The following is a 72,089-nucleotide window of genomic DNA, read 5'->3' as shown; positions in this document are numbered from 1 at the left end:
CACACTTTTATTCTCTGATTATGACCACTTCGTTTGGTCATAAGACATTCATCAAGCATATATATTATAACACTAACCATTCATATCAAACAAATATATAATCACATGACCACATCGCAAGGCATCAATACATAGCTTGGATAAATAGGCTTACAAGCCATCACCCATATAAGCCACGTCTCATGGGTAAACACAACGAATCAATTTAAGCTAACATCTTGACTAAATTAGAGGAATACACATCGTAATAACTAAGTCGCTATACATGCCACTCATTCAAATAAACCTAAGGTTTCTCAATACCACAACGGTAATAGCTTGATAGTGTGGTGTTGCCTCTGATGATCTCCAACCCCGAGCCGACTTGGCAACACTAAAGAAATAAAAAGGAGGGAGTAAGCTTTACGCTTAGTAAGTTCATATGAAAATAATAAGCAATATGCCAACATGCTTCTCAAGGTAATACAACTATAATTACACATTTACTTATTTTCTAGTCATGCTCTTTTTCTCGAGTCATAGTTACTAATTTATTTATATCTGGAGCTATGAAACTCCAAATTAAGATCCGCTAATTTTCCCTGAAACTAGACTAACATATCTTCTTACCATAAAATTTTTAGAATTTTTAGTCTAGCCAATAAGTACAATTTATTCTTTAAAGTTATCCCTTTTCACTGTCTGACAGTTCCGACCCCTCTTCACTAAAAATTAATTATCTCATAATACGGGACTCGGATGATGTTCTCGTCTATTTATCATGAAATAGATTACAGGACTCAGATGATGTTCCCTTCTATTTATCATGAAAATAGACTCATTAAGATTTAATTTCATATTTTATTCAGCCTCAAATTCGATTTCCACAATTTTTGGTGAATTTTCAAAGTTGGACTACAGTTAATGTCCAAAACATTTTCAGTACTAAAGTGATGATAACTAAGTTCATCACACCTTCATTTCTTTTAAATTAGAATTCTGTGCATTTATAAACATATATCTTAGTCTACAAAATTAACACAACATCATTTCACAATACTCATGGACTTACCATTCGTGGATTTCATATTCAATTGAGTTTTTGTACATACCTGTACTCATTCGTAACATAACTCAAGTTCATTCTCACCAATGACATACCTCATTGGGACCATCATCAAATCCTTCATTGAATTACCCATTGAACACTAGGAACACTAATGGATACACGGAAACTTGCACATAGTGCCATATAGGTAGCTAGAACCAACTTTTAGCTCGTAACATATGTAGCTAAAGCTACCACATATTTTGTAATGCCCGCATTTGAGCTACTCACGGGTCTATACACAAAGTCAGCACCCGAAACCTAAAGCATCAACATGACATGCTCACTTAGTGAGCTACTCATGGGCCTAATCACATAGTTAGCACCCGGACCAACATTATATATATCACTTATATCATGAACTCAGACATAACTCATGAGTCTGAATATAATTCCTCACGATATATCCCGTGTATCCTATACTATTCCCGAGGTCAAACGGGGTTTCTTGTCTAACTCAATGTCATCACACTTGCTCATAATGTCATTTATTCTTCCATCATACATTTCATACTTTCATGATAGTAATAAAACATTTAAATGTACATATTATCAAAGCATTAAAATATGCGACAACATCACATTATTTGCTTATGTACTTACTTGTCGAATCTTCATCAAGAATATCCGTATAATCAATCATACAATTTATATAATAATAACAATAAATCATTTAATATTCCATTATAACATTGCATTATTATTATCACACGAACTTACCTCGAATGAAAATTTCGGCCAATTATTCCATTTTAGTCTATAACCTCGTACTTTCCGATTTAAGCTCGAATCTCGATTTTCTTGATCTATAATGATAAAATCCACTATTTTTATCATCATATTAACCAATACATTTCATAATTTATACTTTGGCAAAATGACCATTTTGCCCCTAGACTTTTACGAATTTACAATTTTACCGCTAGGCTCGTAAATCTATTTTTATTGAATTTCCTCACTACCCAAGCCTAGCCAAATTCTTTTTATACTAGGATCATCCCACAATTCTCATTATTACTCATACTTATCACTCATTTTGCCATCTTTACAAAATGGTCCATTTTAGGTGTTTTTATGAAAATCTTTTCACAAAAGTTGTTTATTACACAACCATGACTCATTTTATTCCATAAAATTAAGCAAACAACATAAAGATTCACATGGAAAAACTCTAGACTTTCAACCATTTTGCAAAATAATCCCCCCATTAGCTAGCTCATGCTACAAGGGTCTCAAAAACACAAAAATCAACAAAAAAAGACCATCAAAATGACTTACTAGTAAGGGTTGCAAGTGGCTAAAAATTTCAAGCTTCCATGGAGGTTTCTCCTTCAATATTTCGCTAGCAAAAGGAAACAGAGAAGATAAATGACCACTTTTATTTATTATTAGTATTTGCTTTTGTCATCAAATACCAAACCATTACCAACTTTCTCTATTTTGTCAAATCTTGTCCCCTATGGCCGGCCACCACTAATTTAGAGGCCTATTTGCACATTAAGGAGCCCCAATGATGGTTCTCTAGCTATTTAATACATTTGGCTAGCAAAATAGGACTTTTGCACTTTATGCAATTTAGTCCTTTTTCATAAGTAAGCTCACAATTGTTAAAATTAATTAACCAAAATTTTCATGCACTTGTATAATCATGCTATGACACATAAGATAATATTAAAAATAATTTCTCCAGCCTCAAAATAGTGGTTCTGAAACCACTGTCCTGACTAGACCCAAAATCAGGCTGTTATAGTAAAGTGATAGCTTATGCCTCGAGACAGTTGAAACTGCACGAGAAGAATTATCTGACACATGACTTGGAATTGGGTACTATTCTATTTTCTCTAAAAATTTGGAGACATTATTTATTTGGTGAGAAGTGTTGCATTTTTACTGATCACAAGAGTTTAAAGTATTTGATGACTCAGAAAGATTTGAATTTGTGACAATGAAGATGGCTCGAGCTATTGAAAGATTATGAGTTAGTGATCGAGTATCACCCAGGGAAAGCGAATGTAGTCACAGACGCCTTAAGTAGAAAGACTTTGTTTGCTTTGTGAGCAATGAAGAATACGAGGTTAACTTTATTTGATGATGGATCGATTCTGGCCGAGTTGAAAGGTAGACCGATATTTCTTCAGCAAATTTTTGAAGCTCAGAAAGGTGATAATGAGTTGCAAGATAAAAGAGTTCAGTGCTAATCGAATAATGATTCAAAATATCAGATTGGATCTAATGATTGTTTGAGGTTTTGAGGTAAGATTTTTGTACTGAGAGATACTAAGCTGATTTAGAAAATTTTTCATGAGGCACATAATGGTTGTCTATCTATTCATCTTGGGAGTACCAAGATGCATAATGATTTGAAGGAATTGTATTGGTGGTTAGGCATGAAACAAGACATTTCAGCGAGATGTTTGATTTGTCAAAAAGTGAAAGCCGAACATCAAGTGCCTTTGAGTTTACTTCAACCTATGACTATACCCGAGTGGAAATAGGATAGAGTTATGATGAATTTTGTAACGGAGTTACCTCTAACTCCGAAGAAGAAATATCCTGTATGGGTCGCTGTTGATAGATTGATGAAATCGACTCATTTTATTCGGGTACGTACTAATGTTCACTTGATAAACTAGCTGAATTGTACATTGTTGAGATTGTTAGATTACACAAGGTGCCTACTTGTATTATTTCGGATAGAGATTCGAGGTTTACATCGTGATTGTAGAAGAAATTACAAGAAGCGTTGGGTACAAAGTTGAATTTTAGTACTACGTTTCATTCACAAACCGACCATCAATTTGAGAGAGTGATTCAAATTCTCGAAGATATGCTTCACTGTTGTGTTTAGAGTTTGAAGGTAGTTGGGAGAAATATCTACCGTTGGTCGAATTTGCTTATAACAATAGTTTTCAACTTTAGTATTAAGATGGCACCGTATGAAGCATTGTATGGTTGCAAGTGTCGAACTCCATTATACTGGACAGAGCTTAGTGGGAAACAGATTCACGGGGTTGATTTGGTCAGAGAAACCGAAGAGAAAGTGAATATAATTCGTTATTGTTTGAAACCAGCTTCGGATCGACAGAAATAATACACAGATTTGAAATGGAAGTATATCGAATTTCAGGTTGGTGATAAAGTGTTTCTAAAATTGTCACTGTGGAAGAAAATTCTTAAATTTGGTTGCAAAGGCAAGTTGAGTCCACGTTTCATTGGGCCGTATGAGATTATTGAAAGAATAGGGCCGGTGGCATATCAACTAGCTTTGCCATCGGAGTTGGGAAGAATTCACAATGTGTTTCATGTGTCAATGTTGCGACGATACCGATCAGATCCTTCGCATGTGATTTCTCCAACAGAGATTGAGATTCGACCCGATTTGACTTATGGTGAAGAACCGATGAAAGTGTTAGCTCGAGAGGTTAAACAGTTGAGGAATAAAAGCATAGATCTAGTGAAAGTTTTATGGAAATGACACAGGGTCGAAGAGGCTACATGGGAACCCGAGGAAGCTATGAGAACATAGTACCCTAACCTCTTTTCTGGTAAGATTTTTGAGGACAAAAATCCCTAAAGGGGGAGAGTTGTAATAGGCCCGTTTTTGGGTCAAATCTGAATAGTGGTTTTAGGACCTTAAATCTGAAGTAGAAGTATTTATTTTATTATTTCTTTAAGGTCTACAGCATGATAGAGTAATTGTGTGAAAATTTCGTTAAGAAATTTTATCGGTTGAGTACTCAATTTGACTAGAAGGACTGAATTGCAATAGGTGCAAAATTTGAGTTCTATAGGCTAAAGGTAGTAAATTGCTATGAAATTCTAAATTAGAGGTCCTTAAATGGTAATTAGACCATTATACCTGGATGGACAAAAATGGACATGGAGTAGGTAAAATTTCAAAGTTTAAGTCAGGGGTAAATAGGTAATTTGGTAAATAAAGCGAAAAAAATTAAATAAAAGATGTCATCTTCTTCAATTTAGTCCCTTATAGCCAAAATTTAGAAGAGGAGAAATAGCTAGGGTTTGGCCAAGTCTTCAAGCTCAATTGTAAGTCCGTTCTTGTCCCGTTTTTAATGATTTTTACATTTTTGAGATCGTTGTAACTTGATTTAGCTATTTCAAGGACTAATTTGACAGAAAATCAAAGTCTAAAATTTTACCCATGTTGGATGTGGATGTATTTTGATGTTTAAAGGTAGAAAATGCATGTTTGTTGTTTGTTAAATGACTTTTGCAAAGTGATTTTCGATAAGAACGTCAAATAGGGACTTATTTGTAAAAGTCTACGAAATGTGTAGAAAAGTGTGAATAAATGAAAAATGTGGGCTGTTATGAGTACAAATAATATTTGGATAGGCTTGGTTTGTGAAGACATTGAAAGAAATTCATTTTACGAACCTAGGGACTAAATTGTTAAATGTTAAAAAGTTAGGGCAAAAATGTAAATTTTTCCATAATGTGTTTTTGGGCTGAATTCAATAATGTGATGACTAAATAAGTTAAATGTGGTATTATAGATCAAGAAAAATGAAGTTCGGGTCTAGATCGGGGAAAAATAAAGTATTTGAAGAATAGGTCCTTTTGGCCGTTTTTGTAACCGAGGTAAGTTCGTATGTTAAATAAGCTTTACTTTAAATGTGTTTAAATGCTTTAATTTATGTACGAATTGTGTAATCGACCGTACGAACACATTTGAAAATAATTTGGCAAGCGAGAAATCCCAATCGAACCTTAGGAATAGATCAGGATACAAGTGACATGTCACTAGGGTTTTACGTTACGTGATCCGAGTGCTGGTCCTGTACGTCCTACTGGTGGCTGAGTATACCGGCATATGTTGCAATTACTTGACAGCTTGTGTGAGCAGCACTGAGTAGCTATGAATTATGCCTTGAACTTGTGCATGTGTAGGAGTAAATGAGGGTGACAAATGGCTTGGTAAATATCCTTTATTTTGTCCAAATAGGTAGACACACGGGCGTGTGTCTAGGTCGTGTGTGACATTCGGTTTGCTCCATGGCATGTGTTTCGGCCGTGTGTCCCCTGTACCTTAATTTTGAGAAACAGAATGCTAAGAATTGAGCACACGAGCAGAGACACGGGCGTGTGTCTCAGTCGTGTAAGGGCACATGGCCTCAAGCACGGGCGTGTGTCTTGATCGTGTGAAGTCTGCACCTATTTTATGAAAATTTAATTAACCACATGGCTTAACACACGGGTGTGTGACTTGGTTGTGTGACCTTAATTTGTTTATGCTTTGCAAAACAGAGAATTACACAGGTTGGGGACACGGACGTGTGTGACCACATGGCCTGTCCATACGAACGTGTCCCAAGCCACACTAGCATGTGGCCCCTATTCATAGCAAAAATTTTCTAAGTTTTGTAAAACTTTCGCAAATGTTCGGTTTAGTCCCGAACCACTTTTAAAGCATGTTTTGGGTCTTTTAGGTTCATATTAGGGACATTATGATTGAATGCAAATGGTTTTAATTTGGTCGGAAATTTATGACTTGGAATTGCATGTTTGCTTGTAATGTGAGTCTGGTAATGCCTTGTATCCTATTATGGTGTTGAATTTCGTGTAAGGGGTGTTACAAAGATGCCCTTGCTTAAGGCGTGTAGTTTTCAACATGTCAGCAGTAAACTCCTCATAAGGGTCTTCAATAAGCTTGTCAATCCTCACAACCATCTTACATATACGATTTTTCATCCTTTTGTACTGACCATGTTGACATGGGCCAAGCTCCTCACGCCTTTTCTCAAGTTTCTCGATAATGTTTGTATCATTAATGCTCCTAGCGTTCTTAATAATATCTTTTTCTTTCTTCTCTTTTTCCCGGTACATATCAAATTTAAAGAAAATTCTCGGGTCTTTAAACTCCTCTCTAGGCTTTCGACCCATATTATCCATGAAAATAGCATCGTGATCGGAGTTTGCTTGTCTCACCACGTTTTTCACAAGGAAAGGGAGGTTATCATTAGCATTAGTAGAGATTAAGATCTATCCAAGCTCTCTTTTACCATGTTATTATCATCACGATTATTAACCTACATGAACCAGCCCTTGTCGGTTTTGATGTCAACAAGTCCTCCATTACATCTCTAAACTCATCCATGGTTACCGTGGATTTCCTACATCCCCTATTTTTCAGCTTCATTGATGATGGCATTAAAGTCGCCACCCACAATCCAATCCTCCCTGACCTAGCTTCCCATTATTCTAAGGATATCCCAAGATCGACTTCTTAAATTCAGATATGCATGACTATAGAACCCCGTAAACCTATGCTATTCTGACTCTTCATTCGTACAAGTGAATCAATATAGTGACTGGATAGTTTTGCATAGACACATCAACACCCTCTTTCCACAGCATCACCAAACCTTCACGATGGCCTTCCAAACTCACAACCTAGCAAACAGACATCCTATAAAGATTACGAACACGTGTGAAGTAGTTAAAATGCATTTTTATTTCACATAAAAACCAACATCAAGGTTATTTGCAGCGAGGAGTTGTTTGAGTTCTCAAACTGTTGCAAGGTTCCCAAGCCCACGACAGTTCCAGCATAAAAACTTCATTATTCTTGATGGGGCTGGTCACCAGCCATCGCCTTGCAAGGTGAAAGATTATCAACTAATTTCCTTCAAACCAATCTGGTAGGAATCTCCTCGTTGTTCTCCCCATTACTCCTTTTTGTTCTTTTTCTTTTACACTTCATCCTGCCCCTTCCATCACGTGCTGGTTTTGTTGGACGCTTCTCCATGGGAGAGTAAGATTCTGAATCCTTTTCCCCAACTCTGACTTTTTCTTTTCCCTTTAGCATTGTAATATCATTTTCATCCCCATTCCTAGCTTTGTTACTGTTATTCTCTTCACTTAACTTTACCTTTTTTTCTAAGACTTCGATCCTGTTTTGCTAGTTTCCTCTATTTTGGGTTGACCCCCTAGTTGAGCTCTAAGCCAGCTCCCATATTGAAAGCTGAGGTTACTCATCTCAAGGTGTTCTTCTTTTCTAGTACATCCTTACATAGTGTGTCCAATGAGACCACATATATATTAGAAGGTGGGTAGCCTTTCATACTTGATGGCGTAAACAGTCTCAATTGCCTCACTTCCAACCAAATGAACAACCCTTCAAAGGGGTCTTAAAACATCTATTGTGACCTTAATTCTTATGTAGCCAGTCCAACGGCCATCTCTATCCCTCCAATCAATTGGCACAACCTCCTCTATCGCCTTTCCCACATCGATCGCAACCTATCTGTCCATTTGCCCAAAGGGAATGTTGTAAATCCTAACCCAAAATTGCGTAATATTGAACACATAGTCATCCAACTCTTGACCCCTCACAAACAGTTGCATTACAAATAGGCATTGATCAAAAAGCCATGGGGTCAAGTTTAGAATTCTTGTTCTATCATTGATATTACCAAATTTCACAAGTATCGCTCTTTCATTGAAAGCCACAAAGCTGACTTCTTCCTTGGTAAACTAGAAGAATTTTAAAACATGATACATGGCTTCTTTGTTAATTTTTCCCCAGACATAATCTTTCCAACAGTTCACGTCTCGTAACCCTGTATGTTTGCTAAATTCTTATTTGTGCTGATCACCCGTTTTGATTCTTTTTCAGAGAAATTTAGCCTTTCCAATAGATCACTGATATCCTCAGCCATTCTTGAAGCTAGAGAATTGAGTAACAAGAACAAGCACTTCTCCCAAAAGCTAGGTAGACCTAGGACCCTCAATAAGATCTAAAATTAAAAGAAACTACAAAGATCACAAAGAAAGAGAATAGCAAAACTCCAAAAAGAAACCAACAAGAAAAAAAAAAGATAAAATGAGAACTGATCCATGAAAATCACAAGTCAATATGAAAATCTGATAATCAAAAAGGGATATCGTCCCATAAAACAAGAGGAAGTCGAGCAAGAGAACCTGCGATGTGATCCATAAAACAACCCCAAGAAGAAGAAAGCAAATCAACTCTTAAAGAAATGAGAGTTAAAGCGAAACAAATAGAAAAACCGTTTATCCAACCAAAGAGAAACAGAAAAAAAATAAAAATAATAGAAGACTACCAAAAATCCATTAAAATAAAAAGTACGTACAAAATAGAAAAAAAAAGATATAAGCATAAGAATATATAATAAGAAAACTCAACGTAATAAATGTGTATTAAAGAAATACTAGAAGACTTTTGCATGTGATAAAGAAATCGTAAGAAAAGTCAATGCACCTGGCTAAGAAAGCATGTAGAAAATACGAAACCATGCAAGAAAACGTAAAAACATGCAAGAAAAGAAAACATGTACAGAGAAAAATGACAAAGATCACCGATCAAGAAGACTACCGTTCCCTATTTCACCCTCAACACAAGGTGGACGCTGGAACACCTTCCACGTGAAAAGCACCGTACGAGTCTTAAAAAGCTCTCCTGTGAAGAACCTTGAAAGCTCCAGCAAACAAGGACGCACAAACACCGCACTCACAGTCCAATTATTCAAATAAAAGAACAAAGACGGACAACAAAAAAGAAAAAAAAATGAATCAAGAAAGAAAATCGCACAAATCTTGGAGCAAAATCCCTACGCGTGTGTGCTGCTACTAGTCAGGGGCAAAATGGGTTTTCAGTTAAGAATTTTGGGGTTAGACCTACATGCTTTGAAAAATTACTAAAGTACCTCTCTTTTAATTTATAATTAATTTTTAATATTTTAGAGTAAACTATACTCATGGTTACTTTAAAATAGGGTTTCCTTTATTTTGGTCATGTTATATATATTTTTCTCAATTTAGTCACTCTAAGATAATTGTTCGAATGAGTCATTACTGTTAAAAATTTCATCAATCCACTAATGGATTACTAACGTGACACACTAGCCACTGAAATGTGACTTTTTTTTTGACTTTTGACTAAAGTTAGGAACCTCTCTACAATTAGCCAAAAGCACTTTGTTTTTATTTTATTTTATTTTCTTTCTCTTCTCTAGCTTCTTTTTTTTTTGGTTCTTTGAAATGATATCAACATATTTTCACGTGAGTACCTCCATAATAGGACCAACTTTCACAGCAATGGCCTTATGAATTAGTTTAACTAGAATCCATTCATTTTTATGTCAGATTTGGAGTCCAAGAACCTCATCATCTTGCTAAAGTAATGTTACTATATCTAAGTTAGAGTGGAGGCTAATACCAAGAACAATATTAGGCATTGAGTATGGTGGATAAATGTTCATTCGTGTAACTTGTTTTGTCTTGTCATGAAACCTTCTTAGGTTGCCTCTAGCCATGTCCATAAATAGTGACATATTGTCACCTAACTCATTAGGTACCTTTTGAGCTTCTTCTGAGTAACTTTCTACAACATCCTTCCAAAATAGGAGAAAAAGTATGCAATAGTAGAAGCCAATTAAGGCTCAAACTACACTAAAATTTATAAAGAACACAAAGAAAAAAGTGCATACCTGAAACATGATATGGTATCTAGCCAGTACTTTAGGTTACTAACCTTAGGAGAGAATGTAACCAAGAATACCATGTCGCCCCAATCTAGTTTTTGATCCTCTGAGATGACATACACTTGCCGTATCCTTGGAGATTGTTCCTGGCCTACGTGTGCTTGTTGTTCTCTTCTAGTGGTAGTTCAAATAAAGCTTTAATAGTTGCCTTCATCTTAAGCAAGACTTGTTCAGCCACCTCATGGTTTATTCTTTGTAAAAAAAATAGATATTTCATTACAAAAACAAGATTAAACAAAGATAAAAATATTTCGATTAATTACCTGGAAAAATCCCCAATCCTTGCAAGCAAGGTTTAGCTTTTTTCTTTCATATTCATCTTCTTTAGCTAAAAAGGAAAATTTGATAATTGTAATGTGAAATGAATATGATGCCATATGAGGAACTAATGGCTTGTCTTTGTGTGCTTGTATGTATTTTTCAGGAACTGATAGAGGATCATTTCTCACCATCTACTAGATGTTTCGTACTGGCAGGGATATTCCCTAATCATTTCACTTATCTTCTTCGAAACCCATTTTTGGATGAAATTATTATCCACCATGCTCAAGGCTTGATCTTGTTCTTGGTATTAGCATTCACTTTGACTCAAATATAGTAAGAATACTTTGGCAAGATGATGAGGTTCTTGGAATTCAAATCTAACATAAAGATGAATGGATCCCAATTTAGCCAATTCATAATGCTATCGTGGTTAATGTTGGTGATGTTATGAAGGTGCTCACAATTCGAATATGTTGATGTCATTTTAGAAAACAAAAAAGAAAAATAAGCGAGAGAAGGGAAAGAACAAATAAATAAAATTGCGTTTGGGGTTAATTGTAGAGAGGTCCCAATCTTTAGTCAAAAGATTTCACATGTTAGTGGCTAATGTTCCACGACAACAATTCGCTAGTGGATTAACAAAATTTCTAATGGTAGTGACTAATTCGAACAATTATCTTAATTAGAGTGAGGCTATTGGTATAGGTTAGTTGATAAGACGACATCCATTAGCGACATACTTCCCGAGGCCTAGGTTAATATGGGCCTGAACACCCTATATTAGTGTAGGTTGGGCGAGGCTTGGAAACAATAGACACTCTGTTGTATGTCGCTGTCACCCGAAAAACAGAGGACACGAGCCATACTTGACGCGGCACTAGCTCCATACCTCAAACATATGGTTTGAGAGTCGAATGAGGCTGAGAAGATTTTTCCATTTTCCCATACCATTGCGAGTGGTGAAGCAGAGCAGAGAGGTGACCTTTAGCCCAGAGAGGGTATTTTTCTATCCTACTATTCCCTCTGTTAACTACCATACTAGATAGTAGCTCTTTTGCACTAATATAGAGAAACCTCTTAAAGACTTAACCACGAAATCATATTATACCCATGTCTTAGCCTTTATAGCGCCCTTAACTCAAGGGCGATAAAAAACCAATGAACTCAATGACCAAAATAAGCCACTAAACCCATGACCTAGCACTCGACAAAAGAACACGAAATCAAGACATTTATTGGCCAATTGTCGAGGATTCTCGACAACTTGGATCACAGAATCCTCGATTGGTCAGATGTACCATTACCCCTCCATACCTCCCTAGGGAAGGCTTATTATAAGGAATGTTGGCTTACCTCACACACACTCTCTCTTGACCACACTCCCCTACACTTTTTTGGATTTTGGGGAGTGTGAGGATATGAGAGAGCATGCAAAAAGAGAGAGTGTGTGTAAAACGGGGGCTACGCCCACCTAAAATACTCAACGAAATAGCTTAAGATGACGGATGAAACAACTAGGGTATGTTGTAGCATGGAACGCCCTAGCCATGTTATGCTACTCGTTTACTCTTTAACTTCACGATTTAAGCAAGCACAGGGCAATGAAAAGAGCGCGTGAGACCCACCTTACTATATTGAGAAAAAAATATTAAAGTGACCAAAGTAGGACAAACCCTAGTTTAGAGTGACCATAGATGTTGTTTACCCTATATTTTAATTAATTTTTTACAAGATTTTATAACATGTATTTTATTTAATCTTGTAAATTTTAATATAAGATAAAAATTATGTAACATTTCACAAAAATTTGGATAGAGCTTGGGAAATTTTTTTGGAGCTGAGTTAAAGATTTAAATTTCTAGATAAAATCGGGTTTACGGTGAGGTCTGGGTGGAAGGCAAAAACTTCAAGTCAAAATTGGAGTGGGTAAAAAAACTACCCTGTTTTGCTTCGTTGCCATCTCTGTCAACCATACCAATATGCTTTTTTTCTTTTCTGTAGGAATAGGAAGGCGAGGCCTAATACATTATGTCATTAAATAATACAAAACTGAGTATAAGTAACCTATTAGTCCTACTCGAATGAAACTTTCAACCCTAATTAGGAAAATAGCAAATTGCTACGAATCAAAGTTCTTAGTAAAGTTATTCTTGACAATAACATCAACAACTTTTTTTGATTCTCAGTAAATATGTTGCACCTGCATATCCCACTATCATCGACATAATGTTTATTAAGTCTAACGAAAGTGATTCCACTTCCTTCGTCGAAGTTTTGTGTGATCATTTTTATTATTGTCTCACTATTGCATTCCACTAGAGTTTTTTTTGTGGCGCTTGCTCCAAGAAATACACAAACCACCATATAGGTCCCAATGCTTCGCATGTAGAGCAGATGCGATACCAATGTTCTGTACAAACCCAACAAGCCAATCTCCTTTACTATCTCTGAGAAAGCCTCTTGTCATAACCTTTCTAATCTATGGGTCAACTGTGGCATCATGTTTAACTTGACCATTCTCTAGGAGAAGGGTTCTTGTCACACCCCGAAATGTTAAGTTAAGGTTGGGGTGGTAATTTTGGAGATCAATTTGAAAAGCTAACACATTGAGTGGGCTCTTGTAGAAATAAGAGAGATTGGACATGTACACTTGGCTGTTGAGTTTGGAACCAAAGTAGGAAATGCGTGAGTAGTATATCAACGCGAGATGTTATTCTCCAGTGTAATTTCTATTGGAGGCGTTTGGAAAACGCAGTGAAAAATAAGTTTAAGGGAAAAACCAATGTTTTATTTTATTTTTCCAAAATCAAGAACTTGGTTATGATATCTAAAGTAGCAAACACTTAATCAAAATTATAACTTTTCTATTCATCTAGGATGAATGCTTAGACCAAGTAGTCTTCTCCACTATCTTCAAGCTCACGTCTGTCAAGTGTGGGCTCGCTTCGAATCAGAAAGTTTTTCACAAAATTACTAATTGGGTAATTTTGTAATTTCTCTAAACTTTTAGGTCAAGTTGTACATAAGAAAAATATCTCTAGAAATCTTCTGAAATAATTTTCTTTAGAGAATTTTCTCTCTATAGCTTTCTCTTGAATTCAAGTGTGTGAAAAATAATGAACCATAACTCTTTTTATATAGGGAGAGCTTAGAGAGTTTAATTATGATTAAACTTAATAACTTTAATACTAAATTAATATAATACTTATTAAGATAAATATTAGATTAAATTTAATATTAAATCTGTTAAATTAACAAAATATTTATCTACAAGATAAATATTAAATTATTTTTAATATTAAGATAATCATTTTAATAATAAATATATAAAATACTATCAAAATAAATATTAAATTAAATTTAGTATTAAAACTATTCATATAATATTTTTTTTGGAATAGTTAATTTGAAATCAAATTATCCTGTAGAGTCCAGTAGGAGTGTGATTCCTCTACTGCTCAACCACTGAAGAATCATCGGTCGGCCATTAGAATGCCACTATCGTTACCGCCGGCATCGTTGTGCCCGGTGGTGCCATTGCAGGTGCAACACCCTCATGACACCTTGATTCGATTCGGTTCAGGCTTAGTGATGGCTCGACCACTCCGACTGTAACACCCCTAACCTGTATCCGTCACCGAAACAGGGTTACAGAGCATTTGTGAAACATTCAGAACATTTACAAATAATTCACGTTAATTAATTTTCATTTATCGAAATTATTCATAATGTCCCTAAAATGGACCCTCGAGGCCCAAATCGAGTATTTGAATCTAGTCAGGACTTAATCGGGAACTCTAAGAATTTTTCGCAAAATTTTGTAAAATTTTCCTAGGTGCTGAGCTCACAGGTCCGTGTGGTCTAGGGACACACCCGTTTGACCCTAAGACACGCCCGTGTAGCAGGCCATGTTCGACCCCATGTAACTCTTTGACTTGTGCCACACGGCCAGCCACACGCCCATGTGAGTAGGCTACGTGATCAATTTAATTATCAAAAATTAGGTGCAGGGTTCACACGGCCAAGACACACGTCCGTGTTCTAGGCCGTGTAGCACACACGGCTGAGACACATGCCCGTGTCTCTTCTCGTGTGCTCAGTTCTGCGCATTCTGTTTCTCGAGTTTAAGATGCAGAGGACACACGGCCTAACTATGCACCCATGTACCTAGCCGTGGGTCACACACGGTCTAGACCCATGCCCATGTGGACAAAATAAAACCATTTCTAGCTTCATGTTTCACTCAAAAGTTTTCCAATATCCTGCACCAAAACTTACATCCAAATGTCAACCAATCCAAGCATTATATCAAGACCAATTCAAGCAAATTTTAACATTTAAATATGGTATGACATAACATACACATATGTTTATAATATTACCTTGGTTTAACCTATGCAACATCATTTGACCACATACACTTAACATAACGCATGTGTGTTTATCATAATAAACTACTTTATAATACGAAAATAAACCATTACTAGCCATTTCAGTGGCTAGGTTCCAAACATCATTTTCAAGCCACTAATGCCTAAGGATCCTATACAAGCCATTATATCAAAATGATTTTTACTATATATACCCAAAATAAGCTAGTGGATAATGTGATGATGCTCCCACTAATCTCCAACCTTCGTGAGCTTCCGAGCACTATAAAACAGGGAAAATAAGACTAAATAAGCATTATATGCTTTGTAAGTTCGTATAACAGGAATTAAAACTTACCAAATTACATTTATTAACATTAAGCATTCATTAACATGCTTTTTCATCAATTTGGAAAATGTACCTATACACATACACTCAATCAAACAAGTTATATAAATGTTCACATAGCATCAAGTAAGCATAGATGAGCTCATCATAGTATATTCTTTCAAGACATCATTCATTTCATTTTATAATTCTCACATCATGTCAAGTATTTTATCCGTTGAATCATTGAAATTCTGATGGATATTCAAACAGTACACTCAAGGTGTACAATTGAACAACCTGCACATTCATATTCAGGAGTACCTATTAGGGCACTTAATTAGAAAGCACACTCTCGAGCCTCATAACATATAACAGGATTACCAGTCCAGGCTAAATCCTTTTTGTAATATATGCTCAGAAGAGCTCATTTAGGATTACCATTCCAGGCTAAATCTTAATTGTAACATATGCTCAAGAGGGATTGTATCAGGATTACCAGTCCAGGCTAAATCTCGTCAGCAACAATGCAGGACCTCATTCAGTAACGAAATTTAGTTTATCCATCGAAATCCAATATTTAAATGGAATTTAACCTTTTTCAACAATCTCAAGCATGTATCATTTATTATGTTATAACATTTAAATTAACTCACATAAATATAAAACACATTCCGTATAACATAACATTCAATTTAACATATTTACAAGCTCAATTAAGTTACAAGAACTTACCCCGACACTTGTTCGCGTATATAAATCTACTAATCCGAAACTTTCTCTTTTCCTCGATCTAGCTTTGAATTTGTGATATCCAGATCTATATAAATGAAATTATTCATCAATTTATCACATTTCACATTCAAGTGGCTGAATTTTGCCCCCAACTTTTCCATAAATTCTAATTTCGTTTCTAGGCTCGGAAAATGAAATATATGCAATTTACTCCCTATTCCAAGCCTAACCAAAATTTCACTATAAAATTTACAACACATACATTCTATACAATTTAGAATTTTTCTTCAATTTTTACAACTTTACATTTTAGTCCCTAAATCATGTTTTCATCAAAAATCACTTTGTAAAAGTTGTTTATCTATCAACAACCTTTCATTTTCTACCATAAATTTCCAATTTTCAACATATTCATCCATGAAATAATTTTCATACTTTGATAACTTTTTGAATTGATCCCTCAAATAGATAGATTAAGCTATCCTAGTTTCAAAAATATCAAAATTAATAAAAACGGGACAAGAAAACTTGCCCAATTAGGCCAAGAAGGTTTCTTCTCTCTCTCCTAGGGTTTCCATGTATTTTGGGGATAAAGATGACATAAAATAAGGTGATATTTCTTTTATCATAGTTTAATTAATTAAATTAATTCAGTTTCCAATTTAGTCCTTGCCCTTTTTCTAAATTTCCATATGTGAGTCACCAAAAAAAATATCTATGTACTTTTCTGTAATGGCCTAATTACCATATAAGGACCTCAAGTTTTGAATTTCATAGCTATTTAATCCTTATAGCTTCTAGAATTCAACTTTTCCATTTTATGCGATTTGGTCCTTTCCGTATTTAAACACATAATCAGTAAAATTTTCTTATCAAAATTTTCACATGACATTTCTAACATAATACAGACCATGTAATAAAATTAAAATAAATTTTATTTTCGGCTTGAATTTGTGGTCTCGAAACTATTGTTCCGATTTCACTGACATTGGGCTGATACACCGGTTCAACCACCGATTGGACCGTCGACCAGGTTCCACATACCAGACCCAGTTCAACTAGGCTTTGGGTCTCAATTTAGGGTTTTCGGGTCTAATTTTTTATCTCAGATCCAATTTTCAAGTTCAATTACCCATTTGGTCAATTGTCTGACTTGAAAATTAATTTCTAAAAATATCATATTGATTTGAATTAATTTGATTAATTTAATTTTACTTGATCAAAATTAATTTTCTCAAAAACCACTAAGAATTTCCAACTTATATTTCCAAAAAAATTCTTTAATCAAATTCTCTAGTTGAATAATCCTTACGACCACCAAATTTAATTCCACATCAAATAAATTGAATCAATTAAATTATTCCCAAAGTCGTAGAATTTTCTTCTAATTCAAATGCAGTCTAATTGACCTTTTTTTGAGCTAGCGGAGGGACCAATCAGACATACAATTAAGCTTCATTAATTGCGATTATGTCCAGAAACATCGTTACGATAATTTACAATTTACGTAATGATAGAGTCAGTCCACAAGAAGTAGTATGATTGAAAACTCCTTATTTTATACTATTTACGAAAACAATTCATCCAACTACTTTGTTCAATGACCTCATCATGTGTGTTTTACCCTTATATATATCCTTGATTCATTTGAGTTAAATCCATTCACTTAATATAATCGTATTTTATCTTATTGTCACAATTATGTATTCTTAATGATTAATATGTACATTATCAACAAATGAATATGATAAATTGCTCGTTCGAGAACAAGCAACCCGTGGCTACGTTCCATATTTATCAATTCACACAATGGCAATGAGAGGATATCATTAACTCTTTAATTGAACTATGAATTCCATTGTTGCTAGTAAAACCATGCCATACACAATTCATGTACCCAAAAAACTAGCTCTGGGCTCGATCATCTTTAGAGCATAAGCCTCTACTTATATCAAAGCACATGAGTTACATACGCATGGTTAGTGAATAACTTAGGATTTAGGCAAAATCATACCATGAACATCATAAGTGAATTAATTAAAAAATGAATTTAGAATTAATTCAACTTGGGTTCAGTCCAATAAATTATTCTTCCAATGAATACATATGCGTCTCTACCCGTGGAGTCAACTGCTCCGATAGCCAGGACTAGCCATATCCCTAATTAGAATTATAGATGACAAAATAACCCTTCTAAGTATTTGAATCAAATTCTCACTTTGATTCTTTTACAGGATTACAGACTCGCTTAGATTGTCTACTAAAGTAAGTTGTCTTTCTCTCAATGTAAACGTTCTTACAGTGCCACTTATCATCAATTTGAACTTAGACAATCAATGATCTAATATTTGCTTGTCACAATTTTTCCATGTGTGTAAAACATGAAAGATAGAAACAAAAAAGATGTAACAGTGAAATGTGGAATTAAGTTTATTTATTTATTCATCGTTCAAATACATAGAAAATTGTTACATGTTTACAACAATATGAGCTCATTTCCCAACAATTCCTTTATTTTATTTGTTTTTCCTTCATCTTCTTCTTAGGTCTGGTTGAAGGAAAGAAAGATTAAGAATGATCTTCATGGAGAAAAGAAGCTAAATTTTGAGCATAAGTAATGGATAATTTATAAAATTGGTAAGCTCCTTAACTTTTCTCTATCACAAAGTTGAGTAAAGGAAAGAAAGTTAAGGATTTCAACTATCCATCGATTTTGGTGTATATTGCATAAAGTTGTGGATTATCATTTTAATGGCCTTTACATGTACACAATTTATATTTTTTTTATAATGAAAAAATTTCCTTGAAGATTTTGAATTAGTTGTTATGTTTCGTAAGCTAGAGGTTTGGGTAGCTAAGTAGAAGTTTTTGACGCCAAATTCAAGGTGAATTCCTGAACCCAAGCTTTGATTGGATCTTTACATTTTGGTATTGTTGTTAGGTTTGTAAATTCTATCCTAACATGATGTGTTACTCCATATTTGAATATTGATGTATGGTGAGGCTTGTTGCGCTGATGTGAAAATTGTTTGAAATGTTTGGTGTAATGTGCGTCGTGCATGAACAATAGTGTTGGTAGGATGTTTGTATATGAAATGTGTTTGTATGAATTATGAAAATTTGTGCAAGGTTGTTTGGTGGATGAAAGATGAAGAAATGTCACACTATGCACTCTGTGTCACGTGTTATTTGGCTTTGCAGAGGATCAAGCAGATAGTACGGGGAACAAATATGAATGGTTTTCAGCTTTGTAGCAGTTTCAATGGATTGTACGGAGATTTATATGCAAATGAATATAATAACCCAATGTGGTTGTTCGTTTGTATGAGACTCTACGGAGTCTAAGGCTTTAAGCCTCATATGTGAAATGGAAGTCCACAGCCATGACATAAGAAAATTATGAAAGATTTGGCAGTTCGTCAATACTATCTTATATGTAGAAGTCTATTAAGGCTATCGTGTAAGTAGAATTTTGCAATAGAGGAATCTCCTTGATGAGTTCTCCAAGAAAGAGTTCGTTATGTTGTAATCTATCCTTATGTGCTAGCTATCAGAATTCTGCAATGGAGGAATCCACTAAGAAAGAGTTTGTTATCTTGTAATCTATTATAATGTGTGAGCTATCTATTTATGTGAATTTGAAAAAAAAAAAAGGAAAGATATGACAATCTAACATGGTTATTTCATATATAGAGATTTACTTTTAAGAAACTGCCATGGTTATTTGTTTATGATTAGGCAAATTTGTTAATTTGATGAGCTTATTTTCTTATTAATTTGAACTGGTGGTATTCCTTAAGAGTCCGCTGGCATGTTTCATAAAGCACGAATTTGTAAACTTGGGTCTAAAACGAGAATCCATGAGGATTGTAGTACGAATCTGAGTCCATTAGAACAAACCATTTGCTATAATTCGTGATTGAAAGTATCCGTGAAGATCTACCTTATTTGAATTATCTATATTTATCTAAGACAAAGGGTAATATGAGAATCATCTAAGGGTTTTCTTTCATAAGTTCATGAGTAAGAATACGCAAAGATTTTCTCTCAAGGAAGTAGCTACATATAAGACCGTTAAGGAAACTAATGAGGATAGAGTTCACAGGAATAATCTGCTAAGAGGTCAAATGTTTAATTGCATTCTAATATTACATCTGTGAAGTCTTATCAATGGCAGATGTTTATGTGCAAGGCTTTGTATAGTCTATTACGAAATCTTCTATTTCAAAGTCATTCATAATAGACAAAAGACAGTCAAATAAGATGAATTGTTCTCCAGATTGTGTAAGTAATCAAAAAATGGTGTCCTTGAGGATGATGTACCAAGTACAAGTGAGCCAGATTGGGTGAAGTACATACCAGACTAAGGAGATTGGTGAACTGTCTTAGTACAAATAGTCAGACGTTAATTCTAAATCAATATGTACAAGCTTGTTAGTTTTCTTGAAATTCAAGATATGGATAATCACTAAGTTCATTTGAACTTATGTTTGTGACATCATGTATTGCAGGTAATAAGAGAAATTCGATAATTTTTGGAGGGACTAGATCAAAATTCGTTGTGGCCAGACTGAGGTGCTTCCTTATCTTAATATGTATATAGTGGGTGACCTAAAGTCAAAGCCTCAGGGTCAGAGTCTTATTTTTAATTAGTTTTAATAAATATATTATTTTCAAACTAAGTAAATATTTTATAAGTTTAAGCTACTTTGTAAAATATTTGGTAGCTTAAATTAAGATTAATAATCGAAATAAATACTTGTAGCATAGTCAATTTGATAATTGTATATTTGATAATAACTGTATTAAGTCAGAATGGCAGAATATGCTTTATAATTGTGTTATTTAATTTTTGATTATGAAGTCTAGTATCTTGTAGTCCAGATCCGAAAATCGGATTGGGAATAAGGTGTTACAGTTCTAGCTAAAAAGATGTAAGATTCTAGCCTTTCTCGTATGTTTTCTTTGGAAACCTTGAGTAAGAGTACATGGCTAGCAAATAGTTTAGTGGTAAACGTCACTAGACCAATAGTTGAACCTTTAAAAATATCATTATTACATTGTTTCCTAAGGTTCCAACATTTCTCTCCAAAGAAATAGCTCTAGTCTACATCATCAACATAAAGGTTATGCTCAATTTTTAGGTTTGCAATAACCCATTCTTGTAAGTGTCATAATAAGAAATTAAACCACTTATCTTTGGGGCATAATCATACTAAAAAATACTATTGCAACCATGAAAGAGATCCAATGTCACTCTGTTATTCATACGACACAAGAAACAAGAAGGGTAGGTAACAACACCATATCTAAATCTTCTTACATTTGTAAGAGGGGCATCCCTTGCAGCTAGCCAAATTAATTGTTAATAGTTTTGTGGGCTTAAAAAGCACAAAATTCTTTCCCATTTAATGCCTTTCAATTCTTATTTTCTTTTTATAAGGCATGAGTAACCAAAATAAGTGGAGAAAGCTCTCTTCAGATACAAGCTCTAGATACATCTATCTTCCAACTCTTTTATAAGCTAGGTGATGATTTGGAATGTTCATCATAGTAACATGATTAACAAGCTCAAAGATAACTCCGTAGTCCTACAAACTGTCCTATCTAACCATATTCACATTAAGCACATTAAGGTTCACAACATTTATATTATGACAATAGTTCACAAGAGGGCCCCGATCAGGTGTTCAAGTATCAAGCCAAAATTAAATCATTTTAACATTACCCAAGTTCCACATATACCCTTCCTTAATTCTCCCTAAGTTTTAGATAACGAAAGCCAATATGAGAGTATTTGTGTCATTTAATGTCTTCTAGATAACCCATATTCATTTTATACTTTGTTTTATTTTGAAGAAGTTAGGTTTATAATGCTCCCCCATTTTATGTTAGCCCAAGCCACCATGGTTTAAAGGTTGACAATAATATTTTCATCCAACCATCTTCCTTGTGACATTGGTGTAGCCTCAAATAAATTTCCTAGCAATTCTTTCAATCTCAACGCGAACAGATTTGGAGATCAAGGTGGATTGCATATAATTGTTAGGCATAGTTAACAATACAAATTTAGCCACATAATTACTAATGTTATTAGGGGAAAAACTTGGGTCTTATCTTCTCTAATCTTGTGTTTCAAAGATTTGCAAACAAGATCTATCACTTTTCTTTGAAAACAAGCTCATCCTAAATCAACATCGTAAAATAAAAACAAGATTATCATCTAAGAAGAGGTGGGAAATTGAGGGTTAATCTTTGTAGATCTTAATATGTTTCTATCTCTTATCAAATTCTTGAAGAAAGAATTGGTCTAATCTCTCTATAGTAAAAACAACCATGTAAGGAAAGAGGGGGATCCCTTTGTTAGAATGCATGAACTCTTCTGTTAGAATGCATTCTATAAAACCTGCATAGATGAAGAAAAAAATAAAGTGCATAATAATACAAATAATACGATCAAGGAGTAAGGAGTCCTTCAAAGTATCTTGAATAAATCTCCAGTTAGTTCTATTGTAAGCCTTTTCCAAGTCATTTACCATCACCAATCCCTTTTTCTTTTTTGAGGTTTTTATGGGGTGGATAACTTCCCAGGAAAAAAATCAGATTGTCAGTAATGTGTCTGTGCCACAAAGCTGATCTGATAAGGGGTAACAAGCTTAGGCATTATACACTTAGAATAATTCACAATTACCTTAGTAATGATTTTGCAATGGAGAGTGCATAAAATAATAGAGAAAAATCAAGTAATTGTTTTTGAGCTTCTTACATTTGGACTAAGGACAAGTAAAGTTTGATTAAAACTTGCTTCGAGATTTTGACCCTAGAAGGCCTTGCTAACTACATCATTGACTTAAGACCGATGATGTGCCAGTGATTGAGTATGAGAGTCATCAATACTAGGTGCTTTAAGGGTAGGCATATCAAATAAGGCCTATTTAATTTCCACATATGAAATCACATGATCAAGAATATGCGAATCTGTTGGAAAAAAATCTGGTTTGAAAATGATTTTCTTGCATGGCGAAAAATTTAAATTTTAAAAACCAACCAGGTTTGTAATATTGATAGCAATGAACCTCAGTCCGAAATCGTACTTGTGTTTTTGGATAAGTGGATCTTTGATGTTTTCAGACTTTCAACCAAATGATCTTCTCCACTATTCTCATACCATGAACTGTTTTGAGTGTGGGCTCAAACCAATTGAATCAAAACATAGAACTAGAAAAAGTTTTATTTTCTTTTAGGGTGAAAACATAAATTTTCTCTTTTCAAATAGAAGCCAACAGAATTGTTCTTCTCAAAAAATATATTTAACATTTGAGAATAAATTCTCTCTATTTTTTGACAGAGTAGCAATATCTTTAAAGTTAAGTAAATAACTCTACTAGTGCCATTTGTTTATAGGAAGAGAAGGTCGAACCCTTGTTGAATTGTAAAGGTTTATTGCAAATAGAAAAACAACTTCCTAATCCAACTAGGAGAGGGAGAGGGGCTAATAGCCTGTTCTTCCCCTCATATGTATTGTAATGGGAATTTGAGCCTCTTATTGTATTAGGCCCAATTATATGTGCTTTTTAGACTTTTAACCCAATATTTTATAATTTAATCCAACCCAATACATATTTTTCTATTTTCCAAAATAAACTTTGATTTTCCAATTAAATAATTTTATCATCCCAATTTTACCCTTGATAAAATTTTGACGATTTTACCCCTGATCAAATTTCGAGAAAATATGTTTAAGATTTCACAACTCAACATGTTCACTATGACAGGATGGTTTATTTTTATTTTTAGGCTTCAAAACAACTCAAAAATATAAACTCATTCTTTTGATTATTTTGAAGTAATTCATATAGAATCGCAAATGAATCATTTCCATTTTCATTCTGTTCATTTTTTATTCAACATGCAATGCATTTCTGGTTTCAACGAGCTAGTGGAGGGACCGATTGGACATATGTAATTAAGGCTTAAATGATTTATAATTTAGTTTTAGCTTTCACCTATTATTTATAAACTCATTTAGTCAAGAAGTCATTCCACTATAGTATCATGACTGAGCTCTCCCTAATGACATACCATTCTGAAAGCATCTATTCAATGTTTATCAAATGACCTTGTCATAAGCGTGTTACCCGAACAAGTTACCCTTCATCTTTTTGGGATAATATCCGTTCTCTCAATATGATCCTATTTCATCACATGGTAACCATTACATCTTCCTTCATGAAAAGTCAACCATTGTCAAATAGTGATCATGTCATCCATCCCAAATAAGAATGATCCGTTGCCACATTTACTTTTCACCAACCATGTAATGCCTATGAGAGCATATCATTTATCCATGTCTCAAGCTATGAATTCCACTATTGTGAATGACACTACATACTGCAGAAGTTGTACATCCAATGCACCAACTTCGGGTTTCTTATCTATTTGAACTCTGGCTTTTACTTACATTAAAGTGTATGAGTTGCGCATACCTAGTTTGCCATCCACTCAGGATTTAGGTTGTAACACCCCAAACTCGGCCCAGACGTTATGGCCGAATCCGACGTGCCACATTGAAGTTAAGAATCGATGTTTCGCTTCAGTGTTTTAATAAACCGTCTTTTGTTAAGGCTTAACCAAGTGAATGGAAGCTGTGCACCAGATAGGTATCCAAAAACAGAGGAGGTGAGCCATGAAGGCTGCTTAAGTACCAAGCTCTTCGATTGGATCCAATCCTAGACATGCCCACAACCATTTCCACACTTTGATAACCGAGTTGAAATTCATTTGAGTAGATATCTTTGATAAACCGATTAATCGTGTCGTTACGTTATTTTGAAAACAAATATCATTTTGAAAATGCGCCCTAAGTCTAGCCCATTTGAAGTATAATTAGAAATATTTAGAGTTATAATAAAATAATCCCAAAAAGAAATTAAAGTTAAAATGGCCTTATTACAATCCCCCAAAAAATAAATAAATAGTAATTAAGATAAACTAAAGAAAACCAGTTACTTATTGTAAAGTCCAAAAGCAATCACCATGGCCACTCTGATACCACTAAATGTAGCACCCCAAACCCGGCTTAGACGTTATGACCGGATCCGATATGCCACATCGAATTGTTCAAAACATTTTATATTGTTGATCCAGAAAAACTTACTTAGTGTTTTAAAAGATAATTTCATTATAGGTTAAAGTGAATGGAAGCTGTGCACCAGGTAGGAAACCGGAAAAAAGGTGGTGAGTCCATCGGACTGCTTAAGTACCAAGCTCCCTTCGGATCCAATCCTAGACATGCATACCGCCATTGCCACACCTTAACGTCATGGATATTTCTAAGAAACCGATTTGATTAAGTCATTTTTAGGAAAAGTGATTAATTTTGGAAAATACTTTCATTGCGAAAGCTTTGCTTGTTATCGTGTTATTTTGAAATCAATTGTTGTTTTTGAAAACGTGCCCTAAAGCTATCCAATTTCAACAGTTAAAATATGTAATACCTATCTTAGTAATACATATTAAAACCATCAAAAATAATTAAGCGGCCTTATTACATTTAAAAACCCAAAACTTCAAACGTAAAACTTCAATTTAGCCTATAGCATTTTCAAACATTTTCACATAGGTCCTGTTTCATAATTTCACCCCCTTTTTCTTATGGAACAAAAAAAATTAACTAAAATTGCGGGGTTTTATCTTAAGCTTGGGCCTTCTAGAGGCCCACTAACATAATTAAACCTATGCCAACATTCACAGAATTCCCGAAAATTGGGGCGTTACAACTCTACCCTCCTTAAAGAAATTTCATCCTCGAAATTTACCTGAACTAACTAGTTGAGGGTATTGTTGATGCATAGTCTCTTCTGATTCCCAAGTAGCTTCTTCCTTTCCATGATTACGCCAAAGAACTTTCACTAACGGGACAGGGTTCCTTCTGAGAACCTTAACATCTCGAGCCAATATTTGCACAGGCTCCTCCTCAAAGGTCAAATCAGTCTGAACTTCAATTTCTGCAACTGGCAGGACATGAGCAGGGTCAGCACGATAACGCCTTAACATGGAGACGTGAAAAACATCGTGAATCCTGTCTAACTCTAGAGGAAATTCCAATTGATAAGCCACTGGGCCTACTCGCTTCAAAACCCGATAAGGCCCAATGAACTGCGGACTCAACTTGCCCTTCTTACTGAACCTTAATATCTTCTTCCAAGGAGAAACCTTTAAGAAGACCATATTACCTACTGAGTACTCAATCTCCTTACGCTTCAAATTTGCATACGACTTTTGCCTATCAGATGCTTCTTTTTACCGGTCCCTAATTATTCTGACCTTATCCTCAGTATCAGCTACCAACTCTGGTCCAAGAACTTGTCGCTCTCCTAGTTCGGTCCAATAACTAGGTGTACGACACCTTCATCCATACAGTGCTTCATACGGTGCCATTCGAATACTCGCCTGGTAACTGTTATTGTACGCAAATTCTGCCAACGGCAAGTAATCCTCCCAACTACCTCAAAAGTCAATCACGCATCCCCTCAACATGTCTTCCAGAATCTGAATAACCCTTTCCGATTGACCATCAGTCTGAGGATGGAAAGCCGTACTAAAATTCAATCGTGTCCCCAACACCTCATGCAACCTTTGCCAAAACCGAGATGTAAATCTGGGATCCCGATCAGAAATAATTGAAACTGGGACTCCATGAAGTCGCACAATCTCTGCCACATACAACTTGGCTAACTTTTGAAGTGAAAAGTCAGTACGAACAGGTGTGAAATGGGCCGATTTGGTCAACCTATCCACAATCACCCAAACCGAGTCTTTCTTTAATGGTGTCAAGGGCAACCCACTCACAAAATCCATGGTTACCCTCTCCCACTTCCAAAGTGGTATCTTCACTGACTATAACAGTCCAGAGGGTAATTAATGCTCAGCTTTCACTTGCTAACATGTCAGACATTTCCCTACAAACTCTATTACTTCTCGTTTAAGTCCAGGCCACCAGTACAATTCTCGTAAGTCGTGACACAATTTGTTCCCTTCAGGGTGCATGGCACAAAGTCCTCCAAGAGCTTCCTTCAATATTGTCTGCCTCAAATCAGAGTCCTTCGGAACACAAATTCTTCCTCGGAAACACAGAACTCCTGCGCCATTTAACCCAAACTCAGAAGTTTCCCCTTCTTTAACTTGTTGAAAACGAGTGACCAAAGACACATCGTTCAACTGCTTTTCCCTAATCTGATCCACCCAGGTTGGCCTTACTTGCAACTCAGCCAACAGACTTCTATCATCATACAGACTTAGACGAGCAAACATTGCTCTCAGATCAGATACAGTTCTACAACTTAGAGCATCGGCTACCACATTAGCCTTGCCTGGTGATACTCGATCGAATAGTCATAATCCTTAAACAACTCAATCCATATCCTTTGCCTAAGGTTCAGCTCCTTCTGAGTCAACAAATACTTAAGACCCTTGTGGTCATTGTATATAATACACCTCTCCCCGTACAAGTAATGTCTCCAAATCTTAAGTGTAAATATCACTGCCGCCAACTCCAAATCATGAGTAGGATAGTTCCCTTCGTGAGGTTTAAGATGTCGTGATGCATATGCAACCACCTTACCCTCCTGCATTAACATGCAGCCCAAACCCACGTGTGATGCGTCACTGTACACAGTAAAATCCTTTCCAGACTCCAGCTTAATTAACACAGGTGCTTCAGTCAGAACTTTCTTCAACTTCTCAAAAGCTTCCTGGTGCTTCTTAGTCCATACAAACGGTACTCCTTTCCTTATGAGTTTTGTCAAAGGTGCTGCCATCACAGAAAAACCTTCCACAAACATTCTGTAGTATCCTGCCAGTCCTAGGAAACTCCGTATTTCCGATATTGACCTAGGCGGCTTCCACTCCAAAATCGCTTCAATTTTCCGAGGGTCCACCTTAATCCCTTTAGCAGAGACTGCATGTCCTAAGAAGGTTACCTCCCTCAACCAAAGTTCAGACTTGCTGAACTTCACAAAGAGTTCTTTCTCCCTTAACACTTGCAGCACTATACGGAGATGCTCATCATGTTTCGCTTCAGTTTCAGAATATACCAGGATATCGTTAATAAAGACGACTACGAACTGATCAAAAAAATGGTTGGAACACACGATTCATCATATCCATAAATGTTGTAGGAGCGTTTGTCAGTCCAAATGGCATAACCAGAAACTCGTAATGACCATACCGAGTCCTGAATGCCGTCTTATGAATGTCTGCCTCCTTGACCCTTAACTGATGATATCCAGATCGGAGGTTGATCTTAGAAAATAAAGAAGCCCCTCTAAGCTGGTCAAACAGATCGTCAATCCTTGGCAGTGGATACTTATTCTTAATTGTCAGTTTGTTCAATTGGCGATAATCAATGCACATCCGCATTGTACCATCCTTCTTCTTCACGAATAGCACCGGTGCTCCCCGTGGAGACACGCTTGGCCTAATGAAGCCCCTATCCAAAAACTCTTGAATTTGAGCCTTTAACTCCACTAACTCCTTCGGTGCGATCCTATACGGTGTGATGGACACGGGCACTGTTCCAGGCAACAAATCTATTCCAAACTCAACTTCTCGGTTCGGAGGCAATCCTGGAAGCTCCTTCAGAAAAACATCTTGGAACTCTTTTACGGTCCTAACCTTATCCACTGTCAGTCCCTCCTCTTCTGATTGACTTACAAATGCCAAATAGGCCTCACAACCTTTCCGAATCCACTTTCCGGCTCTTAAAGCTGACACCACATTGGACAAATAATCCCTTCGCTCACCTATCACAATAACCTCCTCATCCTTTGTGGTCCTTAACACTATTCGTTTAGCAGCACAATCCAGGGTCGCCTTATGCTTAACAAGCCAGTCCATTCCCAAAATGAGATCAAACTCTCCGAACGGTAACTCCATCAGATCTCCAGGGAAAATCCTACCTTGAGTTTCTAAGGGTACATCCCTATACAGTTTGTCTACTCTAACCGAGTGACCCAAAGGACTTAGTACCGATACCCCACTCACAATCTCCTCAGTGCCGTCCAAGTTGTCCATAATCCGTTCTATGGCCTCCAACCAATATTCTGCCACATTCGGGGCTATACTAGACACGCCCCTAAAGATCTCCGCTTCGTTAGCCCGAAATCATTCAGAAATAGATCCCCGAACTCCATTGCCAGTACTTGCCCCGGGAACCTTTTCCAGAACTCGAAGCATTGCCTATGACAGGGGATCATCCTCGGAACTGCAGTCATGAGACTTTACCTCTGTTTTCAGTGGTACCGGTGCATTCACCGCCGGCATATGTCTCGAAGACGAAAATCTCGCTCGAGCACTTCCTCGGCTCCGTCCACGGCCTCTTGTACTCATATCGTATTATCTTGATTACGAATTTTTATGCATTAATTAATATTCCAGTGTTTATTACAGATGTTTTATAAATCAGACAGTAGTTCAGAGTTTGTTTTCGCAGAATCGAAGTCTAGCTACAGTTTCAGTCTCTTATCAGATTTTCCTATGGTTTCGGTATCATCCTATCTAGAGTATCCTAATAGGGTTTCAATACAGATAGATAATTCAGGAAAATATTTAGAAAATTTCAGAGTAATACTTACAGACTTGAGCCGGAGATTCGGAATGCCACCTTCTAAAGATCTAAACTTTGAAAATCAAGTTTTTCGTATTCTTTATAAAATTTTTGCTTTCGAAAATCTTTATTTTTGTAAACCCATTCCACAGCCGAGTTGTTGCAACCTAGGCTCTGATACCACTAAATGTAGCACCCTAAACTCGGTCCAGACGTTATGACCGGATCCGACATGCCACATCGAAGCGTTCAAAACTTTTTATATTGTTGATCCAGAAAAACTTACTTAGTGTTTTAAAAGATAATTTCATTATAGGTTAAAGTGAATGGAAGCTGTGCACTAGGTAGGAAACCGGAAAAAAGGTGGTGAGTCCATCGGACTGCTTAAGTACCAAGCTCCCTTCGGATCCAATCCTAGACATGCATACCGCCATTGTCACACCTTAACGTCATGGATATTTCTAGAAAACTGATTTGATTAAGTCATTTTTAGGAAAAGTGATTAATTTTGGAAAATACTTTCATTGTGGAAGCTTTGCTTGTTGTCGTGTTATTTTGAAATCAATTGTTGTTTTTGAAAACGTGCCCTAAAGCTATCCAATTTCAACAGTTAAAATAAGTAATACCTATCTTAGTAATACATATTAAAACCATCAAAAATAATTAAGCGGCCTTATTACATTTAAAAACCCAAAACTTCAAACGTAAATAAAAGGATGTCCAGTTCACCAGAAGAAAATCAAACTTTCAGAACGGGTGGCCACTCCGAATTCCCTCACAGCTCCAAGCCCACTATGGTTGGGGATTTCCTGCGTGGATGAAAATAAAAGGGGTGAGTTTGGGGAAACTCAGTGTGTAAGGAAAACCCATTCAAAGCCCAAGTCAGCTCAAGCCTATTGGGCCTAGGCCCATTCAGGTAACAATGGTACTGGACCAGAGCCCTTTTCAGATTACAATAAACTGGGCCTTAGCCCCTTATTCAGATAACAGTATGGCCCATAGGCCCATTCCAAAATACATGCAACATTAATAATATATGCAAGCCCATTTGGGGAGACTACTCAACCCACCAACCATTACACTCCACCCGTACCAGCCCTACACTCCATGTGGGGAATAGCTCAACCCACCCAGCCCAACACTCCACAGTTGCAGCCTTGCTGCTCAGTTAACAGTAAATTGAGGCAAACCCTACAGTATGTGGACAAGCCACTTTCAGTACTTCCTCCGTCAATATCCCAATCCCATGCATCAGATAATAACAGCATGGCATGCAGTAAATAACAACAGTCAAACATGCATTTAGGTCAATTTAACCCTATGGGTATTTCGGTAATTTATCTACTAGGGGTAAAACTGTAAATTTTCCACTTTTAAATGTATTTCAGTAATTTATCTATTTTAGGATTTTTCATGCATATTCCTACTTTTCACGTACTAACAGAATCACGTACCGAGGGTTCTTACCGAATTGGGCCCGTTGGCCCATCATTCCAATTTTGGCCCATTAAGCCCAAAAATATCGAGGGCACAGAAATCATGCACTTTGCAGTCCAAATTTTGCAGGTTACCAAAAACATTAATCGATTTACCTCACGACCATTCGCACATTCGTAAATCTACAAAATACCGATTTTTGGCATTTCGGCTTTTCGACTTTTGCCGATCCAGACCAAGAAAGAAGGTGTTAGTTACACACCTGTTTGTGATGATATGCTGACGAGATCCACACACGAACTGCCTACAATTGGATTACTAACACATTAATCTAACTATTCAAATACGAACTACGCATTAACCCCTTACAATATTCGGCCAACCACACCTACGATCATAGTAAGCTTATAAGAAATCAATAAGCAACTCATTAACAAATTTTTGTCAATGTTTACCACATAATCATAATCTCACTGCAAGCTGTCTTCCTGAGCAATAGTCACAAAATTATTTATAACTGGAGCTACGAAACTCCAAATCAAGTGCCGTTAATTTTCCCTGAAAAAAGACTCATATATATTCTATCCATAAAATTTTCAGAATTTTTGGTATGGCCAATCAATACCAGATTTTTCTTAAAGTTTCCCATGTTTCACTGTTTGACTAATCTGACCACTCTTCATTACGAATCAATTTTCTCATTGTACAGAATTCAAAATATGTTCTCATTTATTCTATTTGAAATTAGACTCATTGAGATTTAATTACATAATTTATGCAGCTTCTAACTCATCTCCCACAATTTATGGTGATTTTTCAAAGTCACGTTACTGCTGCTGTCCCAAGCAGATTTATTACCAAATCACTCTTTCACACCTAACTTGCATGCTTGTTATTTAAACATGGATATCACCAATTCAATCATCACATATCTATGATTTTACTTAAGTATAATCTCCATTTCATCATTTTAAAGCACAACATGTTAGCCGATTTTTCCCCTTAGCATCTAAGGCACATGCATGCTCATTTGTTTGGCTCAACTTCACCTATCTTCCATTTTTTATCAAAAGAACATGAAACAACAACCATTTCCTTCATTTTAATTCATGACTAAATGCTCACAACACAACTAAAAACCAAAATATGCTTCAAGAGTTAAGGTAGAATCAAGAAGAACTCATGAACATCAAGATAGAAGCAAACTACCATGAACTTACCTTCAATTTTCTTCCCCAAGTGACCGAACATTCAAGAGCTTTCTCCTCTCCTTTCTCTTCTCTAACTTTAGGCTATGATGAACAAAGATGGACAAAACTTTGTTCTTTTCACCCCTTTTTTTTTAATAAAATTTCATATTTCATCCATTTAATTCTTTAATACAAAAGACATTAAATTCCCATCATGGAACATTTACCTAAATCATTATCATGGAACATTTACCTAACCCATTATCGTAGAATATTTACCTAATCCATTATCATGGAACATTTACCTAACCCATTATCAATTTGTACCATGAATTATGGATATCAAGTGCTCATATTGTCTACAACAACATGATGGCTGGCCACTTCATGTAAAATGGGAGGTTTGTCATGCAAATCCTCCTATTTTGCACTCCTATTTATTTGGCCACTTCAATTTAGCCTATAGCATTTTCAAACATTTCCACATAGGTCCTATTTCATAATTTCACCCCCTTTTTCTTATGGAAGAAAAAAAATTAACTAAAATTGTCGGGTTCTATCTTAAGCTTGGGCCTTCTAGAGGCCCACTAACATAATTAAACCTATGCCAACATTCACAAAATTCCCGAAAATTGGGGCGTTACACGATTGAAGCTTAGCAGATGAAGGAATTGACCACCAAATAGTGAAGGAAAAAGAAGGTTGCTGGTCAACAAGAAATCGACACCACCAAATTTCACAGGTTTCGGCTTTTGTGACTTTTCGGCAAAAGTGAAGATAAGGAAAGAAGTAGTAGATGAACGGAAAGGAATAGTGGACTGGTTTCGGAAAAAGAAAAGGAAGGAAAGATGGATGAAAGGGTGGTAGTTTCGGGTAGAGAAGAAGAGAAGAGAGAAAAAAAAGAATAATCTTATGGTTTACAGAAGAAAACGACACAAGTCAGCTCCTAAATGCCGAAATACTAACCTAATATTCCTCTACTGAAATCCCCTCTCTAATCCCCATTATTCGGCCAACTCTAAGCCTCCTTTCCAATCCCTAAAATCTCTCCCCTTATCACTCCTTAATCCATGCGTTTGACTGATTTAAACACTCTCCAATAGAGTTCCATTCAGCTTTAAACTTCTGCATGCACAAGGCATAAAAATAACATCACACTTGCCATCTTACACGCCACCTTTTTAGCTCCTTAGTGGCGTCACTTAGCCACTTTTCCAAGAGCTCATTTGTGATACATTTTACCCACAACTTTTAATAAAACCATCTACCCAAAGCCCCTAACTCCTTAAGTCCAAAGTTCAAAAATTCTTCCGAGTTTTGGTCATCACATGGGCTTTCCATAAGCCCATTTACTTATTCCAACTATGAATTTTCACTACCAAATACCAAATTTTAAAAACTTTACCAAATTCTCGGAAATTACGAAAAACCCAAAAATCAGGATCTTACATAGGTATTCTACCATCTTTAAAGAAATTTCAGCCTCGAAATTTACCTGATCCAAACAGTTTAGGATATTGTTGACGCATTGCCTCCTCGGACTCCCAAGTAGCTTCTTCTTTGCCATGGTTTCTCCAAAGTACCTTCACTAGTGGGACTGACTTCCTTCTCAGCACCTTGACGTCGTGATCAAGTATCTGAACAGGTTCCTCTTCGAAGGTCAAATCTAACTCTACTTCAATTTTTACAACTAGCACGATATTAGTTGGGTCAGAATGATATCGCCTTAGCATGGACACATGAAAGACGTCGTAAATATGATCCAACTCCGGAGGTAACTCCAACTGATAAGCCACCGGCCCTATCCGCTTAAGGATTTGATAAGGCCCAATGAACCATGGACTCAACTTGCCCTTCTTACCAAACCTCAATATCTTCTTCCAAGGTGATGCCTTCAAAAAGACCATGTCCCCTACAGCATATTCAATATCCTTACGCTTCAGATCCGCATAAGACTTTTGTCGATCCGCTGCCTCCTTTAACTGATTCCTGATCACCTTAACCTTGTCTTCAGTATCTGCTACCAACTCTGGACCAAGTACTTGCCTTTCCCCCAACACTGCCCAACAAGTAGGTGAACAACAGCTTCGTCCATACCGTGCCTCGTAAGGAGCCATCTGAATACTTGCTTGGTAACTGTTGTTATACGTGAACTCCGCCAATGGCAAGTAATCCTCCCAACTGCCCCTAAATTCGATAACACAACCCCTCAACATATCTTTTAGAATCTGAATGACCCTCTCTAACTGCCCATCCTACTGAGGGTGAAAAGTCGTACTAAAATCCAATCGCGTTCCCAACGCCTCGTGCAACTTCTGTCAAAGCTGAAATGTAAACCTCGGATCTCGATCAGAAATTATTGATACTGGCACTCCATGCAATCGTACTATCTCTGTCACATACAACTTGGCCAACTTCTGAAGTGAATAATCGATTCTGGCAGGTATGAAATGGGCAGATTTCGTCAACCTATCCACAATCACCCAAACTGAATCCTTCTTGGAAGGTGTCAATGGCAACCCACTTACAAAATCCATAGTTACCCTTTCCCACTTCCAAAGTGGTATCTTTACTGGCTGTAACAATCCTGAAGGCAGTTGATGCTCGGCCTTTACTTGTTGACACGTCAAACATTTTCCCACAAATTCAGTCACTTCTCGCATAAGCCCAGGCCACCAATATAGCTCTCGCAAGTCTCGATACAACTTACTCCCTCCTGTATGCATTGCACAAGGTCTACTATGTGCCTTCCTTAAAATCATCAATCTCAAGTCAGAGTCCTTCGGCATACAAATTCTTCCTAAAAAACAAAGAACCCCATCATTATTTACTCAAAAGTCTGGATTATCCCCCTTCTCAACTTGCTGAAATCGAGAAACCAACGACTCATCCACCAACTACTGCTTCTTAATCTACTCCACCCAAGTGGGTCTCACTTGTAATTCTGCCAATAAGCTTCCACCGTCATACAAACTTAAACGAGCAAACATTGCCTTCAATTCCGCCACAGTCCTTCGACTTAACGCATCAGCCACGACATTTGCCTTACCTAGATGGTACTCAATCGAACAGTCATAGTCCTTTAACAACTCTATCCACCTTCGCTGTCTAAGATTCAGCTCCTTTTGAGTCATCAAGTACTTAAGACTCTTATGATACGTATAGATAATGCATCTCTCCCCATACAAGTAGTGCCTCCATATCTTAAGCGCAAAAATCACCGCCGCCAACTCGAAGTCATGAGTAGGATAGTTTACCTCATGAGGCTTAAGCTATCGTGAACCATAAGCGACCACTTTACTCTCTTGCATCAACAGACAGCCCAAACCTACATGTGACGCGTTACTGTACACGGAGAAATCCTTACTAGACTCTGGCTGAATCAACACTGGTGCCTCAGTCAGGACCTTCTTTAACTTCTCAAAGGCCTCTTGTTGCTTACTTGTCCAAACAAACGGTGCTCCCTTCCTTATAAGTTTCGTTAACAGCATTGCCAACACTGAAAATCCTTCCACAAACCTCCGATAATAACCTGCCAACCCCAGAAAACTCTGAATTTCTGTTACTGACCTCGGTGGCTTCCACTCCAGAATCGCCTTAATCTTTCGAGGGTCTACCTTGATCCCCTCAGTAGACACAATATGCCCCAAGAAAGTTACTTCCTTCAGTCAAAACTCACACTTTCTAAACTTTGCATAAAGTTGATTTTCCCTTAGCACTTGTAGCACAATACGAAGATGTTCATCATGCTTCTCTTCTGTTTCCGAGTACACCAAGATATCATCGGTAAAAATGACTACGAACTGATCCAAGTATGGCTGAAACACTCGATTTATTAAATCCGTGAATGCTGCCGGTGCATTAGTCAAACCAAAAGGCATTCTCAGAAACTCGTAATGACCATATCGAGTTCTGAATGTCGTCTTATGAATATCCACTCCTTTGACTCTCAACTAATGGTATCTTGACCGAAGGTCAATCTTAGGAAATACCGAAGCTCCTTTCAGTTGGTCGAACAGATCATCGATTCTGGGCAAAGGATACTTGTTCTTGATCGTCAGCTTGTTCAACTGCCAATAATCAATACACATCCGCATGGTCCCATCTTTCTTCTTTACGAACAGCACTGGTGCGCCCCACAGAGAAATACTTGGTCGTATAAGCCCTCTATCCAATAGTTCTTGAATCTAAGCTTTCAGTTCCACCAACTCCTTCGGTGCCATCCTAAAAGGCGCAATGGACACTGGAGCTGTTCCAGGTAACAAGTCGATTCCGAACTCGGCTTCTCTGTTCGGAGGTAATCTAGGAAGTTCCTCTGGAAATACATCTTGAAACTCTTTGATGGTCCTAACTGACTCCACAGTTATCCCCCCAGGTTCAGCTTGACTCACAAATGCTAAAAACGCCTCACAACCTTTCCAGGTCAAGTTCTCAGCCCTTAAAGCCGAGACAACATTGGGCAGATAGTTCTTTCACTTCCCTATGACCATTATCTCCTTATCCTTGGCAGTTCTTAGCACCATTCTCTTAGGAGCACAATCCAACGTCGCCCTATGCTTAGTTAGCCAGTCCATTCCCAAAATAAGATCAAAATCCCCAAATGGCAGCTCTATCAAATCTCCTACAAATATCCTATCTTGTGTCTCTAAGAGCACATCCCTAAAGAGTTTATCTACCTTAATCGAGTGTCTTAAAGGGCTTATCACCGATACCTTACTCATAGTCTCCTCAGGAAGCATACTCAAAGCCCCAGATACATCACAAGAAACATACGAGTGAGTGGAACCCACATCAATCAAAGCAGTGTAAGGCGTGCTATGAATGAAGAATGTACCGGTTATAACATCAGCAGCGTCACCCTCCTAACGACACCGTGCAACATAAACCAACGTCGGCTGTCAAGCTTCAACATGTCCAGCACCCCTGCCAGGTGCCCCACATCCACGTCCATTACCATTACCACCCCTACCTTGCCCACAGCCTCTCTGTAGTGGTGGTCCTCCCCGTGGCTGTTGGACCCCTCTTTGTTTCGCAGCTTGATCCTGAGCTGCCCTCCGAGGACACTCTCTGAACTTATGTTCCTTTGACCCACATCGAAAGCATGCCCTAGTTCATTTCCAGCACTCCCCCATATGCACTCTGCCACAGTCCTTGCAAGCCTGGGGTCTAAAAGTGTTCACCGGAACTGCTCGAACTGGTTCCTCCATTCTAGCTCTTTTAGCATTCCTATTTGCAACACCTGGGGGTCCAGAATCCCTCCTAAATCTGGGTCGATCCTTCTCACAATTCTACCTTTCAGTCTGTTTTACTTCCTCGACTATCTTAGCCTTCTCTATCAACGCAGCAAAATCACGCTCCCTTTGTGGAGCTATCAGTACCCTAAGCTCATTGCGGAGGCCATCCTTGAATCGAACACTGCGCTCATATTCGGTCGTGACTATCCCGCTAGCATACCGACTCAGCCTCAAAAATTTTGCCTCATACTCCGCAACAGTCTTATTTCCCTGCGCCAGATTCAAAAATTCCTTTCGACGGGCATCCACATAACTAGCTCCAACATACCTCCCCTTAAAAGCAGTCTTGAATAGCTCTGAGGTTACTCGTTCGATCGGGGTGCTCTCACTTACGGTGATCCACCACCGGTATGCCTCATCTTGTAGCAACGACACAGCCCCCTTTAGCTTTTGCTCCACAGAGCAATCTAGGTCGTCCATAATCCACTTTGTTACCTCTAGCCAATATTTAGCCACATTTGGGGCTACTCCAGATACGCCCCTAAAAACCTCTACTCCGTTAGCCCGGAGTCGCTCAGAGATGGATCCCCTATTTACTGTCCCAGTGCTAGCTCCAGCAACCCTTTCTAAAACCCTTAACATTACTTGTGACAAAGCATCATCCCCTGCTGCTTGATCATATGACCCAGTCTCAGTCACCTGTGCACGAATGCCTCTTCAGCTGGCCTATGCCCTGAGGATGAAGATTCAGCTTGCACCCTTCCGCGACCACGTCCGCGACCTCATCCACGAGTTCCTCTTGTACTCATATCGAATTATCTGATTACAAATTTTATGACATTAGTTTAATATTCCAATTGTTTATTACGAGATGTCTTATGGAAATATAGCAGTTTAAGGATTGTTTTCGCAACATCGTAACCTAGCTACAGTCTCATTCCTACCGTTTTACAGTTCTACCCTATCTAAAGCATCATAGTAGGGTCTCAATTCTATCCATAGCATCATACCAATTTCACATAACAAAAAAAAAAGAGTATACTTACAGATTTGGTGCCGGGGATTCAGTGTGCCACTTCTTTCTTCAAACCATTTAAAACAAAAACCTTGTATTTGGTCACAGAAAATAGAAATTTCCTAAAAATTGATTTAGAATACTTTTGTTTTGAAATTATTGATTTAAAACCCGTTTAGAAACCCACAGCCGAGTTGTTGTAACTTGGCTCTGATACCACTAAATGTAACACCCCAAAATCAGCCCAGACATTATGGCCGAATGTGACGTGCCACATTAAAGTTAAGAATCCACGTTTCGCTTTAGTGTTTTAATAAACCGTCTTTTGTTAAGGATTAACCAAGTGAATGGAAGCTGTGCACCAGGTAGGTATCCAAAAACAGAGGAGGTGAGCCATGAAGGCTGCTTAAGGACCAAACTCTTCGATTGGATCCAATCCTAGACATGCCCACAACCATTGCCACACTTTGATAACCGAGTTGAAATTCATTTGAGTAGATATCTTTGATAAATCGATTAATCGTGTCGTTACGTTATTTTGAAAACGAGTATCATTTTGAAAACGCGCCCTAAGTCTAGCCCATTTGAAGTATTATCAGAAATATTTAGAGTTATTAAATATAAAATAATCCCAGAAAGAAAATAAAGTTAAAATGGCCTTATTACAATCTCCAAAAAAATAAATAAATAGTAATTAAGAAAAACTAAAGAAAACCAGTTACTTATTTTAAAGTCCAAAAGCAATCACCATAGCCACTCTGAATTCCCTCAGGCTCCAAGTTCCCACATCAAGGCTGACCTGCAAGGTTAAGGAAGGGGGGTGAGTTTGGAAACTCAGTGTGCAACAAACCCCTTTCATATCCCAAACCAATATCAGCATACTGGGCCTAAGCCCAAATTCAGTCTCAGCATATTCTAGGTTGAAGCCTTTTCATTATTCATATCACTGGGCCAAAGCCTTTACTGTAAACGGTATGGCCCATAGGCCTATTTCAAAACCATATGCAATGTTAATGAAAATATGCAAGCCCATTTAGGGAGACTACTCAACCCACCATCCGCTACGCTCCACCCGTACCAACCAGGCTCTCCATGTGGGGAATAACTCAACCCACCCAACCAAACTCTCCACTGGCAGCATAGCTGCTTTATCATATAACTGGAGGCGTAGCCCCTTTTAATAACTGGGGCAAAGCCCTTTTCGATAAACTAGGGCAAAGCCCTTTTGCACTTCCTCCATTCATAACAAAACCCAACCCATGCATATATGAACATATCATGGCATATCAGGTGAATATCATGGCATATCATGTACAAAACAATATCACATGCATCTTAATTATAACATATCCCTAGGGGTATGATGGTCATTTTCACCTACGGGCAAAATGGTCATTTTCACCTAGGGGCAAAATGGTCATTTTCACATTATAAGGGTAATTTCATTATTTTATCAATTATTAGGGTTTTCCATGCTCATTACCAATTATCAACAATTTCAAGTGTTTAATAGCGATTCTAGCCCATTCTTAGCAAAACCGAGTTATTGGGCCAAAAACCCCTAATGGGCCCTACATAGCCGACCTAGTCATCTAGGCCCATTTAGCCTATATTCCATAATGGTATTAACTATCTTAATGTGCAATTTATCAGGATTCCATTGTCTACCAACTTACCCAAATGGGCCCGAAAGCCCATTGGGCTCGATTTCAGCCCCTCGAGGCCCAACTTACCGTGATGCAGAAAATCGTGCCCTTACCTGTTCCAACGATCCCGATCATCAAACTTAGCGTATCTACTAACCTATGATCCATCGCATGCTCACAAGTCCTCGAAATGCCAGAATTTCGGCATTTCGACTTTTCAGCATATATCGATTTTAAGCTACGGAAGAGGGTTCGTTACACACCTCTTTTGTGACGTTCGCCAATAAAGTCTCCCACAGAAACCTGCAATTATTTACCACCATTCTTAGTCTACGCAACATGCTAATCAAACCCAAATCTGACCTTACCAAAATCGGCCAAAGAATCCCTAACAACCATAAGTCACTTACCTTCATCGAGTCCGTTGCTCGATCCAAGTTTTCCAAATTGATACCCCAAGCCTTGCTGCTCCTCCAAAGTATCTACCCCACTATACAAACCATAAAAATCAAATGAAAAAGCCCAATAAGGCCTATATCTCAAGTCGACAACCTCCCTAAACTATAGGGGTTTCGGCTTTTGTCAACAATTATACTACTGAATTGATTGGAGTATGAACACTTACCACAGTCTTCCTTTTTGAACCGATTGAAGCTTAGCAGATGAAGGAATTGACCACCAAACAGTGAAGGAAAAAGAAGGTTGCTGGTCAACAAGAAATTGGCACCACCAAGTTTCACAGGTTTCGGCTTTTGTGACTTCTTGGCAAAAGTAAAGATAAAGAAAGAAGGTGTAGATGAACAGACGGGAATAGTGGACTAGTTTCGGAAAAGAAAAGAAAGGAAAGATGGATGGAAGGGTGGTATTTTCAGCTAGAGAAGAAGAGAAGAGAGAAAAAAAAAAGAATAATCCTATGGTTTACAGAAGAAAATGACACAACTAAGCTCCTAAATGCCGAAATCCCCTCTCTAATCCCCATTATTCGGCCAACTCTAAGCCTCCCTTCCAATCCTTAATATCTCTCCCCTTATCACTCTTTAATCCATGCGTTTGACTGATTTAAACACTCTCCAACAGAGTTCCATTCGACTTTAAACTTCTGTATGCACAAGGCATAAAAATAATATCACATTTGCCATCATAAAGAATCGAACCCAGGTTTCCCCCAACCACTTACACGCCACCTTTTTAGCTCCTTAGTGGCGTCACTTAGCCACTTTGCTAGGGGCTCCTTTGTGATACATTTTACCCACAAATTTTAATAAAGCCATCTACCCAAAGCCCCTAACTCCTTAAGTCTAAACTTAAAAAATTCTTCCGAGTTTTGGTCATCACATGGGCCTTCCATAAGCCCATTTACTTATTCCAACTATGAAATTTCACTACCAAATACCAAATTTTAAAAACTTTACCAAATTCTCAAAAATTACGAAAAACCCAAAAATCAGGATGTTACATAGGTATTCTACACTATGAATGTTACAAGTGAATAAATCCATAAATGAATTAAGGATCTATTCTACTTGGGTCATATTTGATATACTATCAGTCCAGTTAGTTACATCTATCTCCTTTTTGGTGTAGCATCAACTGTCCCCATCAATCTTATGTGCCTCAATTCTATTGTTTCACCGTCTTGCTATAGATCTCTTATGGAAATATTTTGTATTTCTATCTCCTTCCATAATCCACTAACATTTGAATTTCTACATCCAAAGCATTTCTTTCTAGTTAAGAATCTCTTCCAACTCAGCCTAGAGCTCTGTATCAAGCTTTAAAATGTTATTTGTCTTATGGGTTTTCAAAAGCCTTTTAAACACCTCTAATTCTAGCTAAGATATGTTTCTTACAATGAACAATGCTTTCAAAGACCTTAGGACTTATTTTTTTAACGTTTCAATGGCATTTTCTAGGTCTTGGACATACGTTGTTCAATGAAACAACTCATCTTAATAAAATCTTTGAAATAGTTATGATTCATCCACCTAGAAAAAAAATTGAACTGCTTGCCTGACTTTACTATCCTACTAAGCCATGTAAGGATTAATAAATATTTGTTATTTGTTAATTTTTTCCAAATGAAGAATCCTTGTTCTTGGATGTTGTGAATGCCTATTAGTATTGCAAATAGCTCTGTCTGTCTCTCATAAAACCCCTTTCTATTCCAGGTAAACTAAGTGCCTTTGTAACTAAGGTTGTTCATGATTTCTTCTTGCAAAAATTCCTGAAGTTGCTACAACCATAATTAGAGCCAATGGAACTTCTTTTCTTTTCATCAACAACAAGGATGGCAGTAAAATCTCTTACTGCAATCCAAGGCTCTTCAATACTTGGCAAAATCATTCTCAGTCCTGAATAAGGAGATATTTTTTCACTTTTTTACAGGCTTCCTTAAATAGTAATAAAGAAAAACTCTTTTTTCCATTACTTAAAGAGATCTATATGTGGATGAATTGAGTATAGTTGATGAACAACTACACCAAAATATTAACTTTTCATAAAATATTAACTTTATTGCTGTTAATCTTAGTTTTAAGAAGGATGACCGAATCTAATGTGTGCTCATGGTAATATTTTTTTTACTTATTCTTTCAATTCTAGGATAATCACATATTTGAATATTCCAAACTCAAACTTTAAAACCCATAAAATGAAAAAGAATAAGATAAAAAAACCCACATATTGTAACTAAGCATCAAGTTAGATGTCTTTATTTCAGCATTCCAATCTAAGGATTAAATGTTAATATTAGTGACTATAGAGGCTTCACAGACCTCACCCACCCTTTTAGCACACATAAACTCCACAACATCTTCTACTATAACTCTTTTTCCTTCGTCCACCAATTTAGAAGCTATCTTCACCGTAGTATCTTCAAATAGAATTTTTACAACCATATTAAGTCAAGATTTAGTACTATTTCCTTTAACTTCCCATCTAGTTTTACGCCACTCAATCACATGCTTAACTTAGCCATTTAAAGCTACTACATCGTGAAGATTAGTAGAAATCCAATTTAAAGACCCAAACCTACATTCGTCATATTTAATGGCTTGCTATGGTCATCCAAAACCACCATCGAATGGTGGGATGCATTAAGGGAGGACTCATAAATTTAATATGCTTGATGATCACCTTCCATGTTGCTTAACTTCTTTAGGTATGCCAATGTTACCTCTTTTAATGTTGGCCCCATTTAACTTCTTCCCGAGAAGAATTCCTTTACCCTTTTTTTTTTCTTTCTATTATTACCTGAAATAGTTGTTAACTTTATTGTTTGTATTTATATTTCTTTATTTCTTTACCAAATATTTCTCTAAAATTAGGCTCTAAATTTTCTTGTAAATAAGCCAAATTACCATATATTGAGCTATTTGGCATATTCTTTAGCACCATATCTAGGTGCCACTTCTATTCATAGTTTATTTGTTCTTCAAAAGTTGAAGGAAACCTTTTCTCAAGTGACCATACAACCCACATTCGAAACAAATATTTAGAAGGGATTCATAATCCATTATTTAGACTTATTTGTTGATTTATAATTTTAAGACAACGATTAACTAAGATCAACACTAACTATCATTATATCAAACTTACGATGGAATACACTATTTGTTTGGTAATTTATTTTAATCACTTTCCCAATTATTATATATTCTTTTGATACTCTGCTTAAACTACTTATAACCCCTTAAAGTGGAGGATATTATGTTCTTAAGCGCGTTTGAACCCATGTCCTTCAAGTTGTTACAATAGCAACAATATCAATCGAGCTAAGACTTAGTCAACAACAAGTATAAATTTAATTTAATTTTAAAACAAATAGTTAAAACTTTAATCCACAGTAAGGTTGAATTACAAAAGATGCAGGCTTGTTGTATTTTAAAGTTGAGTGAAAGAAAAAAATGAGCAATTTTGAATTTTTTGGAATTAAAAATACTAAAATTTGGAAGCTTTTCACAAATTCTTTTATCGAATGGAAACAAATTGAAATAAAAATCATAAAATAGACAATCATGGGACTATTAATTACTGGTAGATTTCATGCAAAAGGTCAAGAACCACATTTGGCGGTTAAGCCCAGCAATGGAAACCTAAAAAAAGATCAACGTAAAAGTTTGCCAATCAATCCAATAGTCAAATTCCCTCTCTGTAAACAAGAATAATCTCAATTTTCCAATTCCTTTGAAGAAAATCATGCATAACTCATAACATCGAGTTGCCATGTAGAGTGTAAGCAAAGTTGTTCAACTATTTTACAACCTCTAAGAAATCAAGTTCAAGAATTATGCATCTCTCTCCAAATTTCCAAGCTTGATCAAGGCCTTGGAAGACTGCCCGTAGCTTCATCTCATAGATATTACATATACCAATGTTGTGGCCAAAACCCCATAGTCATATGCCTTTAAAATTCCTAATAACTCCACCAGTAGAAGCCATTAGCGTATCAGATTTACAAGTACCATCAACATTTAGCTTCAAAATAGAAGATGAAGGAGGTGACCACAAAATATGCCTCCATGCTTGCATAATACTACTATTTAAAGAGACATGATTCAAATCAAAAGTATGAACTATGACATTTTTAAAGAAAATACATTGATTTAATAAACTATCATTAAGACCAATTTTATGATTAAAAATCCTTGTGTTGTGCCTTTTCCATAAGCTCTATCAACTAACAGAAAACAAAAAATGCCAATCAGTAGAAGACTGAGCAAAATAATCTACCTTGGTGAGATTAACAACAATTTAATCTTTAATGCTAAGGCCAAAAACCTCAGACCATTTTTCAACCATGATGAGGTTTCACCACAAAGAGACAAACATAAAACAACTCCAAAAACAAATGATCAATATCTTTAAAATCAACTTTGCAAAGAGAGAATAGAAGACCAACAGAAATATTGTCACATCCGAAAATGTTAAAGGTTGGTATAACAAAAATTTCGAGTAGTTAATTAGAAAAAAACATTCTATTTAAGTAGGTTTTAGTATAAATATGAGAATCTTGCCTACTGATTGGAAAATAGTCAGAATTCAAGTTTAGTTTTGTTACGTTTGAACCAAGAGTTTTATTTTAGTGGGAAACATTATGATTAAGGATATTAAGAGTACTAATCGACTTGGAGCTAAGGGAAACGATAGTGGAAAGATTATACATGGGAGGATTATTTTATTATAGTATTCATTTTCTTTATTCCATCTTCTTCTCTGGTTTGTTCTGCAAGAGAGAAAAGTTATGAAGCAATCTGCATGGAGAGAAAAGCTTTTCTGTATCTTTTTATTAAATAAAAGGGAAGGAAAATTGAAGATTCCAGTTTAATTTACTGAGCTTGTACTGAGATATTTAAGGTTGTAGCTAACCTTTAAAATCTCTCCGCATGCAAATGAATGATGATTTACATATGAATGCCTTCATTTTGATCTTTATATCGTTGTTATGTTTAGCTGACCGAGGAGGAGGCTCAGGTAATAAGAAAAGGCTAAGCATGTATAATCGATACCAGCTTCCAAGTATTTTGCTGGTGAGTTCTTGAACTCAATTTCTTACTGGTTATTTTATTTGTTATAGTATTGTGTTGTTTGGGTATGTTTGACTCTGCCTTCTACTGATGCTGGGGAATTGTTCTATGGTGGGATTTTTGTTATATTGTTGATGCATATTTGGCTGTAAGTATAACTTGGATATTTCGATGAGCTGTTGATAGTAAAGTCCTGTCGAAGATGACATTGTGGAATGGTTAGTTAGGTGATAGGTATCGTATGATTTACCTTTATTTATTAAATGGCATGGTTTCTTGAATGCTTTTCATATGTCAATCATGTAAATAAATGATACGCGGACAATGAAGGTGTAACACCCCTAACCAGTATCTGTCGCTGGAACAGGGTTACAGAGTATTACCGAAGATTACATAACAATTATATATAATTCATATCAATTACTATTCATTTCTGAAACTAGTCATATTGTCCCTTGACATGGACCCTCGAGGCCCAATATAAACATTTAAATCGAGTCGGGACTAAATCAGAAAGTCAAAGAATTTTTTACAAAATTTCAAAAATTTTCCTAGATGTAGGGCACACACGCCCGTGTGGTCAAGGGACACGCCCGTGCTGTAGGCCGTGCCCAACCACGTGTAACTCTTTGATTGTGCCACACGGCCTGCCACACATCCGTGTGCTAAGCCGTGTGGTAAATTCAAATTTTCACAATTTAGGTGCAAATCACATATGGCTGAGACACACGCCTGTGTCTCTGCCCGTGTGCCCAATTCTGAGCATTTCGTTTCCCAAATTTTAAGATGCAGAGGACACGCGGTCACAAAGAGCTGCGGTAGTGTGCAACACATGCAGAATCACTACCTAACAGGATGCTCGCAGGAACTATATAATAGAATGCTCGAGTGGGCTTTTATCAGGATTGCTCGTCTGAGCTAAATCCTGTCCGCAACATATATAGGACTATATTCATTACAGGAAATCACGTATCCATCGACTTTTAATTATTCAAACAGGATTTTACATTTTTCAAGCATTATCAGACATGTCATTATTCCTACATTTATAATATTCATATAATTCAAATAAACACATTCCTCATTTATTTCAAGCATAAAAGTAACATTTTTATCATTTATCATTTATCGGGTAATATCATTTATTGCAGGCATAATCGTTTATTGGGCCTTGTCGGATATGTTCCCAATGTCATATATACATATATTATTTATACAATACACATACACCATATTTAATTCAAGCATATAAATGTACACAATATAGTTACACGAACTTACCTCGATAAATGTTCGTGCACGTAAAATCTACTAATTCGACATTTTTCTCTCTACTACGTTCTAACTCTGAATTTAGTTTATCCAAATCTATACGAGTAAATTTAACATCACTTTAATACAATTTAAGGTCAATTAAGTCCAATTTACATCTTAGGAAAAATTAGCATTTTGCCCTTAAACTTTTAATTAATGACGATTTCGTCTCTAGGCTCGAAAAATGAAATTCATGCAATTTAATCCTTATTCCAAGCCTAGCCAATTTCTACATGTAACATTTATAGCCTATGTATTTCATAAAATTCAAATTTTTCCATGAATTTTACAACTTTTCAATTTAGTCCTAACTCATGTTTTCATCAAAATTCACTTTGTAAAAGTTGTTTATCTATCAACAACCTTTCACATTATACCATAAATTTTAAAATTTCAGCATATTCATCCATGGAAATATTCCATACTTTGATAACTTTACAACTTAACCACCAAAATAGATAGATTTAGGTATCCTGATCTCGAAAATATAAAAATTAATAAAAATGGGACAAGATTACTTACCCAATTAAGCCAAGAAAGCTTTCTTTCTCTTTCCTAGGGTTTCCATGTTTTTTGGGGAAGAAGATGACATAAAATGATGATATTTTGTTAATTAATTTATTTATCACCTTTTATTTTTCATCTTTCCAGTTTCATCCTTTCCTTTAATTTATTTTCCATGGGTGAATTATCATCCTTAACAACTAAGAATTTTTAATGGTCAAATTACCATATAAGGACCTCCAATTTAGAGTTCTATAGCTATTTAATCCCTTTAGCTATTAGAACTCAACTTTTGTACTTTGTGCAATTTGGTCATTTATCAAATTAAACATGTAATCTATAAAATTTCTTTACAAAATTTTCATACAATATTATTATCATACTTTAGATCATAAAATAGTATTAAAATAATTGTTTCGACTTTATAAAAATGGGATGTTACAGAAGGGATGTATGGCGGATGGAAGATGAAGATATGTCATGTTGTGCACTCTGTGCCACAGGTGATTTGGCTTTGCGGATTGCATGGAGAACACATATGCATGATAGTTGGTTTTGCTGAATGGTTAGTTAGGTGATACGTATGGTATGATTTGCCTTTTTTTATTATATAGTATGGTTAGTTGAATGCTTATCATATGCCAATCGTGTAAATAAATGATATGCAGAGAATAGAGGGATGTATGGAGGATGAAAGATGAAGATATGTCATGTTGTGCACTTTTTGAGACTTGTTATTTAGCTTTGTAAAGGTTGGGTGGATAGTTTGGAGAATGCATACACATGATTGTTTGCAGAGGTTCAGGTGGATTGTAAGGAGAAATTATATACATTATATTTGGTTTTGTAGAGGTTCGATTAGATTTTACGGAGATACATATGCACATGTATATGATAACCTTACATGGGTTCTTCTATGTATAAGACTATGCAGAGTTTAAGGTTTAAAGCCTCATGTATGTAATTAAGTCCTACAACCATGGGCACACTCGTGATAAGATAGTCTGTTGGATTTCTTCTCTAAGCTTCATGGCTAAGTTATACGTGGAATTACTTCATGCGAAAATTCAAGGACTAGTTAATTTATATGAATCTATGTTTATATGTAAATATTCATCTATGGATTCACATGTTTTAGTTTATATTGGAAATACATGTCTAGACCCTTGGACCATAATTAGCAAAGGGAAGAAATAGCACTTTAGCCCCGACCTTATACTTATAGCGTAAAACCCACACTATAATTGATCAGGCTTCGAGATTAAAAAATAACCAAGTTTCATAAGAAAATTTGTAACGCCCCAAATTTTGGGCCTAAAAGTATTAGGTATTGAGCATGGGAACCCTTAGAAGACTGTACATAAATGTTTAGTTGTGCAAGAAAATGACACAAATAATTGACTGCTTGAGTGGTTATGCGTCCCGAGAAGTGTGGGAAGTCTTGGGTTTAAACCTAGGCTTTAGCAAAAAAAAATTATTTTAAGTGAATAAAACCCTTGGTTCTGGATAATAGGTTTTTAAATTATTATGGGTAAAACATGACACAAGGAGCTTGCTGGTAAAGGGGGTAAGTGGCGTGTTACTAATGTATGAGGTTTAAAGTTCGAGTCCTGTTTTGCGCAATAAGGTGGTCAATTTTTGATACTTTGGACGGCTAGTATTTGTGTTGCATTAAAAGTCTGATAGGTGAGAAGTTGTAGTGATTTAAGGAGGATTTAGAGGAGTAGATCAAGGGGGTAGGAGTGTTAGCTAAATTTTAGGAGGATATTGTGGAGATTCTTAAGGCTTGTTTAGAGTTTGAACCAAAATTGGAACTATCTTGGACTCAAATTTAGGTAGGGATGTGTTAGCTCCTTATTTTTGTTTTTTTTCCTCTCCACTCTAGTTTTGTCAACATTCTTTGTTGCCTTTTTGCTAATGTACCTAATACTGCTAGGGACTTCGGGCTTTCATTTTTGTTTTTCCTTCGGTTTTACTTTTTCCTCCAATCCCCTGTCTATCGATTTTCTTTTATTCTCTTTTTTGCTCTCTCTCCATTTACTCAAATTTCTCCCCTTTTCATATTGCTCTTTTAGGCCAAATAATGCTGTCTCTTATTGCCGAATCTTCACTAGCCTTCCCTATCTATTTTGAGCCCTCGCCATTTATTTTTGGTGCATTGATCGAATACTCTTGTTTCTTCCCCTCTCTATTTTCGGCTTTCATCGAGTTGTCCTTGCCAGATTCTCTTGTAGTCGAACCCCTTTCTGCATTTAATTGAGGTAAGCCACCATGTCTGTTTAGGTTCACGGTTGTTTTCTTCTCCTTCCTTTCTTCAGTCGATATAATCTCTCTATTTACATTTTCTTTTCTCTGCCGACACTGCTAGGATTGGTTATACCACTTCTTGGTTCGGGTTTGGGGGGTGCCTTTGTAGGCCGATTGTTGTTATCCATCATTCTTAGCGCTTTGTTTCGGTAAGTGGTTAATCGCTTGGTTCAGGCTATTTTACACTTTTGGTAATGGTTAACGAGAGTGGGTTGTAATACAGATTTTTGCCAAGGATCATGAGGTAATCTTGGTCGGCAGTTTAGGGGGGCTAAATCACTATCGTTCAAGTAAGGCAAGTATCAATATTATTTTTGGGTTAAGTGTTAAAAGAGGGTGATGAACCCTATTGATTAAAGGGCTGACAGAGTGATTGATTCAATATAGGTTGGTGTTCGTTGGCTTCTGCGCCTTTTCACAATCATGTGTGTAATCACTGTCTTTAACCATAAATCGACAAAAACTGAAAAATAGGACCGTTGATGCCACTTGGGTGTGTGATGGTTTGTGTGGTAACCCCAAAACGCATAAATGTGGGTAGTAGATTACGAGAGGCCACCATGGGCGATCTCATGGGCTTATGCCGTTTTAGACCATGTTGGGCCGAAAAGGTGACTGAAATACCCCCATAGGGTAAAATGACTGAAATACCCCTTGTAGGGTAAAATGACTGAAATACCCCCATAGGGTAAAATGACCTAAATACCCTTATAGGGTAAAATGACTGAAATGCCCTTATAAGTTAAAATGACTGTAATACCCCTATAAGGTAAAATGACTGTAATACTCCTGTAAGGTAAAATGATTGATTTGCCCTACGATGTGTATGACTATATTTGAGCATGCACACTATATGAATGTTGCATCCACGTAAGATATTATGATATGATGCATGACATGTTGCATGGGGTTGGGATTGTTATTTTGAAGGAAGTGTACTGTACTGATATGGTGTCATGGGTCGCCCAAGACGACTGTAGACCTAAGGTTGCACGGGTCGCCCAAGACGACTGTGGGCCTACTGATGGCTTTAAGTCGTTCATATTACTGGTAGCTTTGCTGCAATACTATTTAGTGCTGCAACTGGTGCTAATGTTGGTGTGTTTGGATAGGTGGGTCGATTTTATCCCCACATGGTGTGTTTGGCGGGAAGGAGTGGTGTGTAGAGGCTAGATTGGTTAGGACTTCTGATTGCATTACTGCACTTATACTGTTACTGTAATGGGCTAAGGCCCACATTGATACTGATACTGTAGCGATCTCAAGCCCAAACTGCATCTACCTATTGAATGATTGACTGCTTGTTTGTTAGGGGATTACGTACTGAGTTTTCGTAAACTCACCCCTCCATTTATCTGTATAGGAAATCCCTCGCCTTAGACGGATCAGTGCTGCGAAGGATTCAGAGGTGGCCACACTACTGCTCCTGCTTTATATTTGACTTTTATTTACTATTAATTTTTGAATTGGGTATTTATTTATGTAATAAGGCCTCTCTAAGGTTTTAACTTTTAATTTTCAATTTTTACTTGGTTTGATATATACTGCTAGTTGTAGGAAGAAGACGTGTTTTCAAAAGATAACTGTTTTTCAAAAACACCATATCTTCTTAATATAATTTTAAAGCTTCCGCAACAAACATAGTTTTAAAGTGTAATAGCAATCTAATATGATTTACAAATTTTTGTTAATTATATAATAAGGTTTTAATATATAATGGGTTTTCTAATGAAATTATGGTTTCGAAAAACACTTCAATTTGACACCCCCAGATTCGACCATAACGTCTAGGCCGGGTTTGGGGTGTTACAAAATTGTTATTGAAATTCACCATTCTACATATGCCCAAGCCAACATTATCAACTCTTTTACAAATTTGATCCTATTTGACAAGATTCATACCTTGTTTCACACTAGTATGTACCAAAACAAAACTTTTGTATTTGTTCCACAAGGAAAATGTATTTCAGAATGACTAGATTTCATAACACAAATAAGATAGAAACTAAGGGTAGATTTAGCAAGCATTATATGACCAACGAAAGATAAAGTACAGACCTTCCACCCTACTAGTTTAGCCCTCATATTCTAAATAAAATATTGATAAGTATATTTAGTGACTCTTTTACACAATTTAGGAGTACCAAGATATTTAGTAAGATTATCAACATTGACAAAACCAAGCCCTTTGCTATTTGAATTCCAAACAACCAATTGAAAATTCATAGAGAAAAAAACTTGATGTTAGATAGATTCACCTTATTACAAGAATACTTAAAAAATTGTCTTATTTCATCGTTAATAACCACTATTTGTTTAAAGTCTGCCTCAGTAAACAAGATAAAGCCATTCGCAAAAAAAAAAAAGATGAGGTATCAAAAGCCCATCTCTATGAGATGAAAAGGTTTCTAGTGAGGAACATCTACATCCTTATGGATGTCATACAAAGCACAAAGATGTAAGGCAAAAGCAGGTCTCCTTTCCAAATACCCCTAGAAGGATGAAAAACTCTGATAGATCTCTATTGAAATTAATTTGCATCTTTACTGAAGAAATACAATGCACAATGCCACTACAAAGAGAAACAAGAATACCCATATCTTAGGGAGTATTTTCAATGACATCAAAATCCGATCTGTCATAATCCTTTTTGTAATTGATTTTCATTGCCACCCAACCTTTCTTGCACATTTTGTAATGCCCTTAACCCGTATCCATCGTTGGACTAGGGTTAAAAGTTATTACCGAACATATTAGAACATTTCGCTTTCATTTCACAAACATCATAGCATCATAGTCAAACATCAACATAAAGTCCTTTACTTAGGTCAACGAGACCTTAAACATGCTTTAGAAAGACGTCGGGACTAAACCGAGTAGATACAAAATTTTTCAAAACATAAACATATTTCTAAGTTACAACCGTACGGCTAGTCACACACCCGTGTGTCTAGCCTGTGCTCGAAACTGACTTGGCCCCACGGCCTAACACACGCTCGTGTGTGTGCGATCGTGTGGTCTGCTCAGGCTTATTGCGAAATTGTGACAGCCAAAAATTGACCCTAGTCGGGAAGTGGTTTCGGGACCGCTAAACCGAGTCACCGAAATGTTTGAATGTGATATTTATTGTCTAGAATATGTAATTATGAATGTGTGAAAATTTCAAGCTTCGATTTAGTCGATTGCATGTGAATTCAGTTAGTAGGATTTGTATGACACTTTTGAAATGTGATAGGCTAATCTATAAGGATCTAATAGTGCATGTAATAAAAAGGGAGGACTTGCATGTCAAATTTCCCCCCTAATTAGTAGTGGCCGGCCATGCTATGAGTGGAAACATGTCACAAACATGTTATGTTAGTGAGGTATGTTAGGAAAAATAAAATAAGAAGTATGGGTAACAAAGAAATGGAAAAAAAAAGAAAGAATGTGTGTGAGTGTTCCCCCCCATTGCCGTGAGTTAAAGAAAAGAAAAAAAAATTGTTCATCCTTTTTCATTTCTTTTGGCCGAAAATTCTAAGGAAGGAGGAAGGAGTTCTTGCTTCATGTTTGGTTTGGAAGAGGATTAGGAGGAGGTTTGGCTATACTTGTATCTAGATTAAGCTATGTTTGAGGTTGTGCCATGAGATTCATGCATGTTTTTAGTTGCTAGCTTGAGTTCTAATTAGCCCATGGTTCAAATCTTTGCTATGTCATGGGGATGATATTCGGCCTAGGTGGATTTTGTGTTAATGCCATTGCATGCTAAATATGAAGCTTGTTAATGATACATGTGATGGTGGATTGATGACTCTTGGATTTTCTTTTTAGCATTTTTGAGTGAGACATTAAGTTCTTTGTTTAACCATGACCAAAATTGAAATGGTATGGTGTTGTGATGTATTCGGCCATGGTATATCCATAAGTATGATTTATGCTTATTGCATGGTAGGTAAGATTTGTGTTTTGGATTTATGTTCATGTTTAGTTATAATCAACTTTGAGATTCGGCTCTTGCACATATATATATATGTTTGCACATGACGTATTGGTATGACATATACAATATCTCAAGGTATATATTTACATATGATGGTGTTTCGGTTATGAAGTGCATGATGGATGCGTATTGAGTTATAATATGTAATGCACTAGTTAGTAAAAGGTATGCCATTTGTGTGTGGTATTGAGTATATAATTGGCCTCAACATAGACATGCATAATCGGCCACATGAATGAGTACATAGGTTGATGTGTTGTTCGGCCATAGGTAAGCATATTGAAGGCTTTATCTTGACTTAGAAAATTCGGCTAAGGAGAGTATTAACTAATGTGTTGAGTTTGATTCATGATTCCGTACATATGTGACTTTAATGTCTAATGAATATATGTGGGCCAAGTACCTTGAGTTCCTCTTTTCGATGCTCAAATGATTAAATCAATTTATTTGTTAAATTAAGCTCAAGAGCAAAGGGGAACTAAATCCGATAAAGGGAAGGAAAAAGTGGTCGAATAGCCATCGGAATCGTTCGACAACATCCGAGGTAAGTTTTCGAGTAATGGGACTTAAATTATGATTCGATTAGATTATGTCTTAAGTAAATCAAAATCATGCTCTTATATGTGGCTATTGAGCCGAAATTGTAAATGTGATAAGTGTCTTGTGTTTGAGCTTTGGTAATGAAAATGAAATATGAATGTGTCATGATTTATTGATATATGTGCATGGTTACTCGAATGATATCCGGGCTAAGTCCCGAAGGCTTTTGTGCTAAGCGACTACATCCGGACTAAGATCCGAAGGCATTTGTGCTAGCGACTATATCGGGCTAAGTCCCGAAGGCATTTATGCTAGTGACCATATCCGGGTTAAGACCCGAAGGCCTTGTGCGAGTGGTTATATCCGGCTAAACCCCGAAGATGCTTGATTTGGGAACGAGCGATCTTGCTGTAAAAATTTAAATTAATACGCTCGTAAAATCCCAGCGATGAGGTATGTTTCGTGTGTGCTTTGAATTAGTTGATCCCTTACAAATCTGTATTCGCTCAGTCGATAAATGAGCTACCGGCCTTTGGCTAAGTTGATCTTTTGTGTATGAACATAAGGGTTGGTAATGTGAAGTAAGTATGATATTGAAAATTTGTGCATATGAAATTATCCGTTTAGCTATATGAATGCTATACTTTTGTTGTGCTGGAATCCCTTGCTCAAAACTTACTAAGCATAAATTGCTTACTCCGTTTCTTTGTTTCTCTGTTTTATAGATTTTGGCTCGTCAGCTATCGGACTCGGGATTTTTTGAAGTCGAAGTCTCCCACACTATCAAAGCCCCCTTTTGGTACAATTTTGGTTGAACTTTGAAATGGCATGTATAGGACTACCCTTTTGTTGTTGGTCATGTACCCTTCGGTTTTGTGTAAATTTGGATAGCCATGCGAAAATGGCTTAAATATACTTTGATCATAGCATTATAATCGTTTTGTATGTTGTCCGTCGAGAGGTATGGAAATGTTGGTAACGGTTAGCCATGGGAAGGGTTATTCTTGATCACTTTTGGAATATGTATGACAAACTCTAGTTGATCCATGGAGGATCATGAAATAGGTAAAGTTTACCTTAAAAAAACAGATGCTGGCAGCAGCAGTGATGTGGCTGTGAAAAATCACTAAAAATAGTAGGAATAGAATTAAATAGTGAATAAATTATGTAAATGAACCTTGATGAATCTATTTTCATAGGAAAGTAACGAAATGATCATATGGACAGTATGTTAAGAGATATTCAGGTTCTCGTGAGACAGGGCCAGAACGGTTTCTGGATTCCCTGTTCCGACTTTGGAAATTCATTATAAATTAACCAGAGATAATTAGAAGTCATGCCATATATGCATAGATTCCTTTTTGAGTCTAGTTTCTATAGAAACAAACAAAATCAGTATTGAAGCCCTGTACAGGGAGATATCCAAGTCGTAATGCACAAAGGTCAGTGTAGTAGATCCCTGTAACATGGGAGACTTTGACTAATAAACTGTACTAATTGGCCCGACCAAAAATTCTAGAAAAAAATTTGTAGATGTATATATGAGTCTAGTTTCAGGGAAAAATCATGAAGCTGATTTTTGAGTTGTGAAACTCAAGATATGATTTTTAAGGTGACAGTGATGCAGTTAGCCAGCTTGCCTGGAAAATTTAAAATGGATTGTGCAAAGAAGTGATTTAAGTCTGCAAACCCCTCGTGTCCGACTCTGGCGACGGACTCGGGTACGGGGTGTTACAGAAATGGCCCTTGAGCAACACGGTTGAGACACGCTCTTGTGTCCCTACCCATGTGGGCAAAAAAATAGGACATTTATAAGGGCAACTTGCCACCCATTAAGGGTCCTCCCTACAAGCAACATATAGGTAACAATTGCGTTACAAATTTAAGCAATTTCAAACACATAACATACATTCTACATGTCATATAATCACCAACTAATTTCATGTTTATATCCAAACCAAAACATACCAAATCATAAGCCAAAGTCATACCAAAACAAATGATTTATAATCTCAATTTACTTCGTTCATTCACATACCAAAATCTTACCAAATTCCAAAATAGGCGCATACCACAACTTATCAAAATGACCAATTCTATTAGCCATTCATGAATACATTATATTGACCATATTGCATCACATAGCTTATACTCAAAAGTCATTTACAAACATAGCCAAAACCAAGCCATATCACATGGCTAGATATACACATTACCAAATATATTCAAATACTTCCAGCCTATACATGCTATATTCCAATATTAACATTTTCAAAAGGTACCAAAATAGAGTTCGATAGTATGGTGATGATCCTCGATGATTCCCTAGCTCCCGGTAGCTTCAATAATCTATAAAATAGTTGAAAACACACACAAAGTAAGCTTTCAAAGGCTTAGTAAGCCATATACAAATAAACTTATCACATCTCACAATTATAAAATAATTCATTCATATGAATCATGACATAACTCAATAGCAAGTTTATTTTTCTCAATTTGCCCAAATTTTCTTAACCATTTGCTAGTAAATACTTTACATTTCCATGTAGCTCACATATCAATGGATCATATTCACACTCACATTTCATTACCAAATTCCATATACAGTTCATACATACCTGAAGCAGATATACATTCATATATTTATCCGTTTCTCGGAATGCCCGTTGAACCGTACAGAATCAAATAGGATACACAGATAACCGAAAAAAAAACTCGTACAATGCGAACGTCCCAGACGTGGTCTTACATGTAATCAAATATCGATGCCACTATCCCAGACAGGGTATTACAAGAAACCAAATACAATGCCGATGTTCTAGACATGGTCTTTCACATAATCTCAAATTGATGCCAACGTCCCAAACGTGGTCTTACATGAAATCACATATCGAAAATCCTATCTCATGTCATATGTATCCTAACTATTCCTATGGTTCGTACGGGGCTTTTCGAACGTTGTCACATTATCGGAACTTTCTCGAATTTCTCATATTCAACTTGTATAGCCATCCATCATTGTTCAATAGCATATAAACAATAATAATTCAATTCAAAACACGTTTATTTGTATATTGACTTACCTCGTACGGATTCGAACGGACGAAATCTACTATTCGATAGCTTTCGACTTTCCTTGATCTAATTCCGTTTTCTTTGGTTCTCGATCTAAACATATTCAAATTTGACTTATTCAATCTTACATTCAGTCAAATAAATCCATATACACAAATTTAGGGCATTTTACAAATTATCCGTCACATTTTCACGTTTTAACAATTTAGTCTCTAATTCATAAAATCAAAAAATAGAAAAAGTTCTTTGGACATATGGTTAGCTGAATTTTCATGTAGTTCATATAAGCCCACATATTTCATTTATTTCACAAATTAGCCTCTCAAATTCTCATTTTCACAAATTAGTCCAAAATACTCAAATTCATCAAAAATCCCAATACAAAACATAATAATCTAACACATATCTTTCTTTTACTATCATAAAACTTCATAAAACTCACATTATCAACAATGACACATCTTAAAATCATAATCAAATTCAAAAATCAAGACATGGGCTCTATAGAATACAGAGCAACAATCACAAAAACATAAAAATCACTAAAAACGAGCTCAAACATACCTTAATTGAGCAATGTGAATGCCGAATGCTTGAATGCTAGAAATGGTGTTCTTAATCTCTTATTTTTGGCAAAAAAGGAAAATATGGACACAAAATGCATGTTTTGTTATAATTAATAACATTAATTTATATAATTATTTAATTAAGCTTTATAAAATCATTAAAATTCCACTAACCAATGTCCATCAATGTCATTTAATTATAACCAAGGTCTATTTGCATCCAAAAGACCTCAAATTTAAAGAGACACAACAATTCGGCCATTATTTAAATAGAAGGACAATTTTGCATTTTACGCGATTAGGTCCTTTTATCAAATTAAGCGCACAAGCGATCAAATTTTCATACGGAATTTTCACAGATATCAATTCACATATAATAAGCACAGAAAATAAAATTAAGATATTGTTTGACTTGGATTTGTGGTCCTAAAATCACTATTTTGGCTAGGGTCTAAGCCGGACTGTTACAACTCTCCCCCCTTAGGAATTTTTGTCCCCGAAAATCTTACCGTTGAACAGATTCGGGTGTTGCTGTCTCATAGCATCTTCAGGCTCCCACATAGCCTCTTCAACATCGTGTCGATGCTATATTACTTTTACTAATGGAATTTTCTTATTTCACAGTTCTTTAACCTCACGAGCTAATATACGGATCAGTTCTTCTTCATAAGTCATATCAAACTGAATTTCGATCTCAGACGGAGAAATCAAATGTGAGGGATCAGATCTATATCGTTGAAGCATCGATACGTGAAACACATTATGAATATTTTCTAACTCAGGGGGCAATAACAATATGTATGCTACCGATCCGATACACTCAATAATCTCATACGACCCGATGAACCTCGGACTCAATTTGCCTTTTCTGCTGAATTGAAGGACTTTCTTCCACGGGGATACTTTCAAAAACACTTTGTCACTGATCTCAAATTCAACATATTTTCGTTTCAAATTTGCTTATGATTTCTGACGATCGGAAGCTGCTTTCAAACTATCTCGGATCACTTTCACTTTCTGTTCAGTCTCTTTAATCAAATCTACACCGTGAATCTTATTTTCGCTGAGCTTAGTCCAATACAAAGGTGTATGGCATTTTCTACAATATAAGGCTCCGTACGGTGCCATTTGAATGCTTGATTGAAAACTATTATTATAAGCAAATTCAATCAATGGAAGATATTGTTCCCATGCACCTTCAAACTCAATAATGCAACATCTCAACATATCCTCGAGAATTTGAATAATTCATTCAGATTGACCATCCGTCTGTGGGTGAAAAGCAGTATTGAAGTGTAATTTCGTACCTAAAGCCTCTTGTAGTTTCTTCCAAAACCGCAAAGTGAATCTTGGATCTCTATCTGACACATTAGACAATGCCACCCCGTGGAATCTCACAATATCGGAAATGTATATCTCAGCTAATCTATCAAGCGAGTAATCAGATTGTACCAGAATAAAATGAGCTGATTTCGTCAATCGGTCAACCACAACCCAAATTGCATCTTTCTTTCTAGAGATAAAGGCAAACCCGAAACAAAATCCATCGTTATTCTATCCCATTTCTATTCGGGAATCATAATCGGTTGTAACAAACTGGATGGTGCTTGATGTTTAGCTTTAACTTGTTGATAGATCAAACATTTCGAAACAAAGTCGAAGATATTTCTTTTCTTTCCAGACCGCCAGTAATGATGGTTCAAATCATTATACATTTTTGTACTACCCGGATGTACAGATAAACAACTGTTTTAAGCTTCATTCAAAATCATCTGAATCAACTCTGAATTTCTCAGAACACAAATTCGACCTTGAAATCTCAAACAATCAGTATTATCAATTCAATATTCAAAATTAGAACTCAATTCACACTGATCTTGTTTTGCTATTATCTCATTATCAACTTTCTGAGCTTCAATAATCTATTGTAAAAACAACGGTCTCGCTTTTAAATTGGCTAAAACCGAACCATCACCAGATAGAACCAAATGAGTATTCATCGAACGCAATGCAAATAATGATTTCCGACTCAAAGCATCAACAACAACAGTTGCTTTTCCTGGATGATAATCAATAACAAGCTCGTAGTCTTTCAGCAACTCTAGCCATCTTCTCTTCCACTGATTCAGATCTTTCTGAGTCATCAAGTATTTTAAGCTTTTATGATCGGAATAAATGTGACATTTCTCATCGAAAAAATAGTGGCGCAAATCTTCAAAGTAAACACAATATCCGCCAATTCCAGATCATGAGTCAGATAATTCTTTTTGTGTGGCTTTAACTGTCTCGAAGCATAAGCTATGACTTTGCCTTCTTGCATCAAAATGCAACCTAGACCATTTAACGAAGCATCGCTGTAGATCACAAATTCTTTACCCGATTCTGATTGTACTAATATCGAAGCTTCAATCAATAGAGCTTTTAATTGATCAAAACTTTTCTGACACTTTTCAGACCATTGAAATTTCACATCTTTCTGAAACAATTTCGTCAATGGAGTCACAATCATAGAAAAGCCTTTTACAAACCGTCGGTAATTACCAGCAAGTCCCAGAAAACTACGAACTTGAAAAATATTTCTGAGAGGCTTCCAATCCAAAATAGCTGAAATTTTGCTCGGATCAACTCGAATACTAGATGCTGACACAACATGTCCCAGAAAACTGACTTCTCGTAACCAGAATTCACATTTTCTAAACTTCGCATGCAATTGTTTATCTCGCAAAGTCTATGGCCCTATTCTTAAATGCTCAGTATGTTCAGTTTCATCACGTGAATATATCAATATGTCATCAACGAATATGAAAACAAATCAATCTAAATAAGGTCTAAATATTCGGTTTATCAAGTCCATAAAAATAGCAGGTGCATTCGTTAATCTGAAAGGCATAACTAAAAACTCATAGTGTCCGTACCTCATTCAGAAAGCAGTTTTTGGAATATCTAAATCTTTTACTCTCAACTGATAATATCCCGATCTCAGATCTATCATTGAAAACACTATATCCCCTGAAACAAATTTTCAATCCAGGGTAGAGGATATTTGTTCTTGATAGTCACTTTATTCAACGGATGATAATCAATGCACATTCTCATCGTACCATCTTTCTTTTTCACAAATAGAACAGGAGCACCCGAAGGTGAGAAACTCGATCTTGCGAATCCTTTAATAGTCAAATCTTGTAACTGAGACTTTAATTCTTTTAACTCGATTGGAACCACTCTATACGGAGCTATCAAAATTGGAGTATTTCTCGGCATTAATTCAATTCCAAACTCAACTTCTCGAATCAGAGGTAATCTCAGAAGTTCATTAGGAAACACATCAGGGAACTCACAGACAATGGGCAGTGATTCAATTTTCTTTTTTTTTCACTTGCGAATCAATCACATAAGAAAAGTAGGCTTCGCAACCCTTTCTCACATATTTTTGAGCTAACATTGAAGAAATCACTGCTGGCAAACCATTCAGACCATTAGACTTAATTCGAATAATCTCATCATTCTGGCATCGCAAATTAATAGTCCTCCATTTGCAGTTTACAATAGCATAGTGCTAAGTTAACCAATCCATACCCAGAATTATATCAAATTTGTCAAATGGTAATAACATCAAATCTGCTGGAAAACATGAATCTCGAATCATCAACGGGAAATTCTTACACACTTTGTCAAACAAAACACACCGACTTAAGAGGTTCGATACTCTAATTACAAATTTAGTAGACTCCACAGGCAAAGTCTTATGGCTCACTAAGTTCATGCATATATAAGAATTCATTTATCCTGGATCTATTAGTGCAATCACAGAAGTATCATAAAGAGTGAATGTACCAGTTATAACATCGGGGAATGAAGCTTCCTCATAAGCTCGGGTGGCATAGGCTCGGGCAGGTGCTTTAGCCTCAGATCGAACAGCTGTATCTTTAGTTCCTCTTTAAATTCTGCTAACATTTCCCATATTTCTGGAAGGTCTACCTCGAGCTGATGTTTTACTCGGTCTCAGATTTTGTACAATCTCTTGTTCTACAGACTTAGGAAATTCACGGATAAAGTGATCTAAAGATCCACGTTTAAAATAAGATCGGTCATTCAATCTACAACTTCCTAGATGTATTTTACCATAATGTATGCACTCGGGTCGATCAGATCAGACATTTCCAATACTTGGAACAGAAGTAACTGGAGCTTTGAAACTCGAATGTGATTTAGCACGATCTTTACCCGAATGCACACATTAGTCTTTGAACGGTTAAAATAAGCTCAGAATTTCTTTGATGCTGAATGAAATGGCTTGCTCGATGATCTTTTTCGCACCTCTCTAGCTTCTGAATCGTCTTTTCTTTTCTCTTTCCCGAGTTCTTCAGCTTTACATGCTCGTTCAACAAGCACAACAAACTCTTTTATTTCTAGAATCCCAACTAATAATTTCATGTTTTCATTCAAGCCATCTTCAAACCTTTTACACATTATTGCTTCAGTTGAGACACATTCAAGTGCATACTGGCTCAATCTCTCAAATTCTCGCTCATATTTCGTAGCAGACATATGACCCTGTTTCAACTCAAGAAACTCTTTATGTTTCTGATCAATCAATCTCTGACTGATTTATTTCTTTCAGAATTTAGCTTGAAAGAAATCCCAAGAGATCGTTTTCTCAGAACCACTGATATCAATGTCTTCCACCAATGATACGCTGTATGTCTCAAAAGTGAAACGGCACACTTAAGGCATCCGTCGAGAGTAAATGATAATTCATCGAATACTCGTATTGTATTCTCTAGCCAAAATTAAGCTTTCTCAGCATCATCATTAGTAGTAGCACAGAACTCTTCGGTGCCATATTTTCTAATTTTTTCAACCGGAGGCTTATTCAATTGAATAGGATTAGCTTGTGGCATTACAGGGACTTGCGAAGAATTTAGTGGGGTTGAAGGTTGTGGCACAGTTGGATTGGTTCTAATATACTAGGTGAACCAATTATTCATCATTTAGATAAAACCTGGCTTAGTGTCTCCCTCGGGGCTACTAGTCACGAGTCTAGAATCAGATGTCGCTGCCCCTTAAGGGGGAGTAGGCGCATTATTTTCAACATCGTCAGCTACGACTCTTTCGGGATCCATTTACTATATAAAAACACATTTTCATTGTCAGGATTGATCACACTATCACAGTTTATAAATATGGCATGTATAGCGAGGCTCACATACGTTACGTTAATCCTAGAATCGACTAAACCGTAGCTCTGACACCAACCAAATGTAACACCTCTAGCCCGTATCCATCGTCGGACTAGGGTTAAAAGGCAATACCAAACATATCGGAACATTTTGTATTCATTTCACTAACATCATAGCATCATAGTCAAACATTAACATAAAGTCCCTTTCTTAGGTCAATGAGACCTTGAACATGTTTTAGAAAGAGGCTGGGACTAAACCGAGCAGATACAAAATTTTTCAAAACTTAAACATTTTTCTAAGTTATAAAGGTCATACGCCCGTGTGAACAGGCCGTGTGCCTCACATGGCATTAGACACGCCCGTGTGTCTAGGCCGTGGCAAAACAGGGCATACATACTGACTTGTCCACACGGCCACATGACACGCCCGTGTGCCAGGCCGTATGAAAATTAGGGAGCCTACTGACTTAGCCACACGGCTAGTCATACACCTGTGTGTCTAGCCCGTGCCCGAAACTAACTTGGCCACATAACCTAGCACAAGCCCCTGTGTGTGCGACCGTGTGGTCTGCTTAGGCTCATTTTGAAATGTCCTTCGAGCAACATGGCTAAGACATACGCCCGTGTCCCTACCCGTGTGGGCAAAAAAATAGGCCATTCGCAAGGGCAACATGCCACCCATTAAGGGTCCTCCCTACAAGCAACAAATGGGTAACAATTGCATCACAAATTTAACCAATTTCAATCACATAACATACATTCTTTATGTCATATAATCACCAATGAATTTCATGTTTATATCCAAACCAAAACATACCAAATCATAAGCCAAAGTCATACCAAAACATATGATTCATAATCTCAATTTACTTCATTCATTCACATGCCAAAATCTTACTAAATTCCAAAATAGGCACATGCCACAACTTATCAAAATGAAAAATTCTATTAGCCATTCATGAACACATTATATTGACCATATTGCATCACATAGCTTATACTCAAAAGTCATTTATAAACACAACCAAAACAAAGCCATATCACATGGTTAGATATACAGATTACCAAATATATTCAAATACTTCGAGCCTATACATGCCATATTCTATCTATCCACAATTACCCAAATCGAGTCCTTCTTTGACGGTGTCAAGGGTACTTTCACTGGCTGCAAAAGTCTGAAAGGTAATTGATGTTCAGCTTTCACTTACTGACAAGTCAGACATTTTCCCACAACTTTCGTTACCTCTCACTTCAATCCAGGCCATCAATAAAACTCCTTTAAGTCGCGATACGTTTTACTCCCTCCAGGATGCATAGCACACAGACCTCCATGAGCTTCTTTCAAAATTGCTTGCCTCAAGTCAGAGTCCTTCAGAATACAAACTCTACCTCGGTAACACAGAACTCCCTCACTGTTCAGTCCGAACTCAGAAGTATCCCCATTCTTAACCTATCGAAATCGAGAAATCAGGGACTCATCCCTCGACTATTTTTCCTTAATCTCATCCACCCAGGTTGGCCTAACTTGCAGTTCTGCTAACAGACTACCGTCGTCATACAGACTCACACGAGCAAACATGGCTCTCAGATCAGATACAGTTCTACGACTTAGGGCATCAACCACCATATTAGCTTTGCCTGGGTGATACTCAATCTCGCAGTCATAATCCTTAAGCAACTCTATCGATCTCCGCTGCCTAAGGTTCAGCTCCTTCTAAGTCAGCAAGTACTTAAGACTCTTATGATCTATGTATATAATACACCTTTCTCCGTACAAGTAATGTCTCCAAATCTTAAGCGCAAAGATTACCGCTGCCAACTCTAGATCATGAGTAGGATAGTTAACTTCATGTGGTTTAAGCTGTCGCGATGCATAAACAACCACTTTACCCTCTTACATTAGCACACAGCCCAACCCTTCATGTGATGCATCACTGCATTCGGTAAAATCGTTTCCAAACTCTGGCTGAATCAGTACAGGTGCCTCGGTCAGAACTTTCTTCAGCTTCCCAAAAGATTCCTGTTGTTTCTCAGTCCAAACAAACGGTACTCCCTTCCTTATAAGCTTTGTCAAAGGCGCTGCCATCACAGAAAATCCTTCCACAAACCTTCTATAGTACCCAGCTAAACCCAGAAAAGTTTGAATTTTTGACACTGACCTCGGTGGCTTCCATTCCAGAATCGCTCTAATCTTTCGAGGGTCCACCTTGATCCCTTCAGCAGAGACAACATGCCCCAAGAAAGTTACCTCTCTCAACCAGAACTTACACTTACTGAATTTCGCATAAAGCTCCTTCTCCCTCATCACTTGCAGCACAATACGAAGATGCTCATCATGCTTCTCCTCAGTTTCAGAATAAACCAGAATATCGTCGATAAAGATGACAACGAATCGATCCAAGTATGGAACACTCGATTCATCAGATCCATAAATGTCGCAGGTGCGTTCGTCAACCCAAATGGCATAACCAATAACTCATAGTGACCGTACTAAGTTCTGAATGTCGTTTTGTGAATATCCACCTCCTTAACCCTCAACTGATGATACCCAGATTGAAGGTCAATCTTGGAAAATACTGAAGCTCCTCTAAGTTGGTCGAATAAATCATCGATTCTCGGCAGTGGGTACTTGTTCTTAATCATCAGTTTGTTCAACTGTCGATAATCGATGCACATCCGCATTAACCTATCTTTCTTCTTTACGAACAACACTGGTGCTCCCTACGGAGACACACTTTGTCTAATAAAGGCTCTATCCAATAACTCTTGAATTTGGGCTTTCAGCTCCACCAACTCCTTCAGTGCTATCCTATAAGGTGCAATGGACACCGGTGCAGTTCCAGGCAACAAGTCGATTGCAAACTCACCTCTCAGTTCGAGGGCAACCCAGAAGCTCCTCTGGAAAAACATCTTGAAAATCCTTGACGGTTCTAACTTTATCCACTATCAAATCCTCAGTTTCTGATTGGCTTACAAATGCCAAATAAGCCTCACATCCCTTTCGAATCCACTTCTCGGCTCTAAGTGCCGACACCAAATTAGACAGATAATCACTACGTTCGTCTATCACCAAAACCTCCTCATCCTTTGTGGTCTTTAACATTATTCGCTTAGCAACACAATCCAGAGTAGCCCTACGCTTAACAAGCCAATCCATTCCCAAAATGAGATCGAATTCTCCGAAAGGTAGCTCCATCAGATCCCAGAGAAAACTTTTCCTTGAGTTTCTATAGGCACATCTCTATACAGTTTATCTACCCTAACCGAGTGACCCAAAGGACTTAGTACAGATACCTTACTCACGGTCTCCTCAGAGCGCACACCCAGCGACCTAGATATAGTACATGCAACATATGAATGGGTAGATCCAATATCTATCAACGCAGTGTATGGCATACTGGAAATCAGAAACGTACCAGTTATGACGTCAGGTGCATCACCCTCCTCTCAGCGACGAGCTGCATACACTAACGCCGGCTAACGAGCCTCAGCAAATCCAGCACCCCTGCCAGGCGCTCCTCTTCCTCGACCGTTTCCATTACCACCTCTGCGTTGCCCACGTCCTCTCAGAAACTGTGGTCCACCCCTCACTGGTTGAGTGACCCTCTGCTCTAAAACTTGAACCTGATCTGGTTCCTGGGGACAATCCTTAACCCTATTCTCCATAGATCCGCATCGAAAACAAGCACCAGAACATTTTCGACATTCGCCCATATGCATCTTCCCATAATTCCTACAACCCTGCGTCTAACAGCATTCATAGGTACTGCTCGAACTAGCTCCATTACCCTTGCTCTCTTAACATTCCTGTTCATACCACCTGAAAGTCCTGAATCTCTCCTAAAACAGTTTCGATCTTTCTCACAATTCTGTCTTTCTGTGTGCTTCACTTCCTCAGCTATCTTAGCTTTCTCCACTAAAGCAGCGAAGTTACGCTCCCTCTGCGGATCAATCAGCACCCTAAGTACATCTCTCAGACCGTCCTTGAAGCGTATGCTACGCTCATACTGTGTAGCGACAATCCCAGAAGCATACCAATTCAGTCATAGAAACTCAGACTCATACTCAGCCACTGACTTACTCCCTTGGACCAGGTTCAGAAATTTTTTCCGGTGAGCGTCCACGTAACTAGCCCTAACATACTTTCCTTTGAAGGCTGTCTTAAATAGCTCCCAAGTCACACTATCATTAGGAGTTCCATCTCTCACCGTGAGCCACCACTGATAAGCCTCATCCCTGAGTAACGATATGGCTCCCTTCAGCTTCTGCTCCATAGAGTAGTCCAGATCATCCATAATCCGCTCTGTGGCTTATAACCAATACTTAGCCACATTCGGAGCTACACCAGATACGCCCTTAAATATCTCTGCTCCATTGGCCCGGAGCCGCTCGGAAATAGACCCCAAAATTTCGTTTCCTGTACTTGCCCCAGCAACCCTTTCCAAAACTCAGAGCATTGCCTGGGACAGAGCATCGTCCCCAGTACCTCGATCATGAGACTCTACCTCTGTTTCCGGTGGTACCGGTGCATCTGCTGCCTGCACATGTCTCGAAGATGAAGATTCAGCCTGAGCATTACCTCGGCCATGTCCACGGCCTCTTCCACGAGCTGTTCGTGTACTCATTTTGTATTATCTGATTAAGAATTTTATGAATCAGTTTAATATTTCAGTGTTTATTACTGATGTCTTATGAATAACAGTAATTCAGAATTTGAGTTTGTTTCCTTTTGCGGTAGCCTAGCTACAGTCTCAGTCTACTTATCAGAGTTTCTATAGTTCCAGTGTTACCCTAACTAAAGTACCATGATAAGGTTTTGTACAAGCATATAACAGATATTTCAGAAACAATCAGAAAAGCTCAGAAAACTTACAGACTTGGGCCGGAGATTCGATGTGCCACCTTCTAAAAAAACCTAATTTTAGAAAACTGATTTTAATCTTTAAAATCATCTATTTGTAAAGAGAAAATATTGGAAACATTCTCGAAAATAATTTATAATCAAGTTCCAAAAAAAAAAAGATTTTTGAAAACCTTTATTCAGTGTTTCTTTATAAACTCTTGTTTTTAGACCCGTATCACAATCGAGTTGTTGCAACTTGGCTCTGATACCACTAAACGTAACACCCCAAACTCGGCCCAGACATTATGGCCAAATCTGACATGTCACATGGACTTACGACTTAGTATGCATTTGCTGGTTTAAGTGATTGGGGTGGTCTTTGTAAAAACAGCGGTTGAATGAAAAGACAGTTTATCAATCTTTAGGCTATCCATTTGTTGTGCTTGTTAAGTCTTGAAAACATTCATTAATTTTGAAAACCCGCGCAGTCTAACACTAGCAGTTTCGTCATAGTATAAATATAATCAGAAAATAAAACCATAGCGGAAAAAAAGAAATTTAAATAGCGATCTTATTAAAACTTAAAACCCAAAATTAAATCAGAATATAAAAAAAACTAACTTTGAAAAACCAACTTTGCAGATGATGTGGCCACTCTAAATCTCTTACAGTGCCAAGCCCACTATGGTTGGGGATTTCCTGCAGAGATGAAAATAAAGGGTGAGTTCGATAAACTCAATATGTAACATAACCCAACCATAGCCCAAAACAGATCAAACCTCAGAGTCAGACTTATCTAGGCCTTGGCCCAGTACAGAAATCAGAATGAAACCTATAGGCCCATAGCAGATATAGAACAAATAAATCATGAATACAGAAATCACAACCCAGAGCCATCCATAACACCCCCGTACCAGCCTTACACCATGTGGGGAGACTACTCGACCCACCCAACCGCTACACACCACAGAAATTGCAACGAGGCTGCCAGATATTGTGACGAAATCACCAGATACAGATATTGTGGCTAGGCCACCAGAACAGATATATATATGTGGCGAAGCCACCAGATTGCAGCGAGGCTGCCAGATATTGTGACAAAGTCACCAGAATAAATATATGTGGCGAGGCCACCAGATTGCAGCGAGGTTGCCAGAACGCTTCCTCCATCAATATAAACCCATGTCCCATGCAACAGAAACAATATGTCATGGCATACGTATACAGAAACAGAACATCATGCTTTTCAGAAAAAAATAACCCTAGGGGTAAAATCGTAATTTTACATACATAAGTGTATTTTAGTAATTATTACCTATTGCTATGGTTTCATGCTCATTCTAATGTTTACAAAGTAATCATAAGTACTTACCTCGTCTTTTTACCAAAGTCAGCCCGTTGGCCCATTGGCCCATTTTCGGCCAATTAAGCCCAAAAATACCATTGTGCACGAAAATGCACACTTTGCACTCTAATCATCCAAATGCACCATATTCATTAACAACTATCTCACGAGCGCTCACAATCTTGCAAGTTCACAAAATACCAACGTTTCGGTATTTCGGCTTTTACCGATTCAGTCTAAGGGAGGGTATTGTTTACACACTTGGTTGATGACGATTGATGACGATATCTCCCATGCGATAATCGTACAATCAATCACTAACACATTAGACTTAAGAATTAACGATAACTAACATAAATCCACGTCAACTAACCCAATCATCACACAAGTTAATCTTTTACGCACGAGGGGCAAAATAGTCATTTTACCCTCTAGGGGTAAATCAGTAGTCCTACCCTACAGGGGTATTTTAGTAATTCTACAACTTATCCACTTGGGCCTACGGACTCATTGGGATCATATGGCCCATTTCAGCCCATCGCGGCCCGAAATAGCCGTCCTACTGCTAGAGTAATGAAAAATACACACCTGTTAGGAGACTACAGTTAATCTGTGCTCCAAACACTCTTAGCTGACACCCAACCCAAACGAGCACGTTACAAAGCGAAAGGGATCAGCCAAGAAGGGTATTCCTACTCTCCTCATGGTTTGCTCTATTTAAAGCCAGCTCTCCATCTACTCTCATGTTAGCTTCCCGATGTGGAATCCCTCCATCACCAGAGTTTAAAACCAACACCAACTCTTGCCATCCCAACATAGCAAAATAATCAACCTTTGCGTGCCAAGGGATTCAAACCAAAGTTCTCTCACATGCCAACTCACGCCAGCACCACTAGGCCATCAACTCATTTGTGTCATAAATCCAACACATTAAACTTTAAAGCGCACCTGCTTGCTTCTAGATTTATTGAAAAGAAAATCCAAAGTATATTGCAAGAGCCAAGACTTGAACCTTGGACCCCTTGCTTCCTCTATGGCGTCACTTTCTTGTCCCTTAAGTGGTGCCACCTTGCCACTACACCACACTCCTTTTTGTGTCATCTTTTACCCCTTTACTCTTAAAAGCCCAAACGCTAATTGCATCACCTGTTCATAAAATTAAAATTCCGAAGACTACCACGGATTTAACTTAAGTTTGGCCCCTACTAAAATATATATTTTAACCAACGAGAACACACACAAATTTTAAAAATCACAGAAACACAGAAAACCTGAAAATTGGGGCGTTACATGCCATACTACGCTATCTAGCGAGTAGTAGTTTAGACTCTTTATTTGCATGTTTGTAGCTAGAATCTGCTCAATCGCCGACTTCTGTGGATTCAATTCTTAGAGTACTCTTGGACCCCGTTGTACAAATTATATTATAACCAACTTGTGACACCCCTAAAGTGACCCTAGTCGGAAAGCGGTCTCGGGACCGCTAGACCGAGTCACCAAAGTATTTGAATGTGATAATTATTGCCTAAAATATGTGAATATAAATGTGTGAAAGTTTTAAGCTTCGATTTAGTTAATTGCATGTGAATTTAGTTGATAGGACTTATGTGAGAAAATTTAGAAATGTGCTAGGCAAATGCAAGTGGCCTGGGTGGACTTGCATGTCAATTTCCCCCCATTTAAGTACTAGTGGCCGGCCATGACAAGGGATGATGGGCAAAACATGTTGTGTTAATGGAAAAATAAAATAAGAAGCATGGGCAAAACATGTCATGAAACATGTTGTGTTAATGGAAGAATAAAATAAGAAGCATGGGCAATAAACTAATAAGAAATTGAAGGAAGAAAACAAAGAGAAAAAAATGTGTTCATCATTCTCATGCATGACAAAAAAAAAGAAGAGAAAGGCTCTCATGTTGTTCTTGGCCGAATAGGAGAAAGAAAAAGAAGGAAAAAGAGCTTTGAGGAAATCGGCTATGGTGGTTTGATAGACTAAGGTATGTTTGATGATGTTCCATGAGATGCATGCATGCTTCAGTAGTTAGCTTGAGTTCTAAATAGCCCATGGTTCAAATCTTTACTATGTCATGGAGATGATATTCGGCCAAGGTGGATTGGTGTTGATATCATTTGCATGCTAAAAGTGAAGCTTTGTAATGGTGCATGTGATGGTGGATTGATGATTCTTGAATCTTCTTTTTAGCATTTTTGAGTGAGACATTAAGTTCTTTGTTTAACCATGACCAAAAATTGAAATGGTATGGTGTTGTGATGCAATCGGCCCCAACATAGACATGTATGTTCGGCCACATGAATAAGTACATAAGTTATGTGTATATTCGGCCATAAGCTAGCAAAATGAGACTTTAATGAGTTAAATTTGTTTGAATTAAGCTCAAGAGCAAAGGGGAACTAAATCTGATAAAGGGAAGGAAAAAGTGGTCGAATAGCCGCCGAAATCGTTCGA

Source organism: Gossypium hirsutum, chromosome A06 (genome assembly GCF_007990345.1).
Source record: "Gossypium hirsutum isolate 1008001.06 chromosome A06, Gossypium_hirsutum_v2.1, whole genome shotgun sequence".
NCBI lineage: Eukaryota > Viridiplantae > Streptophyta > Magnoliopsida > Malvales > Malvaceae > Gossypium > Gossypium hirsutum.
Note: the sequence above shows the minus strand (reverse complement) of the source record.